The 72,089-nt window shown below is 39.8% G+C and overlaps 1 protein-coding gene across 1 annotated transcript; it reads left to right on the forward strand.

Annotated features, from left to right (window-relative positions):
- Nucleotides 1-22,303: 22,303 nt before the first annotated feature.
- On the forward strand, nt 22,304-34,517 carry LOC149747621 (large ribosomal subunit protein P1-like). The gene is made up of 4 exons (XM_089894257.1): nt 22,304-22,365; nt 25,521-25,595; nt 28,507-28,562; nt 33,939-34,517. Exons 1-4 carry the CDS (start codon nt 22,304-22,306, stop codon nt 34,295-34,297), a joined length of 552 nt encoding a protein of 183 aa, XP_089750383.1. The 3' UTR covers nt 34,298-34,517.
- Nucleotides 34,518-72,089: the final 37,572 nt, after the last annotated feature.

The raw sequence follows: 72,089 nt of genomic DNA on the forward strand, positions 1-72,089 counted from the left end.
GGGAGAGCAAATCTAAATCCTTCTCTATCTTGTTCTAAGTATGACTCATCATGGTGCAAACATTTTACATTGTCACCTACCCCAACACCACACAAAAATGAGTTCTTAAAGGATTCTGTGTATTTCCTATATGGAAATAAAGTTAATAAGGTTTTCTTTTGTGTGTGTGGTTAGGACTTAAAATAATGGATTTTCAACTGTGGAATAGTTTAGAAAATATTTTAATTTAAATATTATTTTAACTACTCCTCACGAGTTGTTATGGAAAAAACAACCATATGTGGAAGAATCCTGAGGCAGAAACTGATGGATACCATTACAAAGGAAAAAAATCAATTTTCTTCCCTGTTCATACTGGGCTTCCATAACACTTTCTTTAAAATATTAAAATAACATCAAATAAAGGGCAAGAGCCTTGCTTTCTAGCCTAGATCTGAGCCTGCATTTTCATAAGCTCTTGAGAAATACTTTTGAATGTGACTTTCTCTTTTTCCATCATGTTTGCTTGCATTCTCATTCTTGCAGCTTATTCCTTCCCACTGCCAGATCTTCAATAGCATTACTCAAACCCAATTCTGAACCCTAACTTATTTATATTGCCTGTATGTTAGTGTCACATGGAGTGTGAGATTAACTTGGATCCTGGTGACAAAAGGCCATTGTCCTAAAAGCTACCATTAGTCTGTGACTGGCTCCAAAATCAGACAAAATTACAAAATTCATTCATCTATTGATTAACGAGGGTTACCTCAGAATTTTATGCTTTTACTTGGGGGACAATGGAGCTGTAGTAAACTGGTTCCATGAGCATTTTCTTAGTGCTTGATGTGGAGTTGGCAATATCTTTACAGTTGTAGGTTTTCCCCACCCCACGGGCTTTGGGTTGAAGGGCAGAGTAGTGAGAAGTCTTATGTCTCCTTTCAGGATTTGTGCAGGCATTGCAAGGTCTAAGAGTGGATGGACACTTAGGAAGGAAGGAGCCAGTTGTACTATGTTCAAGCCACACTCGACAGTGCAGATTTCCTTCCTCAACACATCTTACAGTATCTTAGCCCCATGCCGTCATCTCCGGAATGCCTACTTCTAATCCCTCATTTGCTTCCTTCAAGTTCAGATATTGTCTCCCTTGCAACACTTTCTCATGCACCCATTTGCTTCAGCTCTGAACAAATTTAATTGCACATTTCTCTGTACTTTCGTAGCAGTTATTTATGAATCTTTCTCCTCCACTCATCCGTGAGCCTCTTCACAAGAGGTTCTATCTAATCTTATTCATCTTTGGAAGGCAGAGTGAGTTGGTGGTTAAGAATATGGACTCTGGAGTTAGAAGCTTTGGGTGAAACTTCCTCTCCTCCAATTACTGCTTGACTTTGGAGAAGATGTTTAGCAACTCTGAGTCATAGTTTCAATATCTGTAAAATGGCTGTTTGTTACAATACGGAAGTTGCTTTCATAATTTAAAAAATTCCGCGTAAAATACTTGGCACATAGTAAGCCCTCAAGTACCATGACCCCTGATGGATTATATTATTTTATATACTTAGTGCTCAGCAGTGTCTGGCTCACAGCAGGGCTGCAGTACATGTTCTGTTTCCCTTAGCTCATGTCATCCTTAGACCACATAGTAAAAAAATATGACTTCAAGAGGCAGCTTATATATTTCTTTCACTAAAGGATAGGAAGGACTGAGGATGGAAACTTTCTGTGGAAGACAGTGGAAAGGAAATGAAAACTGAAGCACTAAAACCTGAACTCATTTTTAACATTGCCAAGAGCATCACCAAGCTAAGAGATCGGGGAGTTACAGACCCTCAGTTCCAACTTTTGGTTGGCTTCTCATTCACTATATGAATCTAGAATCATCTTCTGACTTTTTTTTTTTGTAGCTCTGTTTTAATACACATAAAGCAGATACTCAGTGCTAACTTGTCTTCTCTAGATGTAAAGCAAGCAGAGCACAACACTCAGCCAACTTTATTATCAGCCCCCTCCTGCTCTTACAGCAGGGAAACTGAGATACACGTCTGGGGACTTGATCAAGGTCACAGTCAGTGGCAGAACAAAATTAACATTCATGTTCCCAGAGTCCTTTCCATGCCATTGCTTCACCTACTGACCCATGGTGCTCTACCAAGAAGTACTTCTGATTAAGTGAACTTTCAGGTTTCAATAACACAAAACCTTGGCAAGGACTTTAGGTAACAAGCTCATATCATATACTCCAGTTACTTTTTGGCAAGAACTGGTTGTCTCATATATACGTTGACTTAATTGCCTCATGCAGGCCGACACAAGAAAATGGTGTGGTTTCAATGTGGAAACAAGGGTACAAGAGCTTAATAAAGCCTTTACTTGAAAAATAAGGAGGGCAGATGACAGACACCTTCCTTATAGACTGTACAGTCCACTGTCAGGGGCCACAACCCTTTTTGGTCACTGCTGTGGTTTCAGAGCCTAGCACAGTGCCTGCACATGATATATGTTCAATTGATATGGAATAAATGAATGAACGAATACCTCAGTGGAATTGAGGAAATTCCATTTCCTCAGTGGAAACCTCAATACTTCAGGTGTAGCTGAATAACTTCCCATACTTTGGTGCAATATTACCCTAATACTAATATGGTGGATTTTCCTATATCCAGTGTTTTTTTTTAAAAAAAAATTGGTGTGCGTATATGTAATAGGATGTTAAAATTTTTGACCAAGTTTTCACGAGACAATAGATGTGGCACAGCAAAGTGAGGTGCTGGATCAAATAAAACAGGAGGTTAAGAGCTGGTTTCACAGATTTGGAGCTTGACACTAGGGGGACACTGACCCACATGGAGAATGTAACAGTATTAAGACAGAGGACAGGAGAGAGCACTTTGAGGACTGTTTCTCAGGGAACACTGCATTGACAGCCTCCTCTTCCCCTAAGGGAAGGCGGCTGGAGACATACCTGTCCTCACACAGAGTAAGGAAGAATGTCAAGGATCACTTGGTGAGCTGGTTATCCTTCCTCTGATTTTGAGCCCAGAGTGGACAGAGTCTGACTTCAGCCCAGGAAATCAGGGAGTAGACAAGATGTGTTAGAAAGATGGTTGAGCAACTGAACAGAGTTGTCTCTGTTGCATCCAGAAAGTAACTTCTCTCTCTTGCCAGAAGTTCAAAGAGGCAAACCCCAGGGATCAGAGAGAGATTTGATGTACAAATGACCTGAAGCCATTTTATGTCTTGGAAAAGAAACTGGCCTAGAAGAGGCAATGGGACTCCAGCAGAGAAAAATCTCTATAGAATGGACCGTCTGAGAACTGGGGCCCAGGTGGGGCATTAGGGGAGGGCAGTTCAAGGTGAAGCATAAACTAGAGATAGAGTTGGAGGGGACTGGTAGGGGACTTGCCAAATTTAGCTACTATAACCTCCATGAGAGAAGGAGTGAGCTTAGACATCTTCCAGACACAGGTAGCATAAAGTCAGATTATAGCAATACCAATTCATGAAAGAAACTTCCCTGCCACCTTTCTGCTTTCTAACCCCAGGAGGGGTTAGAAACCATAGCCAATGAGCAGGGTAGGAGGGGTAGAAGAGCGATTCTGGACAAAGAAGAATGTCCTGCCCTCTAGGTGGCAGGCAGCTCTCCTGAAACTGGCCCAGCTGGTGGACGGGAGAGAATTTAACTCTAAATCAAGTTCAGAATTTTGCTAATTACCAGCGATGAGCATCTGACTCTTGATTTGAGACTGTTTTGAACCTAAGGTGAATTTAAAAGCATCTATTTCTAAATAGTAAACACAAAAGTAAAGGGATGTTTTGAAGAGGGAATTTAATGGCGGGGGAAACTTTCCCCCATTACGTACATTTTAAAGAGGGAGGGGAGATCAAAAGAAAGTTACATTTGGGTTATACCCAAATGAGCATGGTAAAAATAGCAGATAGCGTTCTCTTGATTTCATTTTGTATGTCCTTTTGTAAGCTTCGACAGAGCCTTCATATTAAAAATATACAATTTTGTTAGCACCCATGGGGACGCTGCCTACATTTTAAGGGCACAGATCTGGGGAGGCGAACATGGTTTACCAACCCTACTCCCTGGATGCCAGATTAGTAAGAACACGTCAGTCTGGCTGGAATCAGAAGAAATGGCTTGAAAGAGAATTAGAAATCATTTGGTCTTACCCATCTAATGCCTGTATTTTCTCCATTATACACTGGGGGAAAAAAAAAAAAAGGCCAATCCACTGATGATCTTATTTTGTATTTTAGAGCTACCCTAAGCTGGATTAGTGTCTACCAGCTGGTGAAAAGCACTTCCTATAATGCAATTTGTGTATATGTTTTATTCTCTCAAGATTTCTCAAGTCCATTTCTACTCCTCCATCTTTCCCACTGGCCCATCAGATTTTAAGAGTTGACCTGGCAATGGAGATACTATTATCTTGGTAGAAGTAAGAAGAAAGCGAGAAGGGACCACTAATGTCTGATACACTGTTGGTCATGGAAACGAAGGGGGATCAAGGGAGTGGAGGTGATGTTTATTGAGCAGCTACCCAATGCTGTGTGCCATGCAAGTGCTTTCACACGACTGATCTGACTTTCTGTGAGCAATAGTTCCATTAAAGTAGATATTATTGGGGCTTCCCTGGTGGCGCAGTGGTTGAGAGTCCGCCTGCCGATGCAGGGTACATGGGTTCGTGCCCCGGTCCGGGAAGATCCCACATGCCGCGGAGAGGCTGGGCCCGTGAGCCATGGCCGCTGAGCCTGCGCGTCTGGAGCCTGTGCTCCACAACGGAAGAGGCCACAGCAGTGAGAGGCCCGCGTACCGCAAAAAAAAAAAAAAAAAAAAAGTAGATATTATTGTACATACTTTAGATAGGAAATGAGAGAAGTGACTTGCTTAGCATCATGAATTCAGGACAGTCATATCCAAAATCCCTGCTCTTTCTGCAATCCTATACAGCTTCCTTTGAAACTACATTTTAAAATATATTTTTGAACTTTGCTTGTGACTTCTCTCATTCTTTTTAATCTCCAGACTCTAATCCCATATCAAAGCTGATAGTATTTTTAAATAATGAAGTTGTTTTGGATTTCCATTACTACATTTTTATGAGACTACATTAACTTCTGTTCTTAGAATTGAATTTCAGGAGAGCAAATGTCACTTGCTCTTTCTCAACACTGTACACCTGTCCATTATAGTACACAACCGTTGATTCCAATCAACTTTTTTTTTAACTCATTCCACATTTCCAATATTTTTATATTTCTATTACCCTTCACAAATATTCTCAGAAGTATGCTCCAATCTGATGATATTATGATAACTTTCCCCTAGGGGTTTATTAGCTTCCATGTTGCCGTATTCATTTCACCTATTTTCATTTCCTTGGACTGAGTCCAGAATAGCCCCTGGTCCTGTTGATTGCTTCACAAGCTATGTGAGGGAACATTTTTGCAATGCACTCAGAGACAAGCATCCATCTGATTCCATTCCTGTGATCTATCAGTCATTGTCAGGGGATTGAAATTACATCACATTGACTACTTTTATTTCTCTAAAGCCTCCCCATTTTCTTCCTGCTCATTTCCTAGTTTTCTGTTATAGGAAAACGTATCTCCTCACACTAATAACTGTTTTTATGAATTCGACTCTTGTTTAGAAAAGTGGCCTTTCTATGTGGCATGACATTTTTTTTTTTTAACCAACTGGACCAGGAATCCCAACTTGAGCCCGTATAGCGTTTACCAAGATTTTGACATGCCTCTGAAGATAGAGCTGCCAAAAGCTGGGCTGTTGCCCTCTAGGATCAACTAACTCTTAGGAAAGAACTCCTCATGAGGAGGCTCAAGGGCAAACGGTAAATTTCAAGTCAGAGGAGAAAATCCTAATATGACAATTGTGCTTGGCACGTGAAGGGTCCAGTAGGCTGGCCACCAGGACATAAACCTGAGTCCTTAGGGTTGAGAGACATGGAAAAAGAAGACCAAGGGAAAATAAAATGTGCAATTTCTCCACTTCTAAGGGATGATAAAAACACAGGGTATAAGTAGCATTGACATCAGTGGCCGTGGTGTTGACTGCCATATGGTGAAGGAGGAGAAGCTGTACTGTCCTAGAAGTGGCAGCGCTGGAGAGAGCAGCACAGTGGGGCTGACGGTGGTGGCTGTGATAACAGCAGTGTCTCAGTGTCCTTTTAGAGCTCTCAAACTTGGAGACTGGAAACACTGTCACATGTATTGGCATCAGTGATGGCAGAGCTTCTGATGGGTAGCAGTGAAGCTGGAGGTAATGCCATTATAACATTATAAGCCTTTGAGAAGGGGGGAGGACTGGACATCCTGATAGCCCAATGAGACATTACCTGGCAATTTCCAGAACTATTTGGTAGCTTGAGCAGAGAGGGTAAAATTCCTGAAAAGCAGGTGGTGTGGAGTTGGAGAAATACTGTTTTGTAGCTTTTATGACCATTTTATTAACTCCAGGCTGATATGGCCTAAGAAACACAAGAAAGAATAAGAGTAACCTCAATGAGAAGTAACAGTATGTTCCAGGTGCTGTTTCATTCCTCACAACAATACTATGAGGCAATACTAGAGGTGATACTGTTATTGTCCCCATTTTAGAGATGATACGTTTGAGATACTGAGAAATCAAGTAACTTTTCCAAGTTCATATACGGAGTAAGTGCTGATCTGCAATACAACTTAGGAAGTCTAGCTCCAAATCTATACTTTTAGCGATCTTAAGACACTGTGGGACCTCGTTACTTTAGTCTCAAGATGTAAATACAATTTTAATATGATTTTTGAAGACTTTTTTGAGGGCTAGTGAAATCCCTGTAAGAAAAACATCAAGATTCAAGATCAGAAAAGGAATATTAAACTTAAAGAAAAAAATATTGCATTTAATAACTAATATACTTTTATTATAAAATAAGATTCTTTCTCCTCCTATTTATCTTAGCCTCCCAATTATCTTGCATTTTTTTCTTGCATTTCTTTTAGATTTTTCTTTCTCTTACTGTTGCCACTGCCCTAGACAAGACCCTCATCACATCGTGCCTGGACAATTACAATGATGCCCCAAAAAGATGCCCTGACTCTTCTCTCACTTCTCCAGTTTACTTAATACTGCATTAGATAAATGTTACTAAAACAGCAACCACTTGTAACCTGTTCAGAAATATTTGTTGGCTCTGAGTAGCTAGAAAATAAATCCTATACTTTTTAGCCTGGAGTACATACATCTTCCCCATATGTTTCCTCAGCTCAAAATACTGCCCCAACCCCCACAAGTGGTCCCCAAACATATCCTTGGTACTTTTCATCTGCTGGAATTACAGCAAATCATACTACAAGATGTGTTCAAAGCTTACACCTTTTGTAAAATTCCACTCAGTTGGAGCCTCCTGGCACTTACCATATCTCTGTGTGAATTGCTATAAAAAGGCCTCTCCTCTCTGCTCTGAAGCAGGCTACAGGAGGGCAGAGGGCTTGGTGAGCAGAGCTGGGTTGGATTTCAGCTGCCCCGCCCCCAATCCACCTGGGCTTTTCATGCAGAACACAAATGTTCTTCCACGAATGGTGGCCCTGTCTACCGTCTCCCCCCAGCCCCCCAGAAAGGGCTCACCCTGTCCCCAATTTCTAAAGCAGTGATTGCCTCTACAATTCATTAGGCAATTAATCATGTATTATTTGGTGACATCTCTTCAACTGTGGTTTTAAAAATTCTTTTATCAATATTTTAATGTTTAATGTGTTACTGTCTTAACTCCTCAGAATATTCCATCTTGAGGGCAGGATTAATATAGTATATTTCTTTGTGGTTCTCAGAATATACAACACAGTGTCTTATATTGTAGGAACTCAAACATGATGTTTGTTGATTTTACTTGAATTGTTTTTATGCAAATACACATAGCTAATTACAAATGAAGCATGAACTTGTTGGGATTAATGATCAACAATTGGCTGTCCATCCTTAGCTGAAAAAGATAATGTTTCCACCAACACACATACACACACACACACACACGCACACACCCCACAGTTGTACTGTGATTATAATTCACCTTTATTTTTATTATTTATCTTTTACATTTTGGTATATTGAATTACCAACTGCAAGTAGAGAAAATTATTCTTGTTCTTTGGTTTACATTGAATGCCATATGGCTGTTCATTATAGTTAGGCTTTTCAACATAATTATTTTGCCAACAACTATTTATAAACTCAAAGTACTTCAGGGGAAACAAAGATGAAAACATTTCAGTCTCTTCCATCAATGAGTTTAATTCTGAGTGGAAGAAAACATTCATTAACAAATACAATGTTAGTAAAACAGATGCAAGTTCCATAAAAGCAGTACAGGAAATGTGAACTAGGTGTTTGGAGAAGCCAAGAAGCTCTAGCATTTGCCTTTGGACTGGAGCTTGCAGTAGGGCAAACAGGTTAATGCAGTCCTATTGGTTTGAAAGGAGCACTCCAGGCAGAGGGAAGGTGTGGAAAAAGGAAAGTTGAGGAAGTGTCCTCGGAATCACAAAATTTTTTGTTTGGTGTAAAGTATCCTTGTGTACCACCTTCACAATGCCACATCTATGGCTCCCAATCCCTACATATATAATTTATGAGGTCTGTCTGAAGTGGATTATCACAGAATTACCAGTTTCAATCCTCAGCAATGATACCTGTAAAATCAGAGGCATTATGTGCTAGTTATATATTTTCTAATACTCATTATGCTTTAGAAGGAAAATCTCTAGATGGAAAGAGATGGCTATAACATTGACGCTTAAGTTTCCCTTAAGAAATTCCCTTTCAATTTTTCTCACTTGAACCAAATTTTTCATCACCTAAGCCAGACTTGGGAGTATTCTGCAATACTATTGAAAAAAACAAAACAATCTTGTAGTTTTCACTCACCTTAGCACAGCTAAAGGGGACTGGAATTTTTCTAAAGGAATGTTATTTCAAAAGGGTGTGAGTGGTATTTCTGCCTCTGGTTATAACAGACTACGTTGTAATAAAATAGCCCTCCTCCAGGTACAAGTAGAAAGGCTGGAAGGAGCTTTAAAAATCTCTGATTGGAGGGAGTAATCCCCGATTGGAGGGTTAGAGTTATTGTTAGGGCTAGGGTTAGCTACCAAGGTTGTCATTACTTGAGGGACCACTAACTCAGGCAGAAGGAAGTGCCTCAAGGTTATCCCAATATTTTGTGCTAATACATTTCCTCTCAGTGCATATGCCAATCCATAGGTGCAGTGGGCTTGAGAGCTGAGAAACTGAGCAGAATTTCTGGCAGTTTTACAATGCTGAGGAGATGAAAATTAGAGTCCAGGGCTATGAGGGAAGCCAGAGCTTGAGCAAAGTCCTGAAGAGAAGTGACATTTCCTAATTTATGAGCATCAACTAAGAAGTTAAAAAGCCAAGAAGAAACCTTCCGCTAAGAGGATGGGAAGCCAAGTAGACTTTCAGCAGTCTTGTGGTCCTGGGGAAACAAAATTAAAATTCAGGGCTCACCAAGAAAGCAGGACCTAGGAAACATGATAGTTTTTCACTTGAGACCCCTTAAGTCTACACTCTGTCAGTAGAGGTAAAAAAATTTAGCTTTCACAAAAATAGAAATTCAGCTTCAATTCAGCTCCATCCGAACTTGGATTAGTGTAAACCACCCCTAGTCTCACTGCTTACCAGAAGCAAACGTAAATCATTTGTTCAGGAGATGACATCATTCAGAGTTTCAAACTATCATGCACAATGTCTGGTATTCCATGACAAGAACGACAAATTGCCAAGAAGGAAGATACCAGGGGAAAACACCAAGTTGCAGAAAACCAAGAGGAAACAATAAGCAAAATAGAAAGATTGACAGGTGATTCAGATAATGAGAATTCAGGACATGGACTTTAAAATAACTGTGATTATAATACTGTGCCAGTTAACCAAGATGAAAAAAAAAGGTAGAGTTGCTATATTAATATCAGACAAAGCGGACTTTAGGATAAATATACTTGGGAGACTTCACGATGAGAGGATCAATTCACCAGGAAGAAATAAGAGTTCCAATTTGTATGTGTCAGATAGCAAAGTCTCAAACTAGGTAAAGCCAACTTAACAAAATTAAAAGGAGAAATTGGCACTTCTATAATCATAGAGATAGATTCAAACACATTTCTTTTAATAACTGAGAGAGCAAGCATGAAGAAAACTTAGTGAAGATATAGAAAGTTTGACTAACACAATTAACACTCTTAACCTTGTTAACTTAAATAGAACACAGCTCAAAACAACTGTAGAATATACTTTTTTTTAAGTTCATGTAGAACATTTACCAAAATGGAACATATGTTGAGCCATAAAGAAAAACTCAATTAAATTGAAAAGTCTGAATATATATAGAATATATTCTATAGTTAACACAAGTATCATACACTTAAAATTTGTTAAGAGTGTAGATCTAATGTTAAGTGTTCTTACTACAGAAACAAAAAAGCAAAGGACAGCAGGAAACTTTTGGAGGTAGTTGATTATATTTATAACCTTGACTGTGATGATGATTTCATGGGTGTGTACATAGATCCAAACTCACTAAATTATTTACATTAAATATGCCCATTTTTTGTATATCAAGTATACCTCAATAAAGTTGTTTTAAAATAAGAAAATCTCCAATTGTTTAGAAATTTCAAAATTCCCTTTGATAATTCACAAGGAAATACTTAAAGTGGAAATTAGAAAACATTTTAAACTTGATAATACAAATATGATATATTAAAACTTGTGGATTGCAGCTAAAGCTGTGATGAGAGGGAAATTTTAGTCTTAAATTCATACTATAGAAAAGAGGAAAGGTTACAAAGCAATGATCTGAGCACCTATTTCAAGAAGTTATGAAAAGATTGGCAAATAAAATGTAAATAACACAGAGACGATAAAGATGACAGACAGGAAACAAATGTACAAATCGAGAAATCAAAGAAGCAAAAGGTTGGGTATTTGAAAGACTAATAAAATTGATAAAATCCTAGCAAGATTGATCAAAAGAAAAAAAATGGAGATTAAGCTCAAACTATCAAAATAGCATTGAAGATATTACCACATTGCCTTCAGACATTAAAAATATAATAAGATATGTTAAGAAAAATTTAAAGTAATGAATTTGAATATTCAGATAGAATGGAAAAATCCTTTGAGAAACACAATTTAATAAACCTGATGTAAGAAGAAATAGAAAAGCTAAACAGTCCTATATTTACTAAAGACATTAAATCTAAAAAAAAAATCTTTTCATAAAGAAATGTCAGAACAAGATGACTTTGTCAGTAAATTCTTTCTTACACTTACAGAAGAAATAGGATCACTTTTACACAAAAATAGGAGAAAAACCCTCTCAATTACTTTTTACTACAACAGCAATAATTCCAGCAGATGTTTGAGAAAGCTGTATGACTTTGTGAGACAGGAATTTCTCAAAAGTCTCTTCAAGAACAAAGGATCCTCCTGGGTTTTCCTTTATATTTTTCTCTCTATAAACTTTTTTTTTTTGAACTGCAGTCTTTACCTGCCAGAAGCAAGAGTAAATCTTCTCTGGAAGGAGATAACACCAAGAACTTCAAAGTATCTCTATCATAAGCCAGAGTAACCTTGATACCAAAACTTGATAAAATCTTTACAAGACAGGAAAATTGCAGACCCATCTTTTTCATCATCAGAGGTGCAAAGATCCTAAAGAAATGATTGACAATTTAAATTCTATGACACTTAAAACAATAATACATCAGTACAAATTAGTATATTCCTGGCATACAAGATTGGCTTAATGTTTTAAAATCAATTTTAGCAATAACAAAATAAAATTATATTATCATTGCAATGGATGTATAAAAAGATCTGATAAAATTCAACATCATTTATGACAAAAACTCATATCAAACCAAGAGTAAAATGAAATTTCCTTATTTTGATAAAACCTACATTAAATATCATAATTAAAAATGAAATGCTTTCCCTGCTGAGATCAGCATAAGACAACACTGCACATTATTATCATATCTATTCAACTTTCTACTAAAAGTTTTAGCCAACGTAAATGGGAAAAAAATAGTGTAAATATTAAAGAAAAGAAATAAAATTGTCATTTTTTACAGGACAGTGTAAGCATTCAGAAAATATAAAATACTTTAAAAATAAAGTATTAGAATAAATAAATGAATTTATCTAGGTAATTAGTATAAGCTCAATATAAAAAAATCAGCTGTATTCCTATATACTAGAAACTACTGTTAAAAAAAAGTTTTAAAGAAAAGATATTATTTACAATAGCGTTGAGTCAAATACCTTTACCTAAGCCTAAGGAAAGATGTAAGAAATCTACACTGAAAATCATAAAACATGGAGAGAAATTAAAGATTTAACCACGTGAATAGAGATATTATAGTTAAGAATTACAAGAGTCAATATCACTAAATTGTCAGTTTTCTCCAAATTGGCTTATAAATTTAAAGTAATCCACTCAAAATTCCAGTAGGTTTTCATAGGGGGTGGAAATCAACAAGCTGATTCTAAAATGTATATGAAAGTGCAAAGATGTAGGAATAGTAAGAGAAAATATATCATAAAGAACAAAATTGGAATACATATGGTGCTACATATCAAGACCTAATTATGGTAGCTTCATAATGAGACAGTGTGAAATTGACATAAAGGTTGACTCTTAAACCAAGAGCACAGAATAGAATCCAGAAAAAACTCTACATTCTCTTGACAACATGTGGTCTCTTGATTTGTGACATTTGGTGACCCTGAGACTGTGGAGAAAGAATGTTATTCCTATAATAGTGCTAGGCTGACTGGGTATCACCTTGATCACCATTTAATACCATAAATCAGTGATTCTCAGTGGGAGTGATTTTGGCCTCCCTACCCCCAAGGACATCCAGAAATGTCTGGAGACATTATTGTCACGAGTGAGTGGGCGAGTGTTACTGGCATCTAGTGGGTACAGATCAGGGATGCTGCTAAACATCCTATGATGCATAGTATAGTCCCAAACAGCAAAGAATCATCTTCTTCAAAACGTCAGTAGTACCAAGACTGAGAAATTCTGTCTTAAACAAAAATCAGTGTCAGGAGGATTATAAGCTTAAATATGAAAACATAGTAAAGTTTCTTGAGGGTAACAAGTAAGAAGATATTTATGACCTTGGGGTTGGTAAAGATTTCTTAAACGTGACACAAAAACCAGTAAGCAAAATATTGATAAATGAGATTACAATTTATCAAAACATATCACCAACATAGTAAAATGTTAAGCCAAAGAGGAGAAGATATTTGCAATATGTATAACCAGCAAAGTACTTCCGTCGAGAATATATAAGCATTGTTCATGAATCAAGAAGAAAAAAAGAGACAACCCAGTGGGAACAATGGGCAAAAGAATTAAACCCGTACTTCATAGTAGACAGTACCCATTTGATAATACATGTATGAGAAAGTGTCCAACGTCATTAGTCATTAAGGAAATTAAAATGAAAGCTACTGTGAAATAACCATACATACCAGAAAGGCGAAAATTAAAAAGAGTGAGAAATGAAATGTTGATTAAACTGTGGAGCTACTGGAATTTTCATACACTGCTGGTGGGAAGGTAAATTGGGACGACCTCTTTGGAAAGCCATTGTGAGTATCTACTAAAACTGAATATGTTCATACCCATGTGACTTAATTCCATTCCAACAGAAATGCATACACATATTCACTAAAAGATGTGTGTATACACGCATATACTTATATATACACATACAGGTATAGTATATATGTATCTATATATGTATGAATGCTTATAGCAGCATTATTAATACTGATTCATAACAGTTCAAAATTAGTAACAACTCACTAGTCTAGCAAAAACAAAATAAATAAATAAACTCTTGTATATTCACACAATAGAATTCCTCACAGCAGTGAAAATAAACCATTGTTATATGCAATTACATGAATAAACCTCATAAACAATGCTGAATGAAAGAAGTCAGACGCAGAGGGTACACATATCGTATATCATTTCATGTACATAAAGTTGTGAATCAGGCAAAACTAATATATGTCTTCTAGGTCAGGATGGAGGTACCTTTGGAGGGGAAGGTAGGGACAGGAACCAAGAAAAGGTCCATGGAGGGCTTCTGGAGTGTGGTGATATTTATTTCTCTATCTGGATGGTGTGTTCCTTGTACATAAATTCACTGAGCTACACAATTATGATTTGTACTTGTACAAATTTGTACTTGTACACAATTATGATTTGTACTTGTACTTGTACTATAAGTCTTCTTATATCTGTATTGATAAAAATGTGTTTTTGAAAAAATGTATAAGAGTGGGTGGGGTGAGGGAAACCTGATGTAGAAATAAAATATACATTTAAAAATGCATATTAACATATGAGCTTTCAAGATAAAGATTTTGGCTCCTAAGTTTCCAGTACAAAACACTAGAGAATTATAGTGATTTCCTCAAATTTTCTTATTATAAAATAAGTTGGCCCCAACTATTAGGTGTTCCTTTCTTACCAAGTTTCCCTAGTTATTTTTTTCTTTTAGTGTGTATTTGTTTTTTGTTTTTTTAAGCATCTTTATTGGAGTATAATTGCTTTACAATGGTCTGTTAGTTTCTGCTTTATAACAAAGTGAATCAGCTATACGTATACATATATCCCCATATCTCCTCCCTCTTGTGTCTCCCTCCTACCCTCCCTATCCCACCCCTCTAGGTGGTCACAAAGCACTGAGCTGATCTCCCTGTGATATGTGGCTGCTTCCCACTAGCTATCTATTTTACATGTGGTAGTGTATATATGTCCATGCCACTCTCTCACTTCGTCCCAGCTTACCCTTCCCCCTCCCCGTGTCCTCAAGTCCATTCTCTATGTCTGTGTCTTTATTCCTGTCCTGCCCCTAGGTTCTTCAGAAACATTTTTTTTTTTTAGATTCCATATATATGTATTAGCATACGGTATTTGTTTTTCTCTTTCTGACTTACTTCCCTCTGTATGACAGACTCTAGGTCCATCCACGTTTTTAAAATATTAGTATGGGTCTGAATTAGACAAACTTTCTCTTTTCCCTTCCTCAAATTATTCTACCCTGCCCTCAGGGATGAGTCAGAGCTGTTGAACCATAGTGTTGAGAGGTGTCTTGTCTTGCCCAATATTTTCCTCCTGAGAGGGCCATTGACAGAGCGGGGGACTCTGCCCTCGGAGATTACACACCTGAGTGGCAGGGGAATGTCACATTCCCTTTTTTCAGGATACAACTTGGCATTTATTAGTAATTTCAGGGTGCCTAACAACAGATGATTTCCAATATATACTGTTTCTGCTGAACAGATTTTGTTCATCAGTGCCCATCTATGTGGCCTCCACAAAGTAAATTTGCTGTTAAATATATAACCTTTTCATTGAGAATCGTTATTGTATTTGGTTATTTTCTTTTATGCAATAGTCACATTATTTCAAGATATGTTAAACACAGTGCTTCTAATTCACTAAAGAAACTCATTAGTTTAGAGAATATAATCTTTTGAAATTAACAAGGCTACTAATAAAACAGTCAAGTTAAATCCTATGTACTTTCCTAAACTGTTGCATGGCAAAATTTAGGGTCATTAGGGTCTGTTTTAGTTATCTATAGGCTCAAATTGAGTTTTCAAAACTATACTACAAATTTTAAAATTATGTAATATATAACTATATATAATATATAACCATATATATATATATATATAAAACTTTAAAATTCTGCTTCTAAATGGGCCCTTTTTGAGACACTACAGTTTATTTTTATTTAAAAAATGGATTCTTTTTTTTTCAGATCTCCTTTCCAGAGAAAAATGGAAAGGAGATCATGGGAGGAGCCTTTGTACCTTAAAATTGCCTTTTGAGAAACTCCTGTCTCGAAATGACATACTGTTGTTTTAAACAAGTCCTGCTGGAATTATTGCTGCTGGTGCAGATGGCAGAGAAGGACTGTCCCTGAGGATGAAATGGTGCTCACATTCTGCACTGCAGATGGAGTTGTGAATGCTGTAGGGAAACAGGACAGAGTGAGGGACAGAGGTATAAACAGAAATGAATATTCAACTTTTTTATAAGGTTGCACACTGTATTTGCACTACATTTCTTGCACACTGTGCTTCAATTGCAGAAGGACTCCAGAAAGATAGTATTTCATTGTATGGACTTATTACTCCGCATACACAGAAGCACTTGGAAACAAGGGAAATCAGATCACGCTCTGAGAATCAAGTTACAAAATCGGTGCACGTGGAATGAAGCGCAGGCGGTCACCTGAAATAGACTCATTCTCATATCCAAGGGAGCTTCCCAAGATGCTGCTTTACCTGTTTTCTGAGTGCATATCCCAGATCCCTCTACCCTGGCCTCCTCATTGGCTACCACGCACTTACCTCTTCCATGACTGTCTCTCATCGGACAGTGCATCTGCTAATGACTGCTAACTTCATTGGAGGTTACACCTGCCATCGTCAGCCCATCCTTAGGGGAGGATCATGGTTTTATTCTGTACCATATTGGGCACAGGCCCTGCCCCAATTTCCTATAATATAACATTTACAAATACCGTGATGTAAATTGAATGAGGTGTCGCTTAACTTTTAGGAATAAAGGAATGGGGGTAAAATATGGGGAAGAATTCACAACTTGATCCTAAGCCCAGACTCACTCCAGGTGAAGTTTAGGTGTGGTCCCCCTTCCTCTCCCAGGCTACTGCCGGGGGTGCCAGGGGTCACTCATGTCCATCCACACCCTGACTGGCCCAGTAACTAGCCAGTCTAGGCTCTAACCTACCCTGACACCCACCCCCTGACACCTCTAATACAGTCATTTCCTCTGCATTTTTTCTCTGCATTTTTAAGAAACGCTGGTTGTGAAAGACTGGGCTTAAACAGCCCCCTTCCACACACCTCTCTCTCTAGATCTTTCCTCGAAGATTGCAGTATAGCATTTTCAGTACATTTCAGTGTTCTTTTCTCAAACACGTCCATACTGCTCCTGACAGTTTCCAGTCATGATTATTTTATGTTTGTTTCTTTTAATGGGCTTTCATCACTGTAATATTTTTAAATTTCTCTTCAACTTCTTTCTTATTTTTCTTCCAGCTCAGTTTTAGTTGATCTTTGTTTTAGTTTATAATATCTTATTTGAACATTTGTAGCTTTTTTTTTTGACTCTTCTTTTGTTTTTTTAAAAGACAAAATGCTATCTCTAATTTTATTTATTTATTTATTTTTGCGGTACGCAGGCCTCTCACTGTTGTGGCCTCTCCCGTTGTGGAGCACAGGCTCCGGACACGCAGGCCGAGCAGCCATGGCTCACGGACCCAGCCGCTCCGCGGCATGTGGGATCTTCGTGGACCAGGGCACGAACCCGTGTCCACTGCATCGGCAGGCGGACTCTCAACCACTGCGCCACCAGGGAAGCCCTCTAATTTTATTTAGATTGTGGTATTTTAGGTCTTCCATTTCCTTGACTGATTTGTTTTCTGAGGTTATTCTTTGAGTGCCCTTTGCTTATATTCTGTTTCTTATTTTTTGTAGTTTCTATGCCCATGTTCCATACGGTCTCCTGTCTGATTCTTAGCTCATATTTGAATGGATTCTAATATTTGCTATAAAATATTCTAAGCAGGGCAGAGATTGAGGATGGGATAAAGGCAGGGGGACAGGGGAGCATGAGGTAGGATAACTCACAACTTCTGTCCAGATTTTCTTTTACAAATAATCGTTCGTCGAATAAGTTATATCCTTTTCCCGATGGCTTGTCTCTCACTTGATTTTTTTACCTTTCATGACATTGCTTCCTCACATTTCACCTCACACTGTCCCCTGGATAGTTGTCCAGGATGTTGACAATCAAAAAGATGGGTAGGATAATTTCTCCTTCATTACAGCCTTCCTAGGGGTCCCTGACACATCTATGGGATGTGCCCTGGTCCTCCTAGATCATATCTCCTTATTCAAACACCCACTTGATTAATATTTGGGAATGTGATTATTCTTGATGAACTGATTAATTTAATAAAACTCAATTGACACAATATTTGGCAGGGACATTTTGTATTTTGGGCTTTGGCACTGGGACTATTTCCTTGTTTCAATGAAGATTAATTTCTTCCTTTTTATTATTTAGTAATAAATAGGTGATTTTGATAGGTGCCTTTACTCTGGCATCTTGTCCCAGATTATATGTTTTAAAATGAGGCTTCATTGATGTTTTAGAGGAAAAACAAACAGAAGATCAACATGGAGAATGAGATACATCTCCTCAACCTGGATTATCCTCATGTCTTATATCCGGCTGCCCTGTGCCTCGCTCCCAGCCCATCTTCCACACAGCACGTGCCATCCACTGAAAGAACTCACTCTGTCCTTCCATATCTCCGCCGGTCCCCACCTCCAAGCACTGCCCCAAACCTCTCCAGGTTCATATTTAGGATGAACAGCAAAAGAAGACATCCATTCCTTTCAGAGAGCAGCCTTGTCTAGACATGTAGGTTTGTGGTTTAGCCTGAAAATTCAACAAGGCAAACATAAAATAATGTAATGTTGAGACATCTCCAAATTTCTTGGTTATTCATTTGCTTCCAAATTTCCATATTGCATACAGAAAAAAAGAAGAAGGAATGACTTTCCAGGAATGGAAGGACAAAGAAAGGACAATCAGAAGGGCAGGTTTTATTAGGGCTCTCCAGGCCCTGCCCCTGGGAGGTGTCCTCTTCAATGAAGTAGCTACTTTGTCTCTCCCTTGAATAGCCATCTGCAGCCCCTATCAGAACTAATGCTATTAAACTTCAGAATCATATGCCCACTCATTCTGATTCCATGCCAATCTTTTCATAATTTGATTTCCTATGTGCTTTGTCTATAGGGGAAATATGTGCTTGTTTAGCACTATTGATATTAAAGTTTTCTTTGGCAGTTAACCTTCTCCTTATAAATTAAAAATAAAAATTCAGATTTTACAAGTAAATCTGTTAGTAGCTTTGATGCATGCTTTAGCATCCCAAAGTTAGGTGGTCTCTAGAATAAAGATAAGGTGAAATTTTGGAGGATGCAAGGCTGATGACAGCCCCTGGACTGTGGTCAACGCACCAAGGACATGCACCTGAAGGGGGTCAGTCCTGGAGGCGAGACATGCTTCCCTGGAGAGACTGCTTCTGCACGACAGGGGATTTTCATTTGAGCCCCCAAAGTGTACACATTGCCTACCTAGAGGAAACACCGATCTGACACATCCAAACACTGGTAAAATTAGACACATTTAATGAATCTATTGTTACAACTCAGCCTTACAAACAACTCCAAGAAGCTTCCAAGCCCAAAATAATTTTAACCAATATACCATTTCAAAGAGGTCAAAGCTTTGAAAAATTACATCACAGTTCACCAAGTGGAAATAAGTTTTCATCCTGGGAAGGTTAAGTAAGTGTTTATGTATAAGATTAGTTTCACTTCTTTAGATGAGTGTCAAATATAAGCTATCCTAGGATATTTTAAATTTTGGCAAAACTTGAAATAATTTCCTAGCTTTTATAAAAATAATTTTTTTACCCTCACTAAAATAAGAAGGAAACCCATATAATGAGCATTTTCTATGTGCAAGGGAGTAAGATCAGTGATTAATATACCTTACCTCATTTAATTTGTACAACTGCCTGATTAGTTAAGATATTGTACCATTTTACAGATGGGGAGAGTGAGGCATTAAAAATTTGTGGCTTAGCGAAAGTCATACAAGTAATATGTTATAGAGCCAGAATTATAATAACTTAGGTCTGTGCACCCATTGGAGAAGAAATAAATGATAATTATTACTATGCTAATGTTTTCTAGCCAGAGACTGCCAGGAACACACGTGTAGTTGAAGTTTGGGTTTATCACTCCTTGCATGAAGGGAGAACGCATGCCATGGGGAACCATAGGGGGTCTTAGGGGATTAGAAAGAGCCTATTAGAGGACTTGGGCTTTGGCTGGATGATTTGGGAAGGGGTCCAAGGAGGCTGGATTTCACTCTGGACGGGATGGAAAGCAGGAGTCATTCTATAATGACAGGAAGGGCACCCTGGGTCGGGATAGAGCCGTAATGGTTGGTAAAGAAGGAACAGTCATTCACATTAGCCTATACAGGGGGATGTTTGGTATTTCGTGGGTGGCACGGTGACCTCGCTTTCATCTGTATCCAGCCAAAATTATGAAGTGGCTTTGTTTTATCTAAGTGACCTTGTCTGATGATGGTTCTGTGAGATAATCTATGTTTAACAGAAGAATATATAAACACATGGCCTGGCTGTGAGCACCAAGCCAGCTTCAAACAATGCTGAGTCCTCTCTGTAAGTGTCAGACCAGTTCCTGGATGTCAGGGCTGCTTCTTGATTTCTCTTCTAAGACCAACAGCAGAGTGGTAACTGTAGCTGAGCTGTGAAATTATGAAACCAAGGATTCTCTGGCTGTTGGCTAAAAGGGTCTTGAGGCTTTGGGTGCTTCTAAATGGGAAGTTGAGGCACAGGCAATGCAGTTGTGATAGGGCTGTCCACAGGACGTGGTTTCTGAGAAAGATATGAGGAGAGAGAGAAGAGAAAGACAGAGAGAGAGGAGAGAGATCACATTCAAGATGGAAGCTGCAATCTGTCAAAAGCCCATCTCATCCCATCTGCCATATTCTATTCATTAGAAATGTGTCACTAAGTTCAGCCCACACATAAAAGGGAAGGGAATTAACCTTCAACTCCTGAAAGAAGGAGTATCAAAGAACTTGTGAACATATATTTTTTTAATCCCCCAAAGTACATTTATTGTTTTGGTCATTATTATCCCATGAAATTTTCTACTATGTTCTATTAAGATATATTTCATGTTCTTTATATTATCATTAAGACAAATTGCATATTACACATTTTAACTTAATGAAGTTTACTTAAGCGCACTTAGAGAGACAGAGAGAGAGAGAGAGAGAGAGAGAGAAATAATACCTATTTAAATAGTGCAGGGGAAAGAAAATACAATGCGTGTTGCTTAACTGGATTCAAGTTCAAATTAACTAACTATAGAAGATATTTTGAGTATACTAAAGGAAATTTGAATACGGACTGGGTGTTAGATGATATTAAGAAGTTATAAATTCTGCTGGTGTGATAATAAAATTGGGCCATTAAGGAAAATTCCCTTTTGAAAGAGATACTGAATTTTTTGGGGGGTAAAATACAGTATCTGTAATTTATTTTGCATTTTCAATCCCCCTCTCAGAAGAGGTAAAGCAAATATGCCAAGATTAATGTCTTTCACAACTTAGTAAATGTTGCATGGATGTTCAGTATACTATTCCTTCTACTCTTCTGCGTTTCAATTTTTAAAAATAATAACAGGTAAAAATAAAACCAAAAATCCCCCCAACACACCAGTGCAGATGAGCCTGTCTCCACTCAGACCACAGGCAGGGAGTGAGGAAAAGGAGAGTGTGGGCTTTGCTTTCGGTTGTCTTCGTGCCTTTTTGAGAGAAACTCTATTACAAAAGGATATTTTACGTGGAAATGCTTTTATAATATCCTACTATACGTTTGCGTATACAAAATTTTTTGTCTTATACTTTATGGGCTACTTTAGGGATTTTGGAAAACTACTTTGACCTCATCTGAGTTTTGCCCGTTATGATGCTATTAGAACCGAGCCTGAAGTGACCGACCTCATAGGGGTGTTGCCACCCAAAGCTCGTGTGGTTTTTGTCTGTACATTCCAGGCAATGATCACCCAGGATGCCCTCTGGTTCTCCGCTCATGTGATCCAGTGGGTCCAAGTTGGGACAGTGTCAAAGTAATAGCTTGAGCTTCACAATGTTTGTAGCTTAAATCTCCCACGTTGGAGATTTATCATTGAGTCCTTCCAGCTGTGGGAATAGATTCGCCAGGTGTCAGCGTTTGACACTGACAGTGTGGGTTGCGGGGGCTGAGTATACTGGAAGAGTCGAGGCTGCTGGAGAAAAGTGTGACAGCGTTGGGAGGAGCCGCAGGGAGGAGACGGCCTGGAAAGGAGTGGAGAAGGAAAGCCGATTGCATTTGAGGATGGGGCCAGAGACCATTGTGAATCTAGGGTCAGAAGAATCTGTTGTCTAGACGAAGAATTAAATAGAGCAAAGACAATGGTTGCCCGAACTCCAGGTTTCACTCGTAAAACGACCTGAGGTAGGTCTGCAGTTACTGAGTGAAGGAAACCTTGTGTCTAATGGATCCTTTTGAACATTTACCTGTAATGATGGAATTAAAACATGATCTGTGCAGCACTCCTGCTGAAATGCTTCGAGTGTGCAGTGAACGGTGTGTGGGGGGGGCGGGGCATCGGATCCCGCGCCCCCTCCTGCCAAGGCGACATTCAAATCTGTCATAACCACCGTCTGAATTCCATCGTGGAGGGGACCCGTTCCATCTGTTTGTCACAATGGCCCATTTGCAGCCAAGTGGATTTAAGCCCTTTAAAAATGATTTCCTCTCCAAAGCCCTTTCTTTGTGTGTGCGATTTCCCAACAAGTCTCAGATGGAAGTTCACCTCACCGGCGTTGCCACTTAGCAACTAACCCTCTGTTTAAATTATGCTTCAAAATGCTGCACATGACAAAGCTGATTCTCATTCATTTTCCAAACGCCATGATATTCATCAGAATCTTGCAGTGGCCTTGCCCCCTCTGCAGTGCTTGCCTTGGATTTTTATCAGTGTCTGTCAGAGACCCAGGGTTCAAACTACTGGAGATCCAGACGACATCTGGCTACCCAGCTCCCCGGAATACTGGCTGCAGTGCTTATCAGTGCATTATTCATCAAAACTGATGATGCAAGGTACAGCATGCTGTCTGCAGTTCAGTGTATGAGTAGAAAGGGGTTGGCAGAAATGCCTGGTGTTCTGTGAGCAGCACGTAATCAATAGTCTGGGTGCTTATTCACTTCGTGTTGATGACTATTCCCTCTGGTACATTGCTGTATATTTTTGGGTTCACTGTACTACCAGCTGTGCAATTTTTCTTCCTCCTCTGTTCCTCCTATCAGCCCTGATACAGCACAACCTATTTGTATGATGGGTGTCAAATCAAATAATCTAATGACCAAAGACAGGGCAGCAGGCATGGGCGAAAAGAGACCAATCTGCTAATATCCACGTGTACTCGGTAATAAAATCAAACGAGCTGCACTTAAATTCAGACTTTCTGCTACTTGACTCAGATGAAACAATACCAGTCCTCCCCTGTCTCCATCTCAAATGACAAACAAATCATTGGCATCCCCCTTCCATTTTATCCTCTAAGTGTGTTTGTGTGTGCTACAGTTTGTAAATCCTATTCCCTCTGAGTAGAGGAACATAGTTCCCTCTGTTAATGACAAATGCTCAACACTGTCAAGGGACTGCAGAATCTGAGAGGTCACACCTCAGCCCCCTCCTTCTCTGTTGATGTTATTAGGAATTATACAGAATGTGCTCAAATCAATACTGCAATCCATCCAGTTACATCTGAGATGAAGAAATTAATTTTCACTTGCAAGTTAAGGAGCAGTTATCCATCTTGTACAGTTTAAAAAATGTGATTATTTATTGTTATTAAGAGAAAAGTATCTGTCTTTTTTAAGATGTAGAAAAAAATAGACATCCAAGTGGAAAAAGCTAGTTTTAAATGTTCAAATCAGTCCCAAATTTTAGTCAACTTCTCAGCAATCACCACAGAAGTTCTTTAAGATTTAATATTCTCTGTGAGTCCGTGTTCTTAAGAGCTCCTGTCTCAGGCAGCAGTGAAGTCTATGGTCTGGTAGGTGATTTGAAGACTGGACAGCTGTGGCCAGCGTGCACCATGGTGTTGGCCCATGTCCGGGGTTTGATAGCTGTGTCCATCATTTTTGTCAGGATGGGTGATCACTGTGGGCCAAAACCATGGTCACTAAGACATTAACTGGTCTCCTGAATCTTCACACATTTTCATCAGTAAGAAAAAAAAAAGAATTCTTTATTTTTAGGATGAATGAGTCTAGTTAGACCGATTCATAGTCGCCAGTGGTATTATGTGGATGCAGTTAAGACCTCAAGTGGGAATTCCAAATTCTGGGACTTGCTTTAGATGTAGCCCCGTAGCCACGCTACACACATATGACATCCACCTCTTGACAAAGTGAATCTCTCTGGTTCCTGGGTCCTGCCCTGAAATGCAGCTTAAAATGGGCAAATGCGCAGACAATAGAGCATCACGTGGCACAGCTGTGGGCAGGATTGGAATAAAAGAGGCAATCGTTACAGTAGTTACTGAGGTCACAAAATTCAATTTTGGATAGTGTGATAGTTACCTCATGGGGCTATCTCAATTCAGACAGCCTGGGTTCAAATCCTGCCATTTCCTAGGGCTGAAGTCACTGGTAAAGTGAATTAACCTCTCTGTTGTTCAGTTCCATTCCATGCTAATTGTGAATAATAACATTTCCCAGGTCATAGGGTTATTGTGAGGAATAAATTGAGATAGATCACGTAAAGGATTAGCAAGCACCTGGCACCTAGAAAGTGATCAATGAAAGCTAGCCTTTATTACCAATGACCAGCAAACTAGGACCTGGTAGTATTATTTCCACTCAAGTCTACTCAACTGCAACTGCATTGGTGAACATCCAACACGTGTAAGGCACTGTCCTATGTGTTGAGGGGCAAAAATATGATGAAAATACGGCTCTAGCCTCCAGTTGCTTAGGATTGACGGGGTGGAGTTAGACACGTATACACCTGACAGCAATGAGGGTACAACACCTGACAGCAATGAGGGTACAACCGAGGCACAGACCACGTCCACAAACCACGAAGATAGGGAGGAAAGTCTCTCGTTCTTATTTGAGGTGGGGAGGAGGGTGGTCCAGGTGATCACTGGAGCTGGTCCTGGAAGTACAAGTAAGAATTTAAGGAGGGATTGGGAGTGTGAGGGGATATTCTGATGCAATATCATAAACGGGGAAATGGAAAGTTGTGGGGATTGTAGCGAATTGTCTTATTTAACTAGGAGCATGCATGACAGGAAGAGAAAAGCATGAACTCTGGAGTTGTTGGCTCAACCTGTGTTTGGCTCTGCCTTTATTCCTTGGCTGTGTGACATAGAACCTCACCATATGTGAAACATATAAACCCTGTGTAGATGTACACCGATGATGGATAATAATCATATGTACCCCATAGTATCGTTGTAGGGATTTACGGGAATGAGATATGTAAAGCACTGGGTTTGTGAAAGCCAACAGTAAATATTTCCTTTGGGGGCAGAGAGTGGGAGGTTCTTCACCATTGTTTAGTATGGCTCAGTTGGCAGCTGGAGCTCCTCAGTGTTTTGAGGCTTAGGGAAAGTTGACTCAAGCCCCAAATCCACTTTATGTTGTGTCTGTGCATTGCCAAGTCACTCCTGGCTTTGAGCCCTCTGAGCTTCCTCTAACTATCTCTCATGCTCTTGCTTCTCTTCCAGAAGCAGCCCTTGTCCCTCAGAACAGCTGGATGGATTGGCCCAGGCAGAAGGAAAAGCAGATGCAAAGACCCTGAGGTAAGTGTGAGCTTGACTTACTCAAAGAAGAGCAAGGAAGTCCTAGGGCTAGAACAGAGTGGGGAAAAGTGACAGTGACCGGAGATGCAGTCAGAGTAGTAGTCAGGGCACAGATAATGGAAAGCACCATAGACCATGGCGAGGATTTCAGATTTTATCCAGAATGAAAAGACAAGTCTTTGAAGAGTTTTGGTAAAGGGAGTGGGATGGTATATCTTATGCTTAAAAGGACCACTCTGGCAGCAAGAAAGGAAAATAGATTGAAGAGGCAAAAGAAGCAGGGAGACCACTCAGGAGACTCTTGAAATAACCCAGGTGAGAGCTGATGGTGGTTTGGGCTAGGGTTGTAAATGGTGGACATGGTTAGAAATGCTCTAGGGAGAGGTGAGATGATTCATTCATGGACAGAATACAAAGGTGAGGAAGAAGAGTCAAGGGCAAGTCCACAATTTTTGACCAGAGCAACTAGAGGGTAGAGGTACTGCTTACCAAGTGGGAAAGGACTGAAGGAGGAACAGGTTTGGGCGAGGGGAAATCAAGAGTTCTGCTTTGGACATGTTAAGTCTGAGATATCTTTTCCTATTAATCATCCATCAAATGGAGATGTCGAGCAAATACTGGAATACATGATTTTAGAATCTGGGGCGAGGTTAGGGCTCAAGATTAAATTTGGAAATGTATTATCCTCTGCTGTTAGATGAAAACATTACATTTATAGCTCAAAATTATGGAAATAACATGGATTTAAATTTGGACAAAGAGGAAAAAAATTTCTTCTGAGTCAGTTTGCCTTCAACACCACCAAGTACCCTGTGGGGCCTAGGGGACAGGGCCCAGGGAGCCAGGCCAGCTCTGTGTATTGGCCTGTGTGAGGTCCTGAGGACCCTGAGGGCCGACAGCAATGAAGGGCATGCACACAGACCCAGCCGGGGAAGAGGGAAGCAGAAATCAAGCTGCTCCAGAATACATCCAGAGCAAACAAGCAAAACTCACCTTCCTTTATTTTCTGTTTTATATCACTGAGCAATTTGATTATAACAAATCAGCAGGACAAAGCTTTTCTGTGGGGAGACAAAAATCAATGAGAAGAATCAAGGTTGAGTAAATGTCCTATGGATATGCAGGGGAGAGAATACATTTTCCAGAATAAGAAGGGAACGCGTCAGAATTAGTTGTTTCTAAACACAAAGTTACTTTTACTTTCATTTAGTGCTTTCAATGGGTTTGAGGGGGTGGGTCACATCTGTGGAGAAACAGTCCATGACCTGAGAAGGTTTCAAAAGTGTTTATGATATGTTTTTTGACTTGATAAGATGTGGAAATTTTTCACAAAGGAATTTCTTTATGAAAGTAATTGGGTAAGTCATTGGGAAAGAGTACACGTCCAAATTAAAGTTGGCAGCAGCAATGCAGTGACCTGATTGGCTGTCATCAATTTCAGCCCATGCAATCACACTGGAAAGGAATCGATGCCTGTAAGTGAAAGCCATCCTGGTGCACCACTCAGCCATCCCTTCAAGGGAAGACCTGCTACAAGGAGCGCGAGTAGACAACAGCCTCTGAGTGTAGGTGACCTTGGGATCTGCCTCAGCTTTTAAGCCAGTGCCGAGCACTTGCATGGCAGCCCTCAGCAGACCACTGAGCAAAACAGTGGTGAAGGGCTTGCGATCTCTGGAGAGCGGTATCTCTCCCACTGCTTTCTGGGAGCTTATTGTCCTGCAGTCCCTTGTTGGCTGACCGAGGCTTCCTCAGAGCTGCCCCACAGGCTGAGGTTCTCCCTACCTGATTCTCCTTCCTTCCCTTGTACTTCCACAGGCATCAGACCTACATCAGAGTCTGAAAGCTTTCTCTAACTGTTCTTGTTCCTTTTCCCCTTTATCTGTAACAGGCATTATCCCCAATTAATACCTTGCATTTCTAGCTCTGTCTGAGGATCTGCTGCTGGAAAGACTCAACTGACACACCATGTCACCCTTTATTTCGTTGTATCGGGAACTTGCGGAGAATATATGGGAAAACAATTTTTAAAAACCTACTTTTATTATTTTTTATTTACTCATATATTCCCCATTTACACCAATTTCTGCTTTATATAAAGGTGTGACATACTCTGCGATATTCCTTGCCTCCAATCCCTGATTAACAGGTTTCTGCTCTGGTTGGATCATATGTACTCTTTCTAAGAGAGAATTTAGCATGTTTTGAAAGAATGCTAACATTTTGGAAGAATTGACACTAACAAGTATGTACATTATTCAAAAGGTAAAATCTCCTCTGACAGTTAAAAAATTGTAAACTGGTATCAACTATTTTCCAATTTTCCTTGCAGTTGGCTGACACAGAATTGTTCTATCAAATATAAATGGTCTCTAATTATAACAGATTTAGGGAAGAATGACTGTGATGGAAAACCTGAAAACAATTGGGACCAAGTTGAGATGGGCTGAATCAAACTGAAAGCTTCCTCAAATGAACATCCTAGTATGCTTTTAGCAAAGTGTTCATTTTCAGTGCATCCTTCTCATCTGTAACTCCTTAGTGCCATGTGTGGTTTCTGTATGAGAAAGTCTGTGAAATCAATCATCTATCTTTCTTTCTTATTTTACTGCTAAACAGAGCCCTGACATGGGTTTTGGATCATGAGCTCATGACCACGTGGACCTTGGCCAATTCACCCAAGCTTTTAGGGTCTCCCTTCCACATGTATAGAAGGAAGGGGTTGAACCGGAAATTCACTATGATCAATTTCAGCTCCTAATGTCTATCATTTTATGGAACGAAAAAGGAATAAAATATGCCTAAAGTCATCTTCCTGTGCTACTTCTCCTTCTCTCAAAAACAAAACACTAAAACATATTCAGTGTTTCAAAGACATTTTTGCTTTATTCAAACCCCTTCCCCCGCTTTGCAGGATGATCTTGACGAATTTCAGAGGAATTGAGAAGACCGATTTCCAGATCATCTGGAGTAATTAATTCCAGTGGCTGGAGTTAATTATGATGAGGCAATTCATAAAGTATACAGTAGAAAAAAAAGCAATTGATGAGACTTCATCTGCAGTGGGATTCGTTTCTTCAAAGGCATTCTTCTGGCAACACGTTTCAAAGTTAAACATGTGTGCTTCAATGGTGGGAAAACAGTTTATGAGGTTATCATTAGGTATGGGTATGAATTATGTGCAAACGGCCTTATGTATATTTTTGCAGATATGATACAGGCCTAATTGGTGTATTACATGGGGGAATTAATGACTATAGCAGAGACCTCAACTCCATCATGTTTTTCATGTGGAAATTATGGTTATTTACAAAAAAAAATCCATTAGTAAAAATGGCATGATATTGTGAAATAATATTAACATCAATATGAAAAATTAACAGGAACATATTCAGTATAAAAATGACAATTTGGGAAGCACTCTCAAATCTGTATTATAAAAATAAAGAATTTGCAATAATGCAATAACAGAATGTATTTCTGTTTTATGATTCAGATAGTAAAGCACTTAGGTTCCACTTTCATGGTTTATGCTGTTATCAGAACCCCCTGATATAATTAGATGGCCTTATTTTGGCCTTATTACTTATATTTTCTTATTGCATAGCAAAAATCCCACTGGTGAGAAAAACCCTCAATATCTTAAATCTAAGAGCTATGTTGCTGAAATAAGCATGAGAGCCTGAAATCAAGTTCATTCACAAAAAAGGAGCCAGGAGTTTTGTAAGCTGATTAATAAAGATAATACCACTCCTGAGCATTTTCAAACTTTTTATTAGTTTAAAAATTGATTTTACTTTCATAATCTCTGTAATTTTATTCTCCTAATGCCCCTGTGAGGTAGATGCTATTGTTCCCATTTTGTAGATGGAAAAGTTTATGGTTGTATTAAATGGCAGAGCAGAGACTCGAACATTTTTCATGCTACTCAACAACTCCGTTCTACTCACAACCCTGGAAATTACAAGCAAAACCATTTAGCTAAGAAACAGCACGTGTATACAGTGTGCTTTGTAATATTGTGTTTAAAAGCTGATTATTAAAATCTATTCCTGACCCTTTCTCAGAAAGGCCAATACTTCACTTTTTGCCTTAAGGCTGGGTACCTAAGTTTTAAGGCAGGTTTTGTTGTTAACCGGCTTTGAATCCTTAGCCAAACAGCTTGCCCTCTCTGAAAAGAGGGGACTGAAGTCTTCTAGATCTAAAGCACTTGATTCAAATTTTGTTAAACTAAAATAAATGTACTCCTGATTAACTGACCATGTCATTGTCACTTATGTCACCATATTGTAGTGGTTATAGGCTGCAATCAATGGCTCAGAAAGATTGCTTCTATAAGAACAAGCTCAAATAAGCTTGCATAAGACATTTCCTTTGAAAATTATTATATCTGAAAAGTTTTTTCTCTAAAATATCTTATATGAATAAGGCAAAACTTAACCTACTTTGTTAAAAAAAAGAAAGAAACAGAAGAAAAATTCACAAATGGAGATAGCTTAACAGTGTCTTAAGAATTTTCTATTCTTTACTGATTTAGGTACCAGACTACAGAAATGTTTTAATTATTGAGAGCAGGAAAACAATCTCACCAGTCTTTTGACATTAGTATAAGCAGGTTGGCTCACATATGCTGTGCTAAGTGTATAGAATGGTCTAAAAATGGGACAAATATACTTGCCACTGAGAATGTGAATGGAGCTAAAAAATCAAAATAATTGTTAAAATGCTGGCCACACCGGATGAAAATATGAATTTGAAATGAATTTCCAACTTTATTATAAATAGAAGCATTTGAATTTTGCTTAGGATCTTTGTGGCATTTCAGATAAAAAGTTGTCAGCCAAAACACTGCTATTGTAATAATGTATTTCAGTTCAAGTTACATATGCTGTTGATCCTTGAACAATGCAGGGGTCAGGGGCACTGACCACCCGGGCAATGGAAAATCCACATATAAGTTATGGTTGACCCTTGCGTCCACAGTTCCACATCTGTGGATTCAACCACCACAAACCCATGTAGTACTGTAATACTTACTACTGAAAAAAAATCTACATATAAGTGGACCTGCTCAGTTCAAACCCATGTTGTTCAAGGGTCAACTGTATTTCATGTCTTATACATTTACAATAAGTTCTCCCCAACTTCCTCCCCCTCAAAAAACATGTCCCAATGGTAGCTATTGTTTGTTATGGATCCAGCATTATAAGTATTATTTACTTTTATCTGCTAAACAACTGTGTAAGTGAGGTGTTGTTATCTCAATTTTGCATATAAGGAAAACAAGTTCAGTAGTAAATCCAGGTATACCTGCTTCACAAGGCAAGTTGGTTTGATTAACCACAAAACTTTCTGTCCACTTTGTAGCCAATTGCTGTAACATTCTATACACCTATGTGCTAGGAAATATGAATACTACTGTGGTGGAAATTTCTATGTGGTGGTTTTTCTGGAACATAAGAAAATTCTGGGAGTGATCATGAGTAGTCCTCAGAAATAACCATTTTCCCCCTAAGAGGAAAATTCCTTGATGCTTGGGGAAAGGCATCAGTTTTCTAAACTGATGTGCCTTTGTGTTGGGTTATGTATCTGTATCTCTGTCCATTGGCAGACTTTTTGGGGGCTTCCCCTTGCTTCCCAGCACATGATCAATTTTTCATGGGAAGAGGCATGACCTAGGACATTTGCCTATTTTATATATAGAACTATAAAGATAACGATACCCTCCAGCAAATGAGGAAACCTGTGAGCTGTAAATGCCTGTGTCTCCAATTAATTCACAGAATTCCCTCCAAGGGAGGGACTTATTTTGCATTTGAACTCCAAAACACCTTTCAAGATTGTTAAACTTAACACCAGCCTGAAAATCCCAATCATGCTGGAGATCAGTTAACTGCTTCCAGTGTTCTACTAGCTCCCCTTTAAGATGTTTGCATTTTAGAGTAAGTAATTTGGCCATTACCACATTTGCGCCAAATAAAAACACATTATTGTTTTGTATGATAGTAAGTTGACTTATAATACTCAAATGCACCGAAAGCTTGCTCCTTGACTTTCTTATCTGAGCTAATAGTCAATATCATCCTTTTCCCGCTTTACCAGTTTCAAATCTCAGCTTGTCTTCCTCTGTACACTTGTTTTATTTGAATTCTTTCTTTCCATGACACAATTGCTTTCCTCATTCCCACGGTGGGATTTAAATGCTCTGATACTCCCCTGTTACAAATTTCAAACCAACTTTCTCATATTGCATCAAAATTAATTCCTTGACTACTTAATTATCTAATTATTTGCCATTAACTTTAATAGTTTAAAATAATAGTCTCTTATGACAACAATTGATGTTCATGGTAGAAGATTTATACAATTAGATAAGGGGTAAAGAGAAAATAAGAAACACTGCAGTATCATCAACCAGAAATAACCTGTGTTATGGTATATAGTTTTTCTTTATTTCCATGGATATTCTTATTTACAAATATTACAATAATGAATCATACTGTATAAACTATTTTGTAACCTTTCCCCACAATATAACATGAATATATTTCTATCTTCCTAAATGCTATTTTTCAATCTTATTCAAAATGATTTTATAATTTCCCATTATATGGGTATACACAGTTTATTCAACCAGTTCCCTAATGTTAGGCTAGAGGTTCTATCCATGTTTTTGGTTATTGTAAACAAGTATATTGATAAACAACCTTGGTAAATAAATCTTTGTTACATCTGTAATCATTTTCTTAGGGGTGAATTCTTAGAGGAAGAATTACTAGGTCATAGTCTGTACACAATTTTAGGATTAAAAAAATGAATATATTTTTCCAAAGTTACATCCAGCATAGCTGTACCAATTTATACTCCTTAAGCTTATTGATGATTCCTGCGTCATTGTCCCTGAATATTATCAATTTTAAAGTACATTTTCTAGGCAAAAACTCACTGATTTAATCAGTTTTTATTTGACTAGCTGAAATAATTGAACTTAAAACTTTTTCCTGGTCTATCGTTTTTTTGTTTTTTAAAAATATTTATTTATTTATTTACCTTTGGCTGCATTGGGTCTTCGTCGCTGTGCGTAGGCTTTCTCTAGTTGCAGCGAGCGGGGGCAACTCTTCATTGCGGTGCGCGGGCTTCTCATTGCGGTGGCTTCTCTTGTTGCGGAGCACGGGCTCTAGGTGTGCAGGCACAATAGTTGTGGCGCACGGGTTTAGTTGCTCCGTGGCATGTGGGATCTTCCTGGACCAAGGCTTGAACCCTTGTCCCCTGCATTGGCAGGCGGATTCTTAACCACTGCACAACCATGGAAGCCTCTCCTGGTCTATCTTTAGTGGTGTGTGTATGTGTTTTACTGCCGGTTCATGTTCTTTGCTCATTTGTTTATTGGAATACGTGCTCTTTCTTAAAAATTAATTTTTAAGAACCCTCCATATATTAAAGATAGTAAAATCTAAATGTCACATATGTTATAAATATTTTTCCAGTTTAAAAGGTCTTTCGATTATTTTGTTTCAGACAGTTCAAAAATGTGTGGAGTTTACCTTTTCCTTTAAAGTATTTGTTGCTTTGATATCACAGTTATCAACACATTTCAACCCTAATATTAAATGCATTTTTTCAACTACAACACAGTTTCTAGTATTTCTATGATTTTACTTAAAAATTTAGATTTGCACTATTTAAAAGAGTGAAGGATCTAACAACAGATTAGGAAGATACTAGAGGGAGAGGCAGAGGAATCCCCCTTACCACTCTACACTTTCAGGCTCCCAGGCTGGTAGATCTGGTTTGATGGTGGTGGGACAATGACCTTACAGGAGGTCAGGGTTAGACTCACCTTGTAGGGTCACCTGGAAAGAAATATCAGCATCTGGAGAGGAAGTGACAGAGAAGGGAGGTGAAAGCCTGGTGAGCACAACTTTGCCTGCTCCTGTGCTTTAGTGCATGGATGCTGTCCATCAACGGCATTCCTTTAAGGATCCTCTCACATTCTCCAGATTGTGCTGAGTTCCATCCAAACTGAGTGTGAAGACCACACTTTCCAATGGCCCCACTTTGGAAGAGAGGAAGGGGCCTGACACCCAGAGGTACGAAGTGGTACGGAAAGAAAAACAAGATGTGACTGGGCCAGGGTAAATCCACCCAGGACCATCTGTTTGCAGCGTGTGTCCCCTTAAACATCTTCTCGGGCAAGAGCACAAACTGTCCTATTCAAAAAGGCTTACTTGCCTTTCCTCAGCTGCCTCTAAGCTGCTCAGTCCTTCCGGGGAAGCAAAGGCCGCTTTTGGGGTGAGGCCCTCGCTTCATCCAGCGACTAGCACCATGCCCGGCAGCCCCACCTAGCACTTGCTCGCACCACGGCCTCCGTCTTGGAGCTGGCGTGCATCTACTCGGCGCTCATCCTGCACGACGATGAGGTGACAGTCACGGAGGATAAGATAAATGCCCTCATTAAAGCAGCCGGTGTAAATGTTGAACATCTCTGGCCAGGCTTGTTTGCAAAGGCTTTGGCCAATGTCAACATCGGGATCCTCATGCGCAATGTGGGGACTGGTGGAGCTGCCCCAGCAGCTGGTGCTGCCCCAGCAGGGGGTCCTGCCCCCTCCATCACTGCTGCCCCAGCTGAGGAGAAGAAAGCAGAAGCAAAGAAAGAAGAATCTGAAGAGTCTTATGATGGCATGCGCTTCGGTCTTTTTGACTAAACCTCTTTAGTAACAGGGTCAATAAAAAGCTGACCTCATTGCTGCCGTTGGTCTTAAAATAAACAAACAAACAAACAAACAAACAAATAAATAAATAAATAGGCTTTCTCAGAATTCCTAGCAGGAAATTTCTGTTTATATATTATTGGTCAGGCGTGTGTAACAGGAACACCTCTCACTACTGGAGAGGCTGGGAATGCAAGTGTTTATATGGGCACGTTGGCACCCTTCATCCAATGAGCATTCTCTTAGTAAAGGAAGAAGGAGAGATACACTGGATGGAAAATAACAGTCTCTGTTATTAATGGGGGAGAATTTGAGAAACAATTCAAATAAAATGTGAACATTCTAAATAATAATATGCTGAGTAGAATATCAGTTATCTACTTTATTACTTCATAGGGTTATTTTGAGTATTAAATGAGAGAAGGCTCAAGAAGTCTTACCCATGATTATTATACATTTAATTTAAATGAGGTAATGCCTATAAAGTGTTGCACAGAGCAAAGGCTCAAAATATATTAGCTGTGGTTCTTTGCTGTTATGAAAACGTTTCATTCTCTGGGATCCTTTGCTTCTGCTTCATAAATGATATGAATACAATTCTACGCAGAGGTTTTTATTTCCTATCTATGTGATGATCACAGGTTTAACCTTAAGGGAGATGGCAGTGCTTTCCAACCATGTCACATAAAGCATCACTTATGGAGAATGTTTTGGGAAGCTGTGGCAGATGATAATATTTACCTGCCTTACTGTAACACTTTATTTTATAACAGGTTGGTTCACGAAGGTTTGCTGGAGTCAGGATTGTTATAATGAACATCCAATGTTTGTAAGACTATTTGAGAATACTTGGTTAATATCAACTGTCTTATATTCGAAAGGCATAAAAAGAATAATGAGTAAAGCATACTTTCAAAAAACTGCTGTGACTTAGAATTATAGGATCATTACATTTTTGAGCTGGGAGGATTTTAGAGGGGAAACTGAGGCTGGGAGTGTGTAGAGTGAATAAGTGGATTGGAGAAGTTCACAAATAGGTAATATCATCTATTATATCTTGTCTCATGAAGTCGTATCAAGTAGAACATGAAAACCCTTTGCTTATGCTATGCTTTATTTTTCTAGTGTAATTGGTATTATAACCGTTTAGTTGTGGTTTCCACTATAGCAATGAAAAATATATAGTCTTTGTTGGGTGAATTGATAAAAAATAATGACATGATATCAATAGCTAAATATAGGGCTGGTTTTATATTTGCTGTCTCATCTCTGACTTTATGAGATTCTACTCCTCACTTTTCTTTCAATTAAACTGGCAGGAGAGCATTTACTTTCTCTTATTTCTTGGACTTATTATCTAGAGATAATCTGAGAGATAAGACTAAAGAATGATTTCATTGTGACTTCATTTTAGAACCAATGGCACTTTGCAAATGGCTGTGACGTTAGCAGATAATTTAACCATCCCAAACTTTGCGATCCTTACACGGGAATAAAAGTAGTACCTACCTCATCATGTTGTTGAGGCTGAAACGAGGTAATATGCTTAAAAACTTTCCGGAATACCTACATCATGTGCATTCACTATTATTATGAGGAGTAGAATTATAACTGGCACCTGTCTGATACATACAAGAGATTTTGTTGAGTTGAAAAGCAATGGATTTGCCACAGAAGTCCTCATGTTCTGGGGAAGTAGCTATTTTATTACTGTCTAATCTTTCAAAAATCCTCTTGTCTTCAAGCACAATTTCTCTCTCAAATCCAGTTTTTGGTGGAGATTCTCAATATGTGGGTGTTAGTAGAACACACCCTCATGGCATTTGTTAAGAGCACAACTTACAAAGGACCACTGTAGCCTGCAGATCACTGATAAAAACAGCTGGAGCTGACATCTGTGCCTTACAAACCTTTTCAAGTCATAACAAAACCGGCCTGATTTCATAGCCACAGTACGAATTTCAACTCATGTATAGGAAAGATGTCTGGGAAACCTGATATTGCTGGGCACATAAGATGAAGGCCTTGTCCTTTAATTCCGTGTTGGGAAGCACCGATGAAAGGACATAAAATGCGCACTTAACACTTCCCTAAGTAAGCATGGATTTCACAGTTACAGGTTGATTGTCATTTGGTGAATTTGTGAGCTTTTAATGATTCTCGCCACTTTCAAATGACCAGTAAGAGTATGTTTGAAATTGATCACTCTGATTTATAGTCATAAAGGTAACAGGATAAGCCAGAAGACCTAAGGCAGGACTCTCTTTCTAAAATGCATTTTGTCTCTGGTTCCTTTGGCCAGCCTGTGATTGCTAATGAGCTCTTCTGCCAGTTATAAGTCACAGGTCCCGTGACAGGTTTTCCTATATGATTTTTATCAAATGCTTCGGAATCCTGGGGCAGAAAGAAATTATGTAAATATAAGTTTTTATTACTATTGCGTTTTTATTACTTTTCTCCTCTGGTTTTTATTGCCTCATATAATACAGGTAAATATGGAGATCCCACGAGGAGATGGGGGTTTCTGATCTCGTGCCTCTGCTCTCATGCTTTGTATTCAATCCATGTTAATTATCCATGATTTCTTAGGCAAAGAGAGGAACGCAGACTCCATGCTGTCTGCAACTACTTCAGTCATTCCTTTACTGCCCGTGACACCATGTGAGACCTGCAGATGCTAATCGATCTCTCCCTGCCCCAGCTCAAACAAAAAATGTTAACCATATGCAACTTCAACCTGTTTATCCTTAAGCAATGCAAAGCCATGCAGCACTACAGACGGGCAGTGGGGGAGAGCACAGCGCTGACACTTCACACAGGGTTGCTTTGTGAAACAGAAGAGCTCGGAATCATACGAATTTAGGGCAGGGATAGTTGAGTTGGGCCCCTTTCTTACAGCTTTTCTCACTGATAAAGACAAGGGCTCCTCAGAAATTCTCTTCATCCGAGTAGAATTGATGAACAACTACTTAAATATTAGCTCCTGGAGTTCAGATTTGGAGGTTCTTTTGGGGACTGTGGATTCTGAACGTCTAAATACTCTCCGACATGATCTGTTAGCTACTGGTAAGAACTGAGACATTCACCAGGAGAAAGAAAAGAGGAGTTTTAATTAACGTTAGCTCATTTTGTTTAATCTGAATGATAATTTTCTGTTGGACATTATTTTGGGGTGCAGATCTTTTCAAAGCACTCTTCATCTTGGTAGCTAATGTTTCTTAGTACTTTCTAAAAAAATCCCAGCAGATTATTAAATACAGTAAATTTAAAGGACATTGGGAAATATAACTCAGAAAGTAGAAAAAAGATTCAAAATGGTATTTGAATAAACATTACAATCTCAGTCTCCTTTTTCTTCAAAATAAGCTTATTTATTCACTTATTTAATGTTTCTCCTTCCTTGAGCTGTAAAACAATATGTTCATACTAAAGAGTATTTTGGAAAATGAAAACAATGTTCTACCAATCAAACGTTATTTTTATTTCTCTTTATGGCTATACAAGTTTTGCATATTCTCTTTAAGACTTTATTCCTTTGCAAACTCCTTATCCTTAATATATTTGTAACCTGAGGGACCCAAACAGATCTGGCAAGGTAAGCTCAGGGAAGTCTTTCTAAACGTCTGGAAAAAAGAATCATACAAATATTAAAGACAGTGAATTAGATCATAATTCTGCATTTTAGTGAAAAGAAATTGGACATTTTCTAATTAAATCCAGTGTGTATTTGTGATCTATTTTCAGTTATTCCACATACTCTCGTCCCTATAGATTATGGTATGTGAGTGCCAAACTGAATCTAAATTGAATGAACCTGTACCTCTGCCCCAGAAACAACTTTGTCAATCAGCACTATTAATTCATCTTTAGTGGCTTGAACCCTGAACACAACAGACAGATGGAAGTGAAAATACAAAGAGAAGATACAGTACTTACTTAGGAAAGAGTATCCGTATCTCAATATATACTCCTGGAATGTGTGGCTAAAAGCTCAGTCAGTCAGTCAGACCGTTCAGAACACCAGCATCTCCACTCAATAGTACTAGTACTATGACCTTGGGCAAGTTACATAACTTCTCTGAGAATCAGGTTTATAGTCTGTAAAATTAGGGTAATATTAGGATCCAATTCATTGGGCTGGTGTGAAGACTAAATGAGTCAATGGATGTAAAAATGTCCAGCACAGAGTCAGGCAAGCATATTATTACTGTTGTTATACTTAGTGTTTCACATTGCCACCACTTTCCAAATAGTGTGCAGAGTATTGATCACAACTAAAGTCAAACTGGTAGTCATCAACATATAAAAAGGATTATACACAATGTTCAAATGGAGTTTAACCCAGGAATGCAAGGTTGGCTTAGCATCTGAAAATGAATCAGTGTGACACAATCATGTTAGTAGGTTATAGAACAAAAACTATATGATTATCTTAAGAGATGCAGGAAAAGCTTTTGACAAAACCCAACACCCTTTCATGATAAAAACATTCAACCAACTAGCAGTAGAAAGAAACTTCTTCAACCTGATAAAAGGCATCTAGGAAAAATCCACCGCTAATATACTTCTGGTAAAAGATAGTATGATTTCCCCTAAAATTAAAAATAAGGATGTCTGCTCTCACCACTTCAATTTAACATTGTACTAGAGGTCCTAGACAGGGAAATTAGTGAGAATAAGAAAAAAATGGCATACAGATTTTAAAAGAAGAAATAAAACTATCTCTGTTCATAGATGGCATGATCTTATAGAGAAAATCCTGAGGAATCCACAACAAAAATATTCAGACTAATAAATGAGTTCAGCAAGGTTGCAGGAAAAAAGATCATTATATAAAAATCAATTGTTTTTCTATATATATTAGCAATGAGCAATCTGAAAGTGAAATTAAGAAAACAATTCCACTTATAATGGTATCATAAATAATAAAATACTTAGGAATAAATTTAACAAAAGAAGTGCAAGATGTGTACCCTGAAAATTGAAAAATATTGTTGAAAGAAATGAAAGCGAACCTCAATAAATGGAAAGATATTTTATGTTTACAAATTGGAAGACTTAGTATTGTTAAGATGGCAGTACAACCCAAACTGATCTACAGATTTGACACAATCCACATCAAAATCTCAGCTGTATTTTCTGCAGTACTTGACAAGTAGATCTTAAGATTCATATGAAAACAAAAGGGACCCAAACAATTTTGAAAATGAAGAGCAAAACTGGAGGACTCACACTTGCTAATTTCAAAATTTATTACAAAGCTACAGTAACCAAAACCGTGTGGTACTGCCATAAGAATGGACATATAGATGAATGGAATAAAATTTAGATTGAAATAAACCCTAATTATAAAAAAGATTTGCATAGACATTTCTTCAAAGAAGATCTACAAGTGGCCAATAAGCACATGAAGAGATGCTCTACACCACTATTCATTAAGGAAATGCAAATAAAAACCACAATCAGATGCCACTTCACATTCACTAGAATTGCTAAAAAATGACAATAAAATGTGTTGGTGAGGTTGTGGAGAAACTGGAGCCCTTATACACAACTGGTATCATAAAACAGTACAGTCATTTTGGAAAACTGTTTGGCATTTTCTTAACACTTTAAACCGTATGGGTTGCCATTTCGCTCCTTGGAAGACACCCCAGAGAAATGAAAATTTATGTCTACAAAAATACACAAGTGTTCATAAAAGCATTATTTAAAATAGCCAAAAAGTTAAAACAATCCAAATGACCTTCAACTAATAAATAGATAAACAAGATGTGTTATAGCCACACAAAGGAATATTATTGGTGACAGAAAGGAATGAAATATTAATCCATGCTATAGCATGGATGAACCTTGAAAACATTACACTTAGTGAAAGAAGCCAGACACAAAAGGCCAAATATTGTATGATTCCATTTATATGAAATGTCCAGAATAGGCAAACCCGTAAAGACAGAAAGTGATTAATGGTTGCTAGCAGCTGGGGGAAGAGAGAAAGGCAAGTGACCGTTAAGGGGTATGGAGTTTCTTTTTGAGATGATAAAAATGTTTTAAAAGTAGAGTGTGATGATGGCTACACATCTCTGAATATACTAAATACACTAAATATTTTATATACTAAACATATTGTACTAAAACTCCCTGAATTGTATACTTTAATGGGGTGAATTATATTTTATGTGAATTATATCTCAATAAAGCTGTCATAAAAAAAACAACAACATCAAAAACACTGGTTATAAGTTTTCCCTTATTTTTGTCTGTGCCCTTCTATTTTATTTTTGCCAACAGTTTTATTTTTTAAATTTTTATTATTTAAGTCTGTGGAAATCTCCAGTGACTACTTCTTAAGAATAGTGTAACATCCTCCAGTGAATTCATTCCCAAGAGTCAACAGTTTCATTTGGCTTCTGAAATTTATCGAGGCAACTTGTCATTGTTATTGCTTATCCTGCTTAATCACAGAGGTAAGGGCAAGCTGAGGTTTGCCATATTAGTGTTTCTGATTTTTTTTTTTTAAACAATCTGTGGTCAGTCAGAGAAAAAAAACTCCAAGAGGAGATCTTTTTTTTTTTTTATGGCAAGATCTTTGCATGAACACTTCAGTGCCCTAAACCTCAGTGAACATAGGCCAGGCTGACCAAAGAAGGATATAGGTTTCATGGGGGGACTCGATATTAAATGGTATTATATAATCTGGTGGTAACTTGTCCTAGGTCCACACAAGGTTTTTCAGCCAGAAAACACAGAGCAGTCTCCTATCAGAATGCTTATTTAAATTATTCTAATATGGCTTTCAGAACTAAGGAGATGGATATTTCGGAAGCTAAGAAATTAACTAGAAGCCTCATAAGAAAAAAGTGCCTGTTGTTTTACAGAAAGAAGAGGACACTTCTTCATATAGACAAGCTAAAATATTTCCCTGATGCTATGCATTAGCTCAAATTCAGTAACTGACCAGTCATTTATACTGTAATCATTAAATTACAGAATACTTTCATTATATTCACTACCTGTAAATAAATGTTTATGAGTAGCTGCTCTGTTAGGCATTATTTTATTTGAAACCAAATCAAAACAACATATTCTCAGATTTGTTATTTGTCAGTAAGGAAGTCTTAGAAAAAAATCAGAAAATATTTAAAATCAAAATCACAGGTATAGATCAGAGACGGTTGTGTGACCACACTATTTCCTCTCTCTCTAGGTTATTTCTAAAAAGACAATAAAGGGATAAAACAGACTTATAAGAGCAAAGATAAAAGGAGAGAAGAGAGCAGCAGAGGAGGTATCTTAATATATTAAGAAAATGTCTTTTGATGGGGTTATGAGCATGGAAAAAACTAAAACCTGAAGGCCTTGCAGTGGTGAATAGTAACAAAAAGTGAACTGATTTGCATTTTAGAACCTCTAGGGGACTTGGGACTCGGAGTTCCCAGGTTAGTGCAGGGCATGGCTGAAGATGGTACCGAAAGTCAGAGGTGGTTAGAAGTATATTAACAGTGTCAGATCCCAGGAGTAACCCCTTAGTAGAGTCAACGTCCTTCACCCTCTCATTGATCAGGTGGAAGACTGTGAGCTATTCTCTGAATAAAGGGGAAGGAGAACCTCCGGACTCAAGAATAATGTTTGCTAATCAACAATCTTGCCTAATGACATAAAATGTCCAAACACACTTTAGTACATGAATCTTAAGTATAAACAGAAACTGAGATAAGTGTAATTCCATTTTTTATGAAAATCTAAGGGACAGAAATTTAAAAAAATAAAACAACAAAAAAATAAACTTGAAATAGAGAAGATTCTGGGAAGAGAAGAAAATACACAAAATCAACCAACTAACCAATCAACCACCACCACAACCACCATCACCACCAAAAAACAGAAATAAGAAACAAAGCTGCCCAATGAATATCCTCAGACATGAAAAGGAGAATAATGAAGTATCTATAAACAAGGTGAAACATATCTAGAAGAAGAATTAAAGATAAGATCATGAAATATCTTCAAGGTAGGATAAAAAGATCAAGAATAGGAAAATAAGAAAAAAAATATATAAAGGATCAATCTAAAAGAAGAAGATGGTAGAGAAAGCAGAGCGGATTAATCAGGAAAAAGACAATTTCTCTGCCCTGAAGAGCATGAGATTCAAGGCACTCAGCACAACGGATGGAAACAAAATCACCATATTGGGCAAAGCGATGGGAATGGCAGAGCTCCAGGGATGGAAAGACTTCAAATTCTTTGTACATTCACATAATTTTCAACCCAGAATTCTCTACCCAATCAAATCACCCATCAAGAGAATAACCAATCATTGTTGTTCCATTTCTAGTGCACCTCCTGTGTATCTCGTTAAAAAATTAATTAGTTAGTTAGTTTTAAGCAAACTACAAGAGGATATGCTTTGGCAGAACCAAGAAGTAATTGAAGAAAAAGAAGACATAGGGCTCATGGACAAAAATATACATCTAATGAGAATTGGGCAGGGAAATCCCAGGATGCTGTCTGTGTCATAGACCTAAAGAGCAATCAGACTCAGAATGAAGAAGAAAAACTAAAGGTTGTAGGAAGAAAATTCCCAGAAAAAAAGGTGGGCCAGGGCCAAAAGGGATGCTAGAGTTTGAGCATTTAAGAAAATATATAACTAGTTACAAATGTATGGTGGTTTCAAAGGAGTAGCAGAATTTTTTTTTAATGCATTTGCTTCTAAAAATCTATTTAGGTAAAAGACAAAGGCAAAAATAAATTCCAGAAAGGGGCAATTGTATAAGAAAGGAAATGTAATCATAATAATAATTATTTCATTCTGCAGTACGTAGTAATGTGAACACTGATTTTTTGATTTAACTATTTTTTGTTTTAATTTTATCAAAAATGGGAAGAAGTGGCAGGTATCAGAAAGTCAAAAGTGATAGACAAAGACATATCACCTTAGCAAATTATTTATAAATATAGATGCGGGGCTTCCCTGGTGGCACAGTGGTTAAGAATCCATCTGCCAATGCAGGGGACACAGGTTCAAGCCCTGGTCTGGGAAGATCCCACGTGCCGCGGAGCAACTAAGCCCATGCGCCACAACTACTGAGCCTGTGCTCTAGAGCCCGCGAGCCACAACTACTGAGCTCGCGTACCACAACTACTGAAGCCCGCGTGCTTAGAGCCTGTGCTCCACAACAAGAGAAGCCACCGCAATGAGAAGCCTGCGCACCGCACCGAAGAGTGGCCCTCGTTCACTGCAACTAGAGAAAGCCTGCATGCAGCAACGAAGACCCAACGCAGCCAAAACCAACCAAACTTACAAAATATATATATAGATGTGAATGCCAGGAACAGCAGTTAAAAGAGAGAATGACTGTTTTTAAGGAGAACTGGGGAGAGGTAGGGCAAGTTTCTGCTGGCTTTTATTAAAACTCATTTAGTGTTATTATTGGATTAAAATATATAACAATATCAATAGATTTATTTGGACACTGAAAAAATAAAGGCTCATAAAAGTCTAAAAGAGATCATGAAGAAAATTTTAACTTGCAAAGCTATATAGAATTAAGGTAAAAAAAAAAACAACTGATTAGACAGATTTTGTCTCAAGCTGATCATTCCTTTTTTTTTTTTTTTTTTTTTTTTGCGGTACGCGGGCCTCTCACTGCTGTGGCCTCTCCCGTTGTGGAGCACAGGCTCCGGCCATGGCTCACGGGCCCAGCCGCTCTGCGGCATGTGGGATCTTCCCGGACCGGGGCACGAACCCGTGTCCCCTGCATCGGCAGGCGGACTCTCAACCACTGCGCCACCAGGGAAGCCCTGATCATTCCTTTTAATATGGTACATGGTGAACCGTCTTATTACCCTGGCTGCACTTAACAGACTTAGGCCACATGAGAGACAGAGAAAAAAGATCTATACTAACTAAAGCATGACCACAGTGAAATGCTTTTTCTCAAGCCCTACCTCTATGGGAGTATTTTAAAGCCAAGGTCATCTCAAATGCTTTCAAGTGCTTCCCTTCATCCCTCCCCAGAAGGTTCCTGTTACTTCAAGACCCTCACATTCAACTACAATCCCTCTCCCTTGCTTATTCTGCTCCACTGACCTCTGCAGCTTCTTGAAAAGGCAAAAAAAAATGTCATGAAGAACCTAGGGGTAAGACAGGAATAAAGACACAGACCTACTAGAGAACAGACTTGAGGATATGGGGAGGGGGGAGGGTGAGCTGTGACAAAGCAAGAGAGAGGCATGGACATATATACACTACCAAACGTAAGGTAGGTAGCTAGTGGGAAGCAGCCGCATAGCACAGGGAGATCAGCTCGGTGCTTTGTGACAGCCTGGAGGGGTGGGATAGGGAAGGTGGGAGGGAGGGAGACGCAAGAGGGAAGAGATATGGGAACATATGTATATGTATAACTGATTCACTTTGTTATAAAGCAGAAACTAACACACCATTGTAAAGCAATTATACCCCAATAAAGATGTTAAAAAAAAAAAAAAAGCTGTGCATGATGTTGCCTCAGGGTCTTTGCATCTGTGGCTTCCTTCTGCGGGGAACACTCTTTCCTTGGATATCCATGGGGCTTGCCACCTGACCTCATCTAAGTGCCAGTTTTTGTGACCATCCTATTTAAAATCACAAGCCTCCCTCGCAGAGGCATTCCCATCCTCATTTCTTGCTTTATTTTCTTTATAACATTTACTACTTATTTTACTAGTTGTTTTTGTCCATCTCCTTCAACTAAAATGTATGCTCTATATGGACAGGTGTTTTTATCTGTTTCATTTAGTGTTATGTCCCTAGAACAGTGCCTGTCACATAATAGGCACTCTGTACAGATTTGTTAAATGAATGATGGTGAATTTTCCCTTTTCTTATCAAAGAAGAGGCAGCAAAGCTACCACCCAAAATTTCTGTTTGGCATCTGTTCAATTTACTATGAAGAGGTTTGTGTTTGATTGTCTGAAGAAATTGAAGGGAAAGATATAGAATGTTGCATGAATCTGTCCTTATAAAAGCTACCACAAAATGGCTTCAGTTAAAAATAAAATTGACAAGTGATTGGTCTACATTATGTTTTTTTTTAGTTTACATCAATTTTTTTTCAGTTTGGAGAAAGACATTACGGAATTGGTTAAGGCACTTCAGATTTGGCCAGCGCATCTAACAGTAATCATTATGCATATATTATTCTTTTCTACCCCTCTTCTTAAGATATAGTGCGGGCAATTTTTGATGCATTCTTTCACATAAGCCAATTTTATAGTTTAAGATACATGCAAAATACTGAACCTAACTATAACGTTAGTCTAATTAAAAATGTCCCCATTAACATTTTTTTAACGTTTGATTTTTTCCTTGTTGTGGTTAAAATCTCTGATGTACAACTTCTTTTACCACTTAATATATCACGATGGTTTAAATAAATACTGGACCAAAATAGTGACAATACTTTATGGGGACTTTAACAAATATTAAACTAAAGATGTTAATGTGGCTTTTCTAGTACTCAATGGGCTATACAACTTCAAATATAATAGTGCAGTAACACAGCATAACAAAAAAAAGTCATAGAGAGACAATAAGGACACATTATATCCTATACCTGGAAGTCCAGAGATTGGGAGGAACCCTCAGGGTTGGGGCAGAGATGTCCTTAGAACCTAGATTCCTTCCATCTTTCTGCTCTACCATTCTCAGCATAAAGTGCTTTTCTTGTTAAGATAACAGATTCAAACCTAGCCCAAGTATACTAAACACCACCTCCCTTCAACCTCTGTAAGAAAGTTCCATCTCATGTAGCTTCCTCTTGATTAGAGTTGTACCTGAATAGGCAGCCCTTCCAAGTACTGTTAGGTGAGCATCCCTAGATCAGAATTCACAAAGAGGCAGTTTACAGAGAGGTGGGGAACATGTGTGGTAGATTTAGCCTTCCAGGGTTCAAATATTGGACCTACTGCTCATTTACCTTGTTATCTTGAGAAATTAACTTCTTTGTGTCTTAGGTTCCTTATTTGTAAAGGAAGATAAGAGAACCTTGCTCAAATACATTTTAATTGTTTAAAACTAAGCCTGGCAAATAAGTGCTCAATAAATGTGAGCTCTCATTATTATTTGCCAGTTATGATAGATTTCCCAAGTTCAATATCAAATTGAGATTTGGTCGTTTTCTGGACAATACAGGCAATAGTTCAGGCCCAAATCATTACTTCCTCAATTATCTGGAGCTTTTAGGAATCAGGCATTTCATTTGTTTAATTATTCAAGGTAATACAATATACCTTGTCATTGAGTTAGTGATGAGGTTAAAGCTATGGGATAAAGATTAATAGATACCTGGTAGACAAATGGATTGAGGCTATACCTAGAAGAGATACCTAATGAAACCATCAGGCAGTCACACACTGTTCAACCCTACTACAAAGTTATGATACTTGTAGATCCCATGGACAGATTGACTTTGGAGGAAGTTTTATATTGTTTGGTATTTCAGGCAATACCTGATTAAATTTCTCTCATGTACGCATATCTGAATATGTGTCTTTGAATATTCACGTACAAGTAGAAAAAGGAGTGAGAGAGAAAGTAACAGACTGTAAGACCAAGATTATTGTTATTACAGATTTTATCAGTTAAAGATCTGGAGAGAACTACAACAGGCTAAAATATTTATACAAAACCTCTGGAGCAATGGATTTTTTAGAGGCAATCCTGATCAAAGCAGCTTTGTCTTTTTAATTTATTTTTTCTTTTTAAAGTCCTCCACTTGCTATTCTTGTCCCTTGGATACAGAAGTGGAGCTGATTTTACAAATGAGGATTGCTCCTATGTTTTTTAAAAGCTGCTGGAAAATAAGTCAGATTCTCTGCAGTTGACACTAGAGCTTGCTTGAAAACAAACCCACCTGTCTGTCTCTGATGAAGTAACTTTTCAAGCACTTTCTCTTCATTATAAAAATGAAAGATGATGTTATTATTACATTTAATTATCAGGCTATCTGCTCCCTGTTTCTATAAGAACAGAGAACAGGGTATTCATCTTGCGAGTACCATTTTGTTTTTAATAAAAAGAAAAGTTTCTTTTTAAACATTTTGGTAGATCCTGTTATATACAGCCTTAAAACCATTCACTTGCTGCTGCTCTGGGAAATCCCCCGAAACCTAAGGCAGTGTGAAAATGGGAAGAAGCTTGTATTTTTTTAAAGCAGGTGGGTGATTGTTTTGGTCACCTTTGTTCTGTGATCATGGAGAGAGAATATCCCTTCCCTCCACCTCATCTCCCCAAAAGATTCTAAGAAAACAGTTTGGGGTCACTTCTCAAGGGACAGCAGCTACCCAAGCCCTCTTCATTCTTACAAGGTGGATATTAGCAACCTAGAAGGTTGTGAAAGTGTGTTTGCTTTCAGTCTGGGGCAAAAAGGAGGGACAGCCATGCACGATCTGTATATGTGTGTGTGCATGTACATGGATGGATTCAGACAAACTCTGTGTGTGTGTGTGTGTGTGTGTGTGTGTGTGTAGAGATCAGATACAGAATTTGCCATGGCCTTTGTTAATCAGCAAATAAGCTGTGCCCATTTCGACATTCTATCAGAATTCTGAATTTCTGTTTAAAAATCTCTCTGCCTGAAAATGTCTGTTGGAAATCACTGCCTTTGCTAATGCCAGGGGTTATTAAGTGTACAGGGAAGGAGACCAGGCAGAGATGCTCTTCCTTTTCTTAAATGAGCAAGGGTTAGTGCAGAACACTGGGGGATGAGCAAGTTGTATACAATCCCAGCGACTCCGGTGCCCCTCCTGGGGACTGCGAAATTCTCTGCCACTGTGAAGTGGCTTAGAAATGAGCCGACAAAGAAGTCCATTGACTTTAACATGAGTATGCTTGAATCACATAGAAGACAAGAATAAATCACCTTACCAATGTGTCTGGTGTAATTTTCTCATCTCCTTCCAGTTCCCCCACCCCCGCCCCTTTTGTTCTTTGTGGCTGTTTTTGTTATCAGCAGCATCTTTGCGAAGTCGCCTTTCCCGGATTTTTCTAAGGGTGACCAGGGTGGGAGCTAGGTGCTGCGGCCATCTGAATCTTTTAAAAGCCGCCTAAGAAATATTTAAGACCCTGCTCTAGGAGGAACGGCTCTCCCAGGCATAATTTTTGGTGCTGGTTGCAGCAGGGAGCGTATGCTGGGAGGAAAGTATTATTTTTCTAAATGGAAGGTGTCAGATGGTCACGCAATGTGACTGCATGTTCGAGATCACCGCCTCCCATCTGCAATTTGTGACGTGTGAAAGATTCTGCCCAAATGTGCTCACCAACTGGAAATCCTCGGCACTTTTTTTCCTTATCAGGAGAGACCAAGATAACCAATGGTTTACAGATCAGGGATCCTATCAAATTAATATCACTGTAGGATAAAATCTGTTTTAAATACAACTCCTAAACTCCAGCAAAGTTAACTAGTACAAATAAGTTCATTCATCTGGTTAAGAATGGATGCTCAGAAAACAACAATAAAATGAAATCTGCTTATCACTGCACCTCACTTCAAAAACAGGCTGGTTATGAAAGAGGACATATTTTTCCTTACTAATTAATACTGACCATCCCCAGGACGGAAGGAAAGCATTTTTGAACCAGGGTCGGCTTTTCCTGGCCTTATACACCTCTGAGTCGCTTTCCAATTAACCACAGCAAAACTTAGAAAGGACGGACTAGTTATTCTTTGCCTAAATAGGGGTTCCATGTTTGGAACTGAACTTGAACCTTTGAGATTTGTTTATTCTTGGCTAGGCATAATTCCCAGCTTCTCAGATAAAAGGGTCGTAAAAAGGCTCATAAGGTGTTTCGGACATCAAACAGCTCATACAAAACAATATCTTGATGAGTTAAGTGCAAATGAATCAGAAACATAATGGGCTAAAATTCCCTTGCTGTGCACAGGAGTTCATGGCTCGAGGAGAAAAGTGCTTGGCTCTGCAAAGCACACCTTGGCTTTCATTCCCACCAAACAGTTGGGTGGACAGTTTCTATGTTTGGCCTCAGAGATGGATTTCCTCTGCTTTGCTGAATTCTCACCTTATGGACTACAGAAAGGGAAGGTCTTCCTGGGGTTTTGTTTCTCATCTGTGTCAACGGCAGAAGGAGAAAGAGCTAGAAGGACAGAAACCCTCAGGTGAGTGCGAAAGCCCTATTCATCCCCACATCATTTTATATTGTATATTTTGCATCACAAAGCTCTTCACAATCAGTGACAAAATATAGAGGGATTACAAATTCAAGAAATGGATCACTATCACCTGTTTCTGAAGCTGCTGCTGCAGAGCTGGCGTAGGCAGTCGTGAAGGTCTGAAATCCTTTGTGCTCAGCCTCCAGTCGGAGCTCCAGAGGCATTTGGTGTGACACTTTCTCCCAGGAGAAGAGCCCTAAACCCCACTTCCGCGTCAGAGAGCGACGTGGGCTGATCCCTCCTCACGCAGACCATCCTGCTGGGCTTTTTACAGGGTGACCCCCGTAGACCACGTACAAACAAAACAACAAGGGCTGCCCTGGTGGCGCAGTGGTTGAGAGTCTGCCTGCCGATGCAGGGGACGCGGGTTCGTGCCTCGGTCCGGGAAGATCCCACATGCCACAGAGCAGCTGGGCCCGTGAGCCATGGCCACTGAGCCTGCGCGTCCGGAGCCTGTGCTCCGCAACGGGAGAGGCCACAACAGTGAGAGGCCCACGTACCGCAAAAAAAAAAAGAAGAAGAAAAAAAAACAACAACAAAACAAAAAGGCAGTGATATGAAAAAGAATATGGCAAAACATGTCTGATTTCGTTGAAGGGAGAGAGCGTATGCCTAACAGGAAGCCGTCCCCAAGTGACACATCAGTAAAGGAATAATGAACAGACAACATCAAGCCTTTGACTCAAGGATGGCCCTTTGTATTGATTCTCGGGATTCTTTTATCAGGAGAGCCCTTCCCTGTGCTCTCTGATCACAGAGAGATCCTCCTCTGAACTCATTCACCAAGTTTTGTGTCTGCAGACGGTTTGGCAATTAACCATCTTCTGGTGCTGGCTTGAATGGGTAGTCAATAATTTTTCAGTGGGCTTGACCATTACATACATTTTGACTTAATTTTCTATTTCAGTTGGAGGTTTCTTGAGGCAAGGGCTTGGCCTTATTTATCTTTTATTTCCTTATTGGAGTAGGGGAAGGATGCCAGCTTTGTGGCAGGCACTAACTACTTCACTGCATATAACTGTAGGTAGAGGCCAGGCGATCGATTCTGAGATGCTGTCTCATGTCCCTGCCACAGGGTAAGTGGTAGAGCCACAATCCGAATCCTGACTGTTGACAAAGCCCTTCCTTAGATAATAAACATGGCAGATAGGAACTAAGCAATTGATTTCTGATTTAACCACACACACACACAGCACAGTGAGAATCCTCATGACTGTGTTCATTCTTTTGTTTCAGAGTGAGAATTCCTTTAACATCTCTGCGCCCCAGAAGCCCTGTCTTTGCTTCATCCCTTAGGGGAGAGATGGCACAGGTAGTAGCTCCCCACGTTCTGACAGAAGTTGCTGGCTGTGGAGTCTGGCGTTTGCCATCAGATGAGGGATGTGGCGGCCAGCACTTCCTGTTGCTGAACTTCCCTCATCAGCAGTTGCACCACAAAGGATTTATTCTTGAGGTTACGGGTACTTCTCCACCCTGGCTGCAGCACCCTGCCCAGCAATCCGTCTCCATCCTGGTCAGAGCGCATCTTCAGAGTAAGAGCTTAGGTGTTTGTTTCTTCTTTCATGCTGCGATGCTTTGGCGGGGAGGGGACTGCTGGTGATGGACATGTGATTTTAGCTGGGCATGTGATAAAGACAGTGGAGCAGCGCGCTAGATATGAGTCTAAGCCCTGGCCCGAATCCAAGTTCAGAGTTTTCAGGGTCCACTGAAACAATGGGAGCTGTTGTTTACATCTTCCCGCCTATTGTCTCAGAGACACTGTGCCTCCTGGGACCCAAGATACTCCAACCGGCCTTGCCAAACTCTCAGAAACTCAACACAGAGGATGGTGAGCTGATGTTTCAAACATACAGAAGCCACCTCTATAAGCTTAATACCCTCTTGCCTATGGAAGTCTTGTCTATGCCTGATCTGTGATAGGCCTTCGTGATAAAGAGGAAGGCCCACCATGGCTCCCAGAGGGGCTCACCTCCCTGCTAATGGGGACTGCCAGAACTTTTTACTTGACCCCCTCCTCTCCTTTTGATAGTTTTTGATGTTTGCGACAGGGGAGAAGGCAGGAAGAGGAAAAGTTTCTCAACCACAGAGTCTGCATTCACCCCATCAACTGTTGCACGTAATTCTTCTGGACATTTATTTTTTTTGCTCCCTTCTTTCTATCTCCTTGGAGATGCCGGTTACTCTTTCAACAGGAGTGTTGGTGGTAGCATTTATTGGGGGTCATATAGAATCAGTGCTTCCTTAAAGAAAGAGGCTGAGTCGTTACTAAGTCCAAACCACGGGGCAGAGACAAGGGACGGAAACAGGAGAGAAAGAACGGGCGCTACTGGAAGAAAATAGGTTTCCCCCATTTCCTCTGTCTCTTTAGAATCTTCAGAGCTTTGCCGGAACTTAAAATATTGGTATTCCTTCGTCGCTAGGCCTTATCTCTTCTCATTTTACATACCCTTCCTGACAGATTTCATTGCTTCAGTTATCTTGTTTTTTTCCCTCCTGATTTCCACATATATACCTTTAAGTTCACACTTCCTTCCCTGAGCTGCAGCCTTGTATGTTCACCTGGCAGTTGACAGCCTCACTTGGATTTCTAAGAGGCATCTCAAAATCACTATGTCAAAAATGGACCTCATTATCCAGCCCCCGCCAAACCTGCTTCCCTATCCTGTCTTAGAAAATGGAAGGAGTTGGAAAGCTGATAGCGTTAAAAAGCATGAGGTTTTGTGGTTGGACTTCCCTCTCTATTTCCCCATCTCCACAACCAGCCAATCACCAGATCCTAATTCCACTCCTTGAATATCTCTCAAATCCACCTACTTCTCCCAAGTCTCTTTTGGCTGGGTATTTTAAAGGGCTGAATAACTCCCACTCACAAAGATGTCCACATCTTAATCCTCAGAACTTATGAACATGTCACTTTACATGGCCAAAGGGACTTTGCAGATATGATTAAGGATTCTGAGACAGATTATCCTGGAGTATCTGGGTAGGCCCAATATATGCACAAGTCTTTATAAGAAGGAGGCAGGAGGGCCAGAGAGAGGAAGAGATGTGACGACAGAAGCACAGATGGGAGTGAGGTGAGGTCACGAGTCAAGGAACACAGGAAGCTTCTAGAAGCTGGAAAAGGCAAGGAAATGGGTTCTCTCTCTAGAACCTCCAGAAGGCGTGCAGCCCTGCTTACCCATTTTAGATTTCTGAACTTCAGAACTGTATGAGAAGAAATTCATGTGGTTTTCAGCCTTTAAGTTTGTGTTCATATGTTACAGCAGCAACAGGAAACTAATACAGGTCTCAATGGTTTTCCCTCTCTCCAGTTATGCCCCCTTCTAGCCTATTTCCCACAAGGTAGCCAGAGGAAGTGTTCTAAGACACAAATCTGATCATAGCCTTTCCAAGCACAGGAATGCCGCGTGCTAGAATACATCTCTTTTTCTAATTTTTAGCTCCTTCTCATCCACATTCCGGGGCATGCCACAACCCTAAATGTAGCAGCATGGGGTGTTTTTCCTTGACCATAAACATCTTCGGAAGGCATGAGACGTCCACTCCGTTTTAGGACTAAACCTACACCGATCACAAAATGGTGCTTGTGCTAAAGCATCTGTAAGCAGAGAAAAGGAACAGAGGAACTCGTAGCATGATCATGCCCAGGGTGATTCTGTGACAGTCTTCGGGCTTTCTACCTTGTTTGGGGCCAGACCTTTGAGGATTGCTTTCTTTTCTGCTCCTCTTTCATCCATGAAGTGGAAGAGGGGGGTGAAGGAATCTGAAAGCCCCAGGAAGCCTGAGATTTGGTGTCCACGTAAGGTGTAGGACCAGGAGATAAGTAACTGGGAGGATAGTCTCTGTACAGTTGAGAAGACGGTGGGGAAGATAAACAGATGTCAGAAGCTAACGTGGGTTCTGTATAGATTGCTTGGAATATTAGAGCCTAAAATGAATTCTTTTCCTCAACATTTCTCTGATAACCTGCATGCAGTTGGTAAGAGTAAGACATTGTGGTGATGGACGGTTTGGGTCCATACCTCTCCCTTTAATGATGAGAGAGGATTAAGGAGAATCTTGCCTTATAGTCCACCCCCCCTCCAATTTTTTTTCAACCTTGTAAGATCAGCACACAAGGCCTTTCTTGTCTGATTTCTGCTTATTATTCTCAAGTATTCTCTCGCCACTCCTCCATTTTCTCCATCCTCGAAAATCGATCAAATGTGCAATTCTCTCTACTCCACAGTTTCAGATTGGACATCATGTCTTCTAATGCCAAGTTTGGCTTGTATATTATTTAGCAGTATATGCCCACCCCTACGGAGGGAGTTGTTATACTGTATTTGAATCATGTTTTCCTTTTCTATCATTCTCACTAGACTTTATTTATTTATTTATTTTTAGGCCCATTGGCGTGGCATGTGGGATCTTAGTTCCCCAACCAGGGATCGAACCCATGCCCCCTGCATTGGAAGCACGGAGTCTTAACCACTGGACTGCCAGGGAAGTCCCCTCACTAGACTTTAAACACCTCCAAGGGGAGGGACTGTGGCTTTCTCATTGACATATCAAGCCCTATTACCTGGGGAATGTTCACTAAATATTTGCAGAATAAATAAATGCATGAATGCATGGAAGTAGGCCAGGCTATGGGAGACAGGGAGGTATGACAGCAGGCTGGGGACAGGGCTCTAATATGCTAAATAGAGTGAGTGGAAAGAAAGCCTGAGTAACCAAGTTCCTAGAGTTAGACCCTCTATACTTTGCACAAAGGTTGAGCTCTTGTCTTCCAAGGTTATGTATTTTGTTACCCTTCATTGAAATAATTTGACCCTCACTTGCATGCCCTTGATTCACATGTGTCCTGTTTCTCCTTTTAGTCAATAAATGACTCAAGGACAGGAATTTATGCCGTCTTTGAAAGTCTACTGCAGTATTGTTGTGATTTGCTCACTGGATATATACAATGATGGTTCATGATGAATGTGTTCAAGGCCCAGTAGAAACCCTTAAACCAACTCCTGTGCTTTGGAAGATAATCCATTGCTAATCTTGATGCTTGATCCCTTGTTAACCTTGATGCTTCTTTGAGACTGTCACATGTGGACCTTCTCTGTACCTTGGAGTCTTCTGGCAGGTCATATACCTTATGGTTTACCTTTACAGAATTCCTGTAGTTCTTTCCTCATTGTTAGATACAGCAACAAAACATTTGTAGTCTTTCTGATTGCTGTTGCTTTTGAAATGAAATGGTCTTTATATATTTTTTTCTGGTGCCCTAAACATTGAGATTTTCAAGATGTATTATTAATGTCAGTGCTATAATGTTTGTGACTGTAGCGCTTCACACTGCTGAGGGCCTAAATACACTAAATATTCCTGCTTCCTGGGTATTGTTTACAAGAGAAATTAGAGAGGATAAAGGATTTGGATTTTATTCCTTATTAGATGTAATATTGTCAGGAGCGAAAGAATATCACAGCTAGAAGAACTCTGCCCTAGAAGCACTGAGTTCTAGAACGGTTTCCATCACCATTCAGCTATGCAACTTTGGGATAACTATCACTCCACTTGTCTTGGATTCTGTTTCCTCACTAAAAAATTAAAGTACTAGCCCCTTTCCAGTTCTAACAGTTTATGATGAAGATAATTACAATGCGATATATGTAATACTTGTCCTGTATTAGATAGGGGTAGAAAACTGCATTAGATTGCTATGCCCAATGATGCCTTCTGAAAAGATGATCCTACATAGTAAAATATAGGAGCCCTAATGCAATACTGGGGCTATAATACTCTCATGATAAAAATTGAAGCTATAATCCAAATAAGTTCCTGTAAATAGGAAAGAGGCATCTACTCAGAGAACAAAAGAAAGCCAATTTCTCAGAACTATTTCCTGTAAGATTAGAACACTCTGAACTCAATTTACTATTGAGAACAGACTTTTAAATCAAAACAATGCATACCCATGTGAATTAATGCACCTCTTCTGACCTAATGTGAACACTGCAAAAACCACAATATGCTAGTTTCTCCTAAGGCCCTGACTCTCTTAAATATTATTTAGTAGATGCAAATTGGTAAGCTTATCACAATCTTGAACCTAAGTCTGCAGTGATTCTCTTGTTCTTAATCTTTGGACATTTGGCATTGTCGTTGATCCCAAAAGAAGACATTATTACATCTATGAGTCAAGGTAGAGATCGAAGGAGGCTTCCAACACACAGGGCAGATGGTGAGATGTCATGGTGAAGTCGATTCAACATCCACATGGATTAGGTTTGATGCCACTGAAGCCCTGTAAGAGCTTTCAGGGAGGTAAGGGTACTTGAAAACTGCTCAGTGACAGAGAAAATGTCAACACACATCGAAAAGACCATTTCAAGGTCTTTGGTGGAAATTATTTTATCAGTGGGAGTGTTTTCAACTGCATCCCACAACTCCCAATCAGCGGCAGTCTCAAAATCCCTCCAACTCTTTATGAGGTGAGGAAAGCCATCAAGCAGATGAAAACCAACCGGGCATCTGGAGCTGATGGAATCCCTGCTGAAATCTTCAAATCGGCTGAAGAAAATGCACACTATGGCTCCGCGCTCTCATCTTGAAGCTTGAGAATGATGAAGAAATTCCAGATGACATCACTGATGCTGCAGTTGTGACTATTTTGAGTCAACGGCACAAACATAATTGGAAAAAGAACACCCTCACTCCTCCCTCTCAGGAAAGTTCTTGCTGGAAGTGTCCATGCCACTTTTTGAAAGGCAATCGATAACTGAAAAATGTTTATTATTTGACTTCAGTTGTTTGGTATGGAATTTTCTTTTCTTTTTTTGTTTCTTTTTTAAAAAAATTGATTTGAATTGCACTGGTCTGAAACAATGCAAGCCATTTCAGATACCCATTGCGTCTTCCTATGATGACTATTTTTTGAGTCTGATGACCCCTAGACATCTTTTTTTTTTTTTTTTTTTTTTGCGGTACACATGCCTCTCACTGTTGTGGCCTCTCCCATTGCAGAGCACAGGCTCCGGACGCGCAGGCTCAGCGGCCATGGCTCACGAGCCCAGCCGCTCTGCGGCATGTGGGATCTTCCCGGACCGGGGCACGAACCCGTGTCCCCTGCATCGGCAGGCAGACTCTCAACCACTGTGCCACCGGGGAAGCCCCCCTAGACATCTTTTAAGGCAATGATTGCCTTATCCATCTTTCTGTCTCTGTAGAACCTGCATATAGTGCGTGCTTGATAGATGTTAACTAATGAATGAATTACTTGGAGGTAACTAAGAGTAAGATTAGTTGCATACACATTATATTTGACCAACGAATGAAGACAGTGTTGTCATACTTCCTCAGGCTCCTCTGGCCACCACGTCACAGCAGCCACACAGAAGATGAAGACAGATTGCACACAGACATTCATGGCCACTTTCCTTGATTATCTCCATGAACGAGGGCAGGTGCAGAAAAGCCTGGAAAGAGTGGAGAGCCTGAGATTTGTAAAGGATGGGAAAAGCTTGAATGTCAACCTTTGCTTTGGCTGCTACTGCCTGAGTTTCCAATCAGAATGGAGCAGTGGGCTTCCTCAGGACTGTAATGAACAGTACTAACATTCCCATCCTGCCGATGAGTGACTGAAGTCGCAGGATAACTTACTGGTCATTTCCAAATTAGGAGCCAAGCTCCCATTTGGCTATAAAGTTTGCATCTCTGTGCCCTACACCGAGGCTACAGGCCAAAACAAACTGTCCCATGGAAGCTATGCGGGGACTGGGGTGGGGACAACGTGGGTCCTCACTCTGCTCCACAGACACAGAGATAATGTAGTGCACTGTGTTAATTAACACTTAAAGCTGATACAGACGAAAATAAACAAATTCGCACCCATTCTGGTTCCACTTCTAAGACCTCATCACGAAACCGTAACACAGTTTGTTTTACGGCTTCCCCAGTCACGTGAGAGCCAGCATAATGAAACCTCTCTAATCTCTATTTTTCTAAAGTCTGTGTAGATACAGATGGCTCTGCTTTGGTCTTTGGGTTTTATTCTTATTTTGCCACAATTTTAACCTTTTATGTATCTCTTTCTGTGAGATATTCTCACTGTTTCCTCACTGCCTAGAGGCTCCGCGAGGCCTTTCGTTTTCATTTTCCAACGGTTGTATCCTATTGTTCTTCAGGATATTGGGGTTTTTTTTAAACAACAGAAGATGTGCTGCCATTGTTACTGGAGGATTCTGATCCATAGGGATGCCATTCTCGGATTCATGGGAACGTTTCTATCAGCTCCACTTTTTACCAGGAGAGGTTGAAGTGTAGATGTTTCATTTTCAAAGTATCCATAATCAGTTGTGCCTGGAAGCCTGACAATAGCAGACGAGGGACACGGGAGGGTATCACCTCCAGTATGTTTGTGGGAAGAAAGAGAATATGAAGGAAGGAAGGGAGCCATAAAACGAAGAGAGCTGGATCTGACACAGGTACTGAAAGAGAAAAAAAAAAATCAGGACTATCGAGCTTCACATGCAGAGTCAAATTCCGAAAAAAAAAATTGGTGACATATAAACAACCTGCAAACCACAATACTCAAGCCCCATGAATTCGGCATATTCTGAGTCCCAGCTTCCAGCTGCAGTAAGAGAATAGACACAGAAAAATGACCAAAGCATCCCCGACATGTTTGCCTAAGTGAGGGATTTAAAAGAGGACCCTGCATTGTTCTTGGAGTCCGCTCAAGCATAGTAAGGGTGGAATTCCATCTGTTCAGTTCAGTTTGGTTCAGTGAGCTGGGCCACCTTTAATGGTTCACTAAATTCTGACTATCTAAAAATTACAGTTAATGTGTTTTAAAAATCTTGAGCTGCATGACAAGAACACCTTATTACTTGTTCTTTCTTGCCCTTGGGTGGATCACCTCTGAGAAGGGGTAAACTGGAGCGCCTTTCCCGAGATGGGGGAATTAGGTCACTGAATCCCATGTTGGGTCCCACAAATGGCTCTCCATTAAAAACAAGAAACAAAACCCATTTTACATCCCTTACTGGACCTTCTCTCTGATTGGAGTTTGGAAGCTGGGGTGGCTATTTCTCACTCACGTGAGATCAGTCTGGGAACATCCTCTCTGAGGTAGAGAAAGGAGGCAAGCAGAGAACTAGAAAAGCAGAACAACTGTTATAGAAAAATAATTACATGAGGGAAAAATAATAATTCATGTTTCAGGGGTGAGTTTGAAAATCTCAAAGCATGGGTTGCTCTCAGGATGTATTCCTGGTTTGTGGATTTTCAAGGAGGTGGTTTGTGTCCAATTTCATAGGATGTAAAATTTCCCAGGCTTCTAAGTAGCTGTGCTGCTTCTGCGGGTAAACCTAAGAAAATAACAGAATTGTGTCCCCTGGATTTGTGACGAGTGTGTTGGTTTTTCTCTGCATAACAAAACAAGCCTCCTATCACGAAAGCAAGATACTGTTTATCATGGGCATTATTGGGGGGAGGGGGACTGAGCTCTGAAAGAAATACCTTTAAAGAAAGGATGAAAATGTCAGGAATTAGAATGAGAAAAGGCGAATAGATTTTTTTCTACCATTGGATTTGGGTAGCCTTGTTGTATTCTCCATGTCATTTTTGCCTATTAAAAATATGTCTTTCCCCTCCTGGCTACTGGTCTCCGTGGCCTCTAGTTGCCAGGCCCTGCTTGATATGCCAGTGTGACAAATCATCAGGACAAGAACAGCAAGTATCGAAAGCCACACCTGAAGTTTTCAAATAGGAAATGACACAAAACCAGACCAAGGACAGCTGCAAGTCTAAAAACAACACTTTGTCCAAATACATTTTTTTAAAAATAAAAAGTACATACATTGAAATTGAGACCAAGGCTACTGAATAATGAGGAAGATGAACAATTACATCTTTAATGCTGATGGTAGTTTACTTTCCTACTCAAACATGACCAGTTTAGGATTATTTGTTCACAATGAAATTGAATTTTTGGAGGGCTAGAAACACGTGGGATTAGAGGAAGCGATCCTCATTTGTTCTTAATGGCACAGGTGTCTTTCTGAGGCATGACAAGTGGTATTCTTTTCTCATCCCAAAAGTGCCAAAGCACAGAGAGAGCCTTGTGTAGATGAGGGCACTTCTTCTTCAGGCTTGTATCTGCATAGGGTGGAGGCACACAATGATTTGAGGATGTAGGCTCAGTTTTTCGGGGAAGGGACTGCCCCCGCCTCGTGCCTTCCTTTGCAGGTTTCACATCTGACAGCTTGGGAGGGCATGCCCACAGGCCCCTAATATGGCCCGTTGACCTCTGAGCAAAGGCTATGCATGGCTGTGGTCCCTTCCCCAGCCTATTTCCTTCCATAACTCTCACTGGGGCTACTAGGAGTAGAGAACATGGCTAAAGGGCCTCTCTCCTGTGACCTAATAACTTCTTAACTACTCTCCCCGGCTCTGTCCCTGACTGATCTTACAGATTCCCTGCACTTTCTTCAAGGCTATCTTTCTCAAACATTAATGTGATGGAACCCCTCCTCTGCATACAAGTCTCTGTAGCTCCCCATTGCCCGTAGGATAAAGGGTAATTTCCTTAGCAGACAGGCATCTCTTCATAATAATATTATTCCAAGTTTCTTTCCAGACACATTACCATTTAAGTTTTTGCTATCTTTTAAGGCCCAGCTTAAAAGTCTCCTCTTTTGAAGATTTCTCTGATTACTCAGCCCTTCCAACCATTTCCATACCATGGATACCTCCATTGGAGGAGCTATCTCAGGCTATTGCAATGATGTGACCATCTGTCTTCCTTTTTCTCCATCTAGACTGTGTCACAATCAAAACCAAGAATGTACCCATGCCTAGCACAGTGTTGAATGCCTGCTAAAAAAAAAATTAATTGAATGAGAATTTCTGATTTTTTTAATGTGATTTTCTCTGTTTTCTATTCCAGCTATCCAACTTAATATTGTCCCAAGGTATTATTCCCACTTCTGTTATTCCCTTTTCTGTTACCATCTTTCATAATATTCATGAATATAAGTTTATTTGAACATGTACTTGTGTATTGATTTTCTCTATCAGTAGAATATGAAATCCATGAAGCCCAGAATGTCATCTTTTTTGGGTATACTATATCTCCCACTCCTGACTCTGTGCCTACTTAGTAAATATTTATTGAATAAAACAATAAATGAATTAATGAATTCTCCAGCAAAGGATATTGCTGGTAGCATTTACCTACTTCCAATTTTTTTTTACATAATGACCAAACATTGCTTTTCCCCTTATTCACTTTCTTCTTGATTTTGATGATTCTTTTCTACAGTTTTCCCCATTTAAAACTAAAAAATCTTGTGACAAGGGTAAAAAAAAAAATGAGTGGGAAATTCACAAAGAAGCCCTTTTACAATGTTGACTACAGAATCCTTTTGTGAAAGGCTGAGTTCCGTCAATTCATGCACCACTGGTTCCCCCTTCACCTTCCTCTCGCTTCTTCTTTCTCCTACTCACAGGTCTGCCCAAAGCTGCTGGCTAAGCCGCCTCAAACACAAAGGGGAATTAATACTGTAGGACATTTAGAATTCAGTGCCCACTTCACTGTGAGGTCTTAGAAAATCAAGGCAGCGTTTTAACCCTGGTTGCAAGTGGAAATCTTAATGTATTTGGACTTAAACTCATCATAATCAGAGCCTATTTTATGAATTATTATCTAATACTGCTGTGAAAAGTGAAACTTGAACGAATAGGAGATCTGAATTTTTGTTTTCCACTTTAGCTGTCCATCAATACGAGGTTTAAGTCTAGAGAGAGTTAGGGTACAACACTGAGGGGTGTATGTGTGTGTGTATGTGTGCGTGTGTGTGTGTGTGACTGCCTGCATGTCCAGGGATGCCCCTTAGGTAGGCAAGTGGCCTAATGCATCTCATAGACACTTAATTGTACGAGTTAAGGGGCGGCTGTGAGTTAGCAAGTCACCAGGACGAAAAGCACCTCCGTCACTGCTGTCCCCAGTAATTCTGTCCCCTCTAGTTTCACCAGTCCTCTCATGGTGCTCCAGACACTGGGGTCTGCCACCAACACACTGCCCATCTCAACCCAGAAGCTAAAACGACTTAAAACCAGAGACTATAAGGGCATAGATATATCTCACTTAGTGTTGGTACAAATTATTTAATCTTTATGAGCTTAAAATTTCCTCACTGAAGGTAACTTGACAGAGTGACGGCCTCATGGGCTGTTGAGAGGATTAAGTAATGTATAAAGTGTTAACACCGGTAAGCGGCGCATCACAAGTAAGGGTAGTGGCCGTTGTCACTGCTACCATTAGTCCTGTGGGTAGAATAAACCAGGGGCATCGTTTTCTCTTCCTCATATGTGATCTCACTGAAAATAAACAAACATCAGACTCCAGAATCCGAAGCCGCTCTCTAGTGGCTAAGAGCCCAGATTCCAGAGCCAGGTTCCTTCACTTACTGGGCAGGTAACTTGAGGGAAATTGTTTAGCCTCCTTGTGATTCAGTCTCCTCATTTGCAAGATGAAGTAAAGGATGCACCTATTTCCTTGGTATGTGTTAGGATTAACTTATTTACGAGCTTGGACTAGTGTACGTGGCAAACATGTAATACCTGGAAGATGCAATTAATATTATTTTTGTTAACACTGAAGTCTCCTGGAGGGGGTGGTGGTAACGAGGGGATATTGCATTGTGTAAAAATACTACATAACTTCTTAGGAAAGCTCCCAGACTGTACAGCACAAGGAGGCCAGTTGTCCTCTTTCTCTCTTCCGGATTTCCAGGAGGCTCTTCTCCTCACTGCCAGGCTGCAGCTTCCTCCCATTTAACCATTCTTTTTTCAGGCCACACACTCATGAGTGTGTAAACTAGCCTACTCTTCACTGCCTTCTCCTTCCTAATGAGGAGCAAAACAACTCAATCAATCAAGCAAATAATAAAGAAAGAAAGAATTCCTTCCAAGTAAGGGCCACAGCTGTAAATCCTTCACACTCCGTCTTCTGTCCAGATCACACGATTACATTTAATGACTTATCCAAATACACGCCACCAAGGCTGCAGAGTGGCTCTTCTCCTATCTCCTGGGCACAAAACCTTTAATTCCTTTGGTTCAGTCACATCTGACATGGATCCACACTGCTCACCTCTAGTCCTAGCATTTATGGAACTTGATCTTTACAGAATTTATTTCCAAGTTTGTTCCCTGCCTGTGGACCCTAAGGTCAGCCCTTCTGGCTCTGGAATTTATTTCAGTTCTGCAGAGGGAGTTGTATTCTTGTTCCCTCTCCTTCAAGAAAGAAAGCTACCTCTCTCTCTGCACTCAGAGGACCCTCTTTTGTGCTTTATGCTATCAACAATGAGGGAAACGGAAGCAGCTAAAATTTTTTGAAAACTCAGTGTCCGAGATACTTGATATGTGTCTGAGTTTCAGTAACCACGAATATACTATATCAGATGTGGAAACCAGCTCTCAGAAAGGTTGAGTGACTTGCCTAAAGTCACACAGCGGTAGAGATAGTATTTAAACTTGAGTGTTTAACTTTCAAAAACTGTGCTTGTTTCTTCCATTATATCATACAGCTTCATTATTTTTAAATAATGATGTTATTATTTAAAAGTTTTAATTTTTCAGGACTTCCCTGGTGGTCCAGTGGTAAAGAATCCACCTTCCAATGCAGGGGACGCAGGTTCAGTCCCTGGTTGGGGAACTAAGATCCCACATGCCATGGTGCAACTCAGCCCATGCACCACAATTACTGAGCCTGTGTGCCTCAGCTAGAGAGCCCACGTACCTCAAATTACAGAGCCCACGCACTCTGGAACCCGCACTCCACAACTACAGAGCCCACGCGCCCTGGAGCCTGTGCACCACAACTAGAGAGAGAAAAATCCACACCCCACAACTAGAGAGAAGCCCGCACACTGCAACGAAAGATCCCCCATACCGCAGCTAAGACCTGATGCAGCCAAAAAAATTTTTCTTAACTTTTTAAAAACTTTTAATGGATGATTCTATTTTAATTCTACATGGCTTATATATATTATTCTCCTGGACGTAAAATGATAAGTGGGATGGAAAGGAGCAATACTACCTTGAGTATTTTCTCTCTTTGTCTAGTTTCTCTCTCTCACTTTTCCCTATTTATATAACGTCCGTCTATCGGCATATGTTTACACAGTATGTATGTATGTGTGTTTACTAGATACCATCCGATATTTATTGAGGATGTATGTGAAGCTGATGAAATAACCTCATCTTTTTCATCATTACAAAATTTAGAAGCTCTGACCTTGCCTTGGTATAGTCAATGACCAGCACTGAGCTGGGCCAGCATTTGGCAAAGTCTCACTTCCACACCTGCTTTCCTGGCTACAGCTAGCCTCGCCTGGCCCTGAAGTTGGACACTGTCTCCGTGAGAGCTCTCCTACCACAGCCTATGTTCCTGCAAGGGCTAGTTGGAGGACATCACCTCTGTGCTCAGCAATACAAGCTCCCAAGTGGGATTCTCACTGAATTCCCTTTTTAGACTTGTTCAAAGTCATGCAAGGAAGAAGGTTGTAAATGGTGGGTGTGTCATATCCTAGGAGAAGAGACGAGCTAATTTCCCTGTCAGTGTATTTGAATAACCTGGAAGTGAAACATGATAAGGTTTGTCTATGTTGCTGTTTATTAGTTTATCATAGATTTCACCCTCTGCCCTTAACAAAGAGAAGGAAGCTGTAGGTTTATGCTTCTCTCTGCAGCTGCCAATGTGACCTCCTAGGAAAAGCCAAAACGACAATTCTTTTATGATTAGGAAGTAGGAAGTTTGACAGCTTCTGAAAATAAATGCTTGTATTCCATTTTCTAGCAGGCTGTTGTGGTTCATCTTCTGTCTGGGAATTGGATAAAAACGTCAGTGGATATTCCAAAGGTCAGAATTTCAGAACTGCTGCCACAACTGTATTGTCACCAAGTATTAATGACTCTCTCACTCGTTTTCTTTTTTTAAGAGGCCTGGTCATGTCCAGGGGAATGCCAGGTACATTTTTCTTAATGTATGAGCACAAGTTACATATAACAACCTAACAACACAATACTGCCTCTTTAATGCTAATCTATTCCTTGCAATCTACTAGATACATGTAGAGTCATTGGTGTGTATCAAGAGAGCAAAATCAGATTCTGAAAATATCTGAAAGGATGCACTAGAGTGTACATAATAATGTATTTTAATCTGCCAGGCCTTAAAATTAATCATGAATTCCCACAGAGATTTTAATAATTTTGAGATGATTTTTTTTTATAGAGCAATATTCTTGGACAGAGTTTTCTAAACACTGCATGGGGAAAAAAGTAGGTGGGGGAGGGGGAAAAGGGGTGGTTTCTCACTTGCCACCATATAGGAGATAAAAACATGAGGGGAACAGGCTTTCTTTTGCTCCTAACTAAAAAGCAAGGTAAGTGTTTCAAAGAAAGCCTTTATCACTCCATAAAAGCTGGCAAATTGCAGGAAGTTTATTAGGGGTAATAATGTGCATTTGTTAAGTAGAGGGAATAGTCCTGAAGGGAAGAGGTCCACTCTGGCGAGGGGGTAGATGCCTCCGAAACATTAGGAAATTTGGCCATCAGCGGTTTTCAGAGTTGTACAGGAGGAAAACCTTGGAAATCAAACTGCCCTAGACTCTGGAAAGGGTGACCATATATTTATTGTCCAAACAGGGACTTTTGAGAGGAAAAGTAAAGGTCAATCATCACACTGGAACATATGTTTAAATACTTGAGTTCGAGGACACGTGGCAGTGGTATAGAGATTTCTGATTTAGCATCATCCTTGCCTTTCAACAAGGGGTGATCTTGTGTGCTTCTGTCACCTTGCCAAATGCTGTGACTGTAAACCATTTGGGCTCTTCCAGCTTTATCCAACAAAGATACTATGTGAACTTATAAATATAGAGGATTTTATTCCTGAAAATGAACAACTAAAAATATTATGTTCTAGACTGATGATTCTTCCAGGATTTTCAGGGTAGTAGAAAGAAATAAGGTCTTAGAGGATATGCTGGGCTTTCTATATCTTTTTTTTTTTTTTTGGCTGCATCATGTCTTAGTCACAGCACACGAAATCTTTGTTGAGACATGAGGGATCTTTTCATTACAGTGTTCGGTCTGCTTGGGTTTCTCTCTAGTTGCGGCGCGCAGGCTTCTCTCTAGTTGTGGCATGCGGGTTTTCTCTTTTCTAGTTGTGGTGCATGGGCTCTGTAGTTTGCAGACACATGGGCTCTCTTGTTGAGGTGCATGAGCTCGGTAGTTGTGGTGCGTGGACTTAGTTGCCCTGCGGCATGTGGGATCTTAGTTCCCCCAACCAGCGATCGAACCCACGTCCCCTGCATTGGAAGGTGGATTCGTTACCACTGGACCACCAAGGAAGTCCCTCTATATCTTTTTAACTCTGCATGAAATACCCAATTTCATCATCCAGGTATAGGGAGAATGAATTGCTCTTGGGGCTGACCAAGTACAGGGTAACTCTCCCTGAAATGTGGTTGTCAAAATGGAACAGGGAAGAACAAAATCTGACTCCATGTTGGATCTGTTTCTTTTACTTTGACCTTTGCTTTCCATTGCTGGTGATCTCTCTATAGCTATAGGCATACATAATGGCCTGCCTCAGGGAACCCTGCCCCTCTGCCTGAATGTTAAATTAAAGTGCCTTTGTTCAGCCCACAGGGAAACACCCTCACCCTGCCCCCCTGTGAATGGCTGCAGAAAAGAAGAAATGAGCACATACTCTCCCAGAGGATGGCCAAAACCAGGAGATATTTTGCAAGACTTATGGCCTTTTTACTTTGCTTCTTCACCTCGTCTCCCTCTCTGTTCTATAAAAGAAACTAACATCCAGACCCTGATAAGATGGTACTCTAGGACGCTGGTCCGTCATCTTCTCGGACCCCCGGCTTTCCAAATAAAGTCGTTATTCCTTGCCTCAACCCCTCGTTTCCAATTTATTGGCCTGTTGTGCAGTGAGCAGAGCGAGCTTGGACTCGGTAACAAGAACATGTCTTAATTTTTTTCGTCCCATCCACTAAAACTTCCCCCATCCCCCCCACATGGTTTATCAGAAGGTGAAATGCTGGGATTGTTTTGGGAGGACCAACTCATTTTTCATGGTCAGTGTATGCTTAGAAACTTTAAGTAATGGAAATTATACAAAAGGGAAGGAGGAAGAAATAGGAGGAGTTCCAGGGAACAGATGCATAATTATAAAGACAGGAAGTAGGATTTTAACTGCACTACATTACCTTCAAATAATTTGCAGGCTGGTCAGATCAGAAATCTCACTAGTGTGTGCTCCACCCTCTTTGGGTGGGTGGTGAAATGAAATTTGGAGATACTGTATTAGCTCCGGTTTAGCCACCACTTCCCTTCCAAATTTCCCACCTTTCTCCGTCCCACTGAATCAGTGACATTCATCGTCTCAAGGGGTATGTACTGAATGGAATGCAATAATAGAATGGGATACAAAAGAACAGTAAGTAAACAAGTGAAAGCCTGATTATTCACATCCTTTAAGGGTAGTGAAAATACTTTTCAGTTTGGGAAGAGTTGCTTGTGAGAGCTTAGCTTGTCCCAGAAGAATGTTTAGATCTGTCCCAAGAGAGGGCCCTTTGGTTGCTGCAGGCAGGGAGCCTGAGATGGGGATGAGAGGAGAAGGGATGGACAGGAGAGCAACCTGGGCAGAGCCCCTCTGGGAAGTCCTCCACGGCCCCAGGCAAGAGCAGCGGAAAGAAACAAACAAAAATTTGTTGCCAGGAACTCTACAGACCTCCTGAACTGACATTTCTCCTCCTTCCTAGAGCCACCCAGAGAGGTGTAGGAGAACATCACAGTTTCTGTGCTTCCTGAGAGGGGTGTGGAATATCACCAAGTGGGCTGGTGGAAGGCCCAGGAGCCCTGGGGTTGAGATGTGGGGACGCAGAGTGACTACCAGGACCTGAGGAGCAGTGGCCATCTGGGGACCTGAAATATCTCCCTGCAGCAAAATTAGAGCCAGACCAAAGACGAGATAGAAGAGGGACTCCGCATTGAGAACGTGTAGGGAATGGAGGATGCCTGAAATTCTCAGAAATCCTCTGGGAATTTTAATGCCACTCTAGGGAGAAAGGGAGTGAGACAACCCTGAGCTGACCTGTAGCAAATTTCCTTAATTAAATGAAATGTGGGTTTAACATTGGGATTTTAATGGACACATAGAAAAAAGTGGAAAAGTTCCACATTTCCCACACCTCAGTATTTGCTTGTGACGTATCCAACCCCTGCACCAGAATTCTCATCACTCAGCAGTTTGCTCACTGTTTAACAGGCACCATGTAAACATCTTTTCATTGCATAAATGGAATGAAAACATCCCTGTCTCTCAAAAATAAACCAACAAAACACGACAAAACAAAGGAAATCCTCAGTAACGAGTACATGAATGTCAAGTTGAATACTTGTCTTAAAGATTTAGAGAGCTCTTCTAGGAGAGGGTTTATTAACCCACTGATGCCAACCCTCATTGGCAACAGGAAAACAAATAAAGGAGCTTGAAGCTTGGCACAAACCGAGCTCATCCTAAAGCTGTAGGTGCTTTTGTGGTATGCTAATGGAAGGAGAACAAGAGTGGAATTTCTGGAGATCTTTCGAAATGGGATAGACAAGAAGCTATCTGAAAATCACTTAGGTAGTCCTGCTTAGAAATAGGGGAATGATGATTTCTTGACTTCTTTTTTCTCAAGAAATACAGCTTCAGCTCTAGGAGAGGATTTTAAATCTAATCAGAGGTCAATTTATATTTTAGAACAAGAACTACAGTTTCCCCTCAACATAGTATATTAATTTTTGATCAGTATTATGTGTTTGCTAACAGATCGGGTATATAAAGCTAAAAATGCCACATGCCCTATAGGGAGCTTTTTCTTTCTAGTGACATATATTGGAGTTATTCTTCTTTGTTCATATGATTTACCTTCAAAAATCGATTGAATATGCCCCCCAGAGAAGTGCAGATAGCTGTTTTAATAATCATGTTGGTATCCGGGTGGAATGGAGTGGGATAGAACTGAAAGAACCTGCAGGGTAATATTGTTCCTGGGAGAAGCAGCCCAATATGCTGCTAGGTCAACAGATGGCAGGGTTACACTATCTCTGTCTCTCTCTCCCACCAAGGACAGCAGGAATTTACCCGGACAATTTGACTGTCTGGGTGATCCAGTGCTGGCTTTAGCACTGGCTTTAGTAGAGCTGGTATTGAGGTCTTCAAATTCTGCTTCTGACCCCAGGGATTCTGTGCCATCAGAACACGCTGATGGACTCAGACAGTCCTTTGGCTTGCCCCTTACGGGCAACATACCTACCATTGTAAGATTGTGGAAGCAATGGAGGATTGGATCCTTTAAGTATAGCATAATAAATAAAGTGATAGAGTAACAGTCTGTTTTATTATCTTTTGCTTATGATATCCTTCTTGGGATATCCATATCATCTATGACAATATGGATCTTATATTGCACCTTCAGGAGATATATATACTTTCATTTAATTTTTAACACAGTACAGATATTGTGTCCCTTGCACAGATGAGAAAACTGAGATCTAGAACAGATCTAGATAGTAAAGAGCAGGGCAGAGATTTGAAATCAGGTGTGTCCACCCCAAAAACCTATGCATTGCTTCTAGGCATAAAGTTTTCCCAGTGTAGGAGCTACTTGTTGATAGTTGCTAACTCGTCAAAGGTGGCGGTGTTTAGTTGTGGCCTGATTAATGTGACAACTAACTTTTTGGTGTAGCATTTGCAGTCTTGCCCAGTTTACTTTTATTGAGATCTTCCAGTTCCTGTGAGCAATAGTGAGACTTGCTCTATCAAGACGCAGGACATTTCAGGAAGACTGGGGCAGAGTTAGAAAAGGAATCCTGGCCCAGAGTCTCCCGTTTACTGCATCCTCTCTGGCTTATACGATCTGAAAGGCAGTTCCTTTAAATTCACCTTTCTTAGCCTAGGTTGTTGTGTGGGAACAATGAATTTTCTCAGGTACACCTTAGCATTTTCCTGCCACTTTCAGAGACCAACCTTGTAATATTTTAGTTGAACCATATCACTTGTGTTTCTAACATTGATCTGGATTTTACACAGCTGTTTACATTAATATGTGTTAAAATGCCTAATTACTGCTACAATCACAGCCAGGCTCAATAGACTTGACAGCTCTTAAATATATAGTCGTGTCTTCATCAAACACAAAGGTCGGTGAGCATCCTAAGCTCCTTCAATTTGTAAACTGGATTAAGGGCAATAGATGCAACCCTTCAAACAAGAATATAGAATTTTGCATATTTCATGGTAATATGCTCGTCTGCTTGTTTTGTTGTTGTTTCCCAGGTTTTCAGAAATGGTTGTTGATAAAAAGAGGTAAGAATGTGAGATGAAGTGGGTGTTTACAGTGGGATTGAGGGAAAGGCTTGAGGATACCTGTAAAAGACTGTGTATCATGTCTATTATAGCATTTTTATGTGTGACTTAATAGTAAATTTTTGGCTGACAATTCTTTAGCCCATTGAGCAAACCTGTTATTAGTTATTTTTTAGCGGGTGTTTGAGCACCTATGTAGGAACTATGATAAGAGCTGGTGACTGCAGTATAACGTCCATAGAGTTAGAGTTCCACGTGTGCCAGTTTCTCTGGGAATGTAGAGGGGACAGCGGTTTGCATTGAGAGTTCAGGGAAGACTTCATAAATATGTTTGCATTGGAGAAATGGAGGATTTTCAAGGAGGGCAAGGAAGGGAAAGATAGACAGGAAATAGCAAAAAGCAGTTATAGTCACCAGTCAAGTGGAAGAGAGCATGGCAAGTTCTGGAAACTACGGTAGCTCAGTAGGTTGAGGAGCAGAGTGCTGTTGGTGGAAACCTAGGAGATGCAACATTAGGGACATCATGCTGTAACTCCTGTAGATGATGGCATATCTCATAATAGTAAGAGGATACAATACACCAAGGAAAGAGAGTTAATTGGAGAGCTGCCATTTGACCCCTGGGAGTTTTGTCAGTGGTCCCACAACCCATCTCCAAAGATATATGTGCCCCCAATGTCTAACCAGCTTGTACTACAGAAGCCTATGGCAGTCTATTGACATTAGCAGGGAATCATTAGTTTTATCTCTTTTCTCATTGGCTGATTTATTGATTGAGTCATGTACTCATTCCTGCATTGATTCAATAAATGTCTACTTAGCCCCTACTATATTTCAGTATTTGTGCTAGTCACTGAGGAAATGACAGGGGTGCTCTCTTCTGCCTGAGAATAAGAGATGATGGGAAAAAAGCTTCAGGAGATTTGGCGAAGAATGAGAATGATTAAATCACCCTCATTGATTTCATCAATAGAAACATGCCACTTTCGGGACTTTATAGATTCTCTAATTTCACCTTCTACTCACCTCATTTAAGAGAATATTTATTTTTTACATTGAACTCCCATGTATTTAGAAGGTAAATACATGTAAGACTAAAATAACTGGAATTTTCAAAAGGGCTTCATTGTTGTATGGGGGGAAATTGTAAGGATTTGGGGATTTAATCAGAATTGAAACTGAAAATGAAAAGACATCCTGAAATTACTGTATATTCAATTCATTTCTTATACCTTCCTCATCTAAATACTGCACAATAAAAACATGCTTAGAATGGAGACAACTAACACACATCAAGTGTATTTTGAAATCAACAAAGGCTGAATCATGCACAATATAACCTTTGGACACACACACAAACACACACACACCTGTAACCTCTATTAAGGGCAGAGATTATGTTTATCTTGCTCACAGCTGAATCCCTAGCGTCTGGCATGTCATGTACTCGGTAAATAAGTTATTAAATGCATGATTGTTCATGGTAATTACCAATTGTAGTAGATTATCTTATTGTTCTCAACCCTCCTCCTCTCCCTCTATCCACACCCTTTGCCATGTGCCCTTGTAACCCCTCCCACACCAGTGATGTTGGTCTTGGTCACGTGATTTCCTTTGGCTGGAAAGTGGTTGGGAGGGGCAGTGAGGCGATGTTGAGCTGCACCCTTGGGGTCATCACTGCTTCCACTGGGCTTCATGCACTTCTGTCCTGGATGTGAGGTGTCTCTCTGCCAGTCCTTAATTGACAACTTAAATTCTTCAGCAGATGGAGGTTGGGCTACCTTTTACTTTTTAACTACAAATGTAACTGGTACATGTCATGATTCTTGGGGCTTCTATCCTAGTAGTGAAGACTAAATGAGATGCCTTAGTGAAGTTACCCTGGAGTTGATCCTGAGTCAAGGATTTGGACGCAGGTAGTTTATTGGGAGATGACCCCTGGAAGCAGTCTTGACAGAGCAGGAAGGAGACAAGAAAAATAATACACATGCACTATGGACTGGCTCTTGTTGTGGGCATCTAGGTATTAATCCCACTGGGGACCCTCTGAAGAAATGTAGAGAGGGTGCACCTCAAAATGATCTGTCTAAAACATGGGATTCTGGGGCATTAATCCACTGATGCTTCTTTCTCATTAGTTAAAGGTTCCATC

Source organism: Delphinapterus leucas, chromosome 14, assembly GCF_059928025.1.
Source record: "Delphinapterus leucas isolate spDelLeu-1000000601 "Yukka" chromosome 14, BTC_Dleu_Yukka2, whole genome shotgun sequence".
NCBI classification, from domain to species: domain Eukaryota; kingdom Metazoa; phylum Chordata; class Mammalia; order Artiodactyla; family Monodontidae; genus Delphinapterus; species Delphinapterus leucas.

Excerpts from the sequence above, each read along its gene's own strand:
- LOC149747621 (XM_089894257.1), top strand. The coding sequence starts at position 22,304 with ATGGAATTAAAACATGATCTGTGCAGCACTCCTGCTGAAATGCTTCGA. Across the intron at positions 22,366-25,520 it reads CTTCGAGTGTGCAGTGAACG|AAGCAGCCCTTGTCCCTCAG; the intron begins GTGTGTGGGGGG and ends CTTCTCTTCCAG. Across the intron at positions 28,563-33,938 it reads CGATTTCCAGATCATCTGGA|CACTTGCTCGCACCACGGCC; the intron begins GTAATTAATTCC and ends AGCCCCACCTAG.